The sequence below is a fragment of the Bos grunniens genome, chromosome 2, assembly GCF_055505025.1.
Source record: "Bos grunniens cultivar Pamir isolate PY7600 chromosome 2, Bosgru_T2T1.0, whole genome shotgun sequence".
NCBI lineage: Eukaryota > Metazoa > Chordata > Mammalia > Artiodactyla > Bovidae > Bos > Bos grunniens.
The window spans coordinates 134,641,654-134,713,742 of record NC_141166.1 but is presented as its reverse complement, the minus strand read 5'-3'; the positions used below and the strand labels follow the sequence as shown (position 1 = coordinate 134,713,742).

General features: G+C 43.2%; 1 long non-coding RNA gene across 1 annotated transcript; it reads left to right on the top strand.

Annotated features, from left to right (window-relative positions):
• The first annotated feature begins 30,720 nt into the window (after positions 1-30,720).
• LOC147378794 (uncharacterized) lies at positions 30,721-47,391 on the top strand. Its single transcript, XR_015149806.1, has 3 exons — positions 30,721-30,884; positions 33,479-33,542; positions 46,856-47,391. It is a non-coding gene; the product is annotated as an uncharacterized LOC147378794 (long non-coding RNA).
• The last annotated feature ends 24,698 nt before the right edge of the window (positions 47,392-72,089 follow it).

Below are 72,089 nucleotides of genomic sequence, written 5' to 3'. Positions count from 1 at the left end.
GCATTGTTCACTTTTTGTCAATTCCTTCCTGCTTTTTAGCTAAGTGCTTAATTCACAAGAGAGGGTCTCATAGCCAGAATGGTGCACACCTCTGAGTGACATCTGGGTGAAGTGTGCTTGAGGGGACTCTGCTTCCTCTCACTGAGTGCCCAGAACGTTGAGAGTGAGATGTCTGAAATGTCACTTTCTGCAGCTTCTCTGGATCCTACTCTCAACTCATAATCATCATTCAAATCAGATCAGATCAGTCGCTCAGTCGTGTCCGACTCTTTTCGACCCCATGAATCGCACCATGTCAGGTCTCCCTGTCCATCACCAACTCCTGGAGTTCACTCAGACTCACGTCCATCGAGTCAGTGATGCCATCCAGCCATCTCATCCTCTGTCGTCCCCTTCTCCTGTCTCCAATCCCTCTCAGCATCAGTCTTTTCCAATGAGTCAACTCTTCACATGAGGTGGCCAAAGTACTGGAGTTTCAGCTTTAGCATCATTCCTTCCAAAGAAATCCCAGGGCTGATCTCCTTCAGAATGGACTGGTTGGATCTCCTTGCAGTCCAAGGGACTCTCAAGAGTCTTCTCCAACACCACAGTTCAAAAGCATCAATTCTTCAGCGCTCAGCCTTCTTCACAGTCCAACTCTCACATCCATACATGACCACAGGAAAAACCTTAGCCTTGACTAGACGAACCTTTGTTGGCAAAGTAATGTCTCTGCTTTTGAATATGCTATCTAGGTTGGTCATAACTTTCCTTCCAAGGAGTAAGCGTCTTTTAATTTCATGGCTGCAGTCACCATCTGCGGTGATTTTGGAGCCCCCCAAAATAAAGTCTGACACTGTTTCCCCATCTATTTCCCATGAAGTGATGGACCAGATGCCATGATCTTAGTTTTCTGAATGTTGAGCTTTAAGCCAACTTTTTCACTCTCCACTTTCACTTTCATCAAGAGGTTTTTTAGTTCCTCTTCACTTTCTGTCTTAAGGGTGGTGTTATCTGCATATCTGAGGTTATTGATATTTCTCCTGGCAATCTTGATTCCAGCTTGTGTTTCTTCCAGTCCAGCATTTCTCATGATGTACTCTGCAGTGAAAATCAATCTTGACACCAAATCAAGGTGAGTACTGGCCTGTTGGTCTTCATAAGACCAAGTAGAGAAGTAACTTCTGAATTCATAGTGTCATGACAATTTTGTTGAAATGATGCACCTCCTTCTCTCCTGTTAATACTTCTATGGACCAGTGATACTTACTGGGATAAGAGAAATCCCCAGTGCTCAGAAGGAGAGCCTGGAAACTCATTCCCAGCTGTTGGCCCTGGGAGGCTGCATGATTTAGGGTTAGAGACTCATGGTAAACTCCACTCCAGGAGTGTTTCACTTGTAACCCCAGGCAGGGTCGTCTTCCTTCTGCAAGCATCATTTTCTTCATCTGTAAAATGGGGGTATTAATACCTAATTTTGTAAGGTTGTTATGAGGTTTAGAGATAAGGCATACAAAGTGAGTATCACATAGTGGAAGCTCAATAAATAATTAAACTAGAAAACTTAAATTGTACCTAACCAAGCATGTTTCCAAAGGAGGTTTTGGGATCAAGAATAAGGATGGATCATATGAAGTGATTAGGCTCCCAAGATCTCACATAAAATCAATCTTAATTAAGTAAGACCTACTATTAATTTGTACTGTGAAGGCTCCATTTTACTTTATGGTGGCTGGACTAGAGCAGGATATTTAGAATACCTATGTTATGAGGAAACTTGCAAAGACAAGCACAGAAGGGCTGAGTTTATTTCAAGAAGGACAGGAAAAACCCATTAAGTTTGGCTTTAGACCCACCACTGTTCAGAAAGATGTGAACACTCTCACAGAAAAGCGTGTTTTCCTGACATCTCCCATCTGTCTTCATTTTGAACCATTTACTGTATGTCAGGCCCTCACCTGACCAGGTACTGTCTGCATTATATTGTACTTTTCACATCAGCATTACAATGTCAGGATTGTGTGTGTGGACATGCAAGCTCGGGGGGAACACACAAGCTTCAGCAGGTTGACCACGCTGGGACGAAAACTGGCATTGGCCTGACTCCAGCTTGCCTATTTCAGAGGAAAGTAAGTATACCCAGTGGGGTGGGGCAGATGTATGCAGTCAGCAGAGCATCTTCAGAGCAGGACAGGGAAGAGGATGATGTGAGGAGTCATTCCAGAGCACAGGACGCTGGCAGGCAGGTCTGCTAATGGCAGGTGACACTTGAGGACTCATAGACTGGCCTTGACTGGGGACCTAGGGGCATTCCAAAGCCTCCAGTCAGGCTGTGGCTGTTTGGGGAAGCAAGTGCAGCTCCCAGGCTTGGAGTAGGCAGCCCTGGAGGGGCCTGTGCTCGGCTCAGGACCGGGACTGACCAAGATGAGGCAGGAGCTGGATTGGATGGCTTTGAGTTTGTTGCTGAATCTGGGGAGAACTGACATGTTTGCATCACAGAAACTTACAGTGTATGTGTTTATGTGTCTTAAGATTTCCTTCTATAATATTGTGTTTCTGTGTAGAGGATGTGCCCCCCCTCCTTTGTCAGATTTAATCCTAGGTATTTCATGTTTCCTGGTTGTTATAAGTGGATATCCTTCCTCAAATTTCATTTTCTATTTTTTTTGTTGCTGGAATATAGAAATATAAATTATAGTTTTATCTCTTCCTTTCCAATTATTTTATTAGATTTTGTGTGCCTTAGGCATTGGCCAGTATCTCCAATAAAGTGTTAAATAGAAGTGATAATCAGTGGTCATCCTTCTTGGCCCTGAATTCAGAGAGTAGGTCTTCAATACTTTACTGCTTAGGGGAAACATTTTCTGCAGGGATTGTTTATGCTGCTGCTAAGTCGCTTCAGTCGTGTCCGACTCTGTGTGACCCCATAGATGGCAGCCAGCCAGGCTCCGCCATCCCTGTGATTCTCCAGGCAAGAACACTGGAGTGGGTTGCCATTTCCTTCTCCAATGCAGGAAAGTGAAAAGTGAAAGTGAAGTTGCTCAGTCGTGTCCGACTCTAGCGACCCCATGGACTGCAGCCTACCAGGCTACTCCGTCATCCATGGGATTTTCCAGGCAAAAGTACTGGAGTGGGGTGCCATTGCCTTCTCCGTAGTAGATACTATTTATTAGATTAAGGAAGTTGCCTCTGTTCCTAGTTTGCTAAAATCTTTTTTGTTCCCTAAATGGATGTTGAATTTTATCGAATGCTTTTTCTGTATCTATTTAGATGCTCAGTTGATTTTACTCCCTTATTGGATACTCTGTTGAATTACATTAGTTGAATTTATTTGTAAACTAATTTTGCTTTCCTAAAATAAATATAGCTTGTTTCTTTGTATATGTCACTGGATTTAATTTGCTAGTATTTTGTTTATGACTTTTGCAACCATGTTCATGAGAGATATTGGTATGTGGTTTTTCTTTCTTGTAATGCCCTTGTCAACTTTTGATTCAGTTCAGTCAGTTCAATTGCTCAGTTGTGTCCAACTCTTTGTGACCCCATGAATCGCAGCACGCCAGGCCTCTCTGTCCATCACCAACTCCCGGAGATCACTCAGACTTACATCCATCGAGTCAGTGATGCCATCCAGCCATCTCATCCTCTGTCGTCCCCTTCTCCTCCTGCCCCCGATCCCTCCCAGCATCAGAGTCTTTTCCAATGAGTCAACTCTTCACATGAGGTGGCCAAAGTACTGGAGTTTCAGCTTCAGCATCAGTCCTTCCAAAGAAATCCCAGGGCTGATCTCCTTCAGAATGGACTGGTTGGATCTCCTTGCAGTCCAAGGGACTCTCAAGAGTCTTCTCCAACACCACAGTTCAAAAGCATCAGTTCTTTGGCACTCAGCTTTGTTCACAGTCCAACTCTCACATCCATACATGACCACAGGAAAAACCATAGCCTTGACTAGATGAACATTTGTTGGCAAAGTAATGTCTCTGCTTTTGAATATGCTATCTAGGTAGCAAGATTAAAATGAGCTGGAAAATGTTCCTTTTTTCCTCACTATCTGGAAGAGTTTGTGTTATTTCTTTTTAATATTTAATAGAATTTATTGTTAAAGCTAGTTGGACCTGAAGATGTCTATGTGGGAAGAATTTTAGTTAATAATTCAATTTTTAAAATATATCTACTTATTTAGATTTTCTTTTTGGTCAGTCTTGGTAGGTTGTGTTTTTCAAGGAATTTATCCATTTTATTTAAATTTTCATATGTATTACCATAAACTTTTTATAAAATTATTTTTCTATCTTTTAAATCTCTGTATAATCTATACTGGTGATCCCCTTTTTGTTTCTGATATTAGTTGGCTGTGACTTTTCCCCTTATTTCTTGGCTGGATATCTCAGAATTAAAAAAAGAATTGGTGATGCTTATTTTTTGTATTATATGTTTCCTGTTTCTCTAATTTCTATTCTTAATATTATTGTTCCTAATACTTTTTTGTTCTTCTAAAAGTATTTACTTATTTATTTGGCTGTGCTAGGTCTTAGTTGTGGCACGTGGGATCTAGTTCCTTGACCAGGGATTGAACCTGGGCCCCCTGCATTGGGAACATGAAGCCTTAGCCACTAGGTCACAAGGGAAGTCTTTATTTTCTTTGTTTTTATTTTCTTTGCTTTTTCTGAGATTATTTTTTAGCCTTCCTTCTTCTAATATCTACATTTATGGCTATACAATTCTCACTAATTTTGAATCTAGCTATATCCCACAAACTTTTATGTGTCATATTTTCATCATCAGTTAAAAGTATTTTAAAATTTCCACTGTGACTTTTTTGTTTGACTTTTGAATTTATTGGGCTTCCCGGGTGGCTCAGGTGGTTAAGAATCTGCCTAGCAATGCAAGAGATGCAGGAGACCCACATTTGATCCCTGGGTTGGGGAGATCCCCTGGAGGAGGAAATGACCACCCACTCCAGTATACTTGCCTGGAAAATCCTATGGACAGAGGAGCCTGGTGGGCTGCAGTCCATGGCCTTGTAGAGTTGGACACGACTTTGCAACTGAACACACATGAATTTTTTTTCCACGTATTTTGCTTAAATTTCCAAATGTGAGGATTTTATATTTACCTTTTGTTATTGACTACTGATCTAGAATGCTCAAGGAACATACTCTGAGTGATTCTAAGACTTGAGACTTACTTTAAGGCTTAATATTATGGACTGTTTGATAATTATTTCATGTGGGCTTGGAAGGAGCATGCATTCTGCAGAGGGATACTGTCTTCTGTACGTGTCTGCTAGGTGGATTTGTTGATGGTGCTGTTCAAATCACCTGTATTCTCAATACTTTTTTTGTCTACTTGCCTTATTAATTGTTCAGGTCTGTCACTATGATTGTGTATTTGTCTGATTTTCCTTTTAGTTTCGTCTGTTTTTGGTTTATGTATATTAAAATTATTTTATCAGGTGCATCCATGTTTAGAAATGTTAATTCTTCCTCATGGATTGATCCTTTTATCACATGAAGATATTCCTGTTTCTATCTAGTAATGTGTTTTCAAAATTTTTGACTTAATCTACTTTGGCTGATATATCAGCTTTCTTCTGATTAGTTTTTTCATATATATCTTTTTCATTCTCAATCTTTTTGTTCTTATATTTAAGTTGCTTCATATCAGCTTTCTTCTGATCAGTTTTTTCATGTATATCTTTTTCATTCTCTCTCAATCTTTTTGTTCTTATGTTTAAGATGTATCTCTTATATGCAATGGTTTCCCTGGTGGCTGAGCAGTAAATAATCCACCTGCCAATACAGGAGACTCAGGTTCGATCTCTGGGCTGGAAAACTCTCCTAGAGAAGGAAATGGCACTCCACTCCAGTATTATTAAAAGTGAAAGTGAAGTCATTCAGTCATGTCTGACTCTTTGCAACCCCATGGACTGTAGCCCACAATGTTCCTCCGTCCATGGAATTTTCCAGGCAAGAGTACTGGAGTGGATTGCCATTTCCTTCTCCAGGGAATCTTCCTGACTCAGGGATTGAATCCAGGTCTCCTGAAATTGCAGGCAGATGCTTTACTGTCTGAGCCACCAGGGATGTGTGATTATTGCCTAGGACATCCTATGGACAGAGAAGCCTGGTGGGTTATAGTCCATAGGATCGCAAAGAGTCAGACATGACCTAGTAATTAAACAACAACAACAACTTACAAGCAACATGAAAGTTTTTCTGAAGTCTCAATGTTTGGAGTATTCAATCCATTTACATTTAATTCAATTGCTGCAATATTTTGGGCTTAAATTGATCATTTTCTTTTTCAGTCTCTCTTTCTCATCTAAACTATGTTTTCTTTCCTTTCTTATCTTTTTTTTGGAGTAGTCAGGTGTATTTTTATTATTCATTTTTTTTAACCTCTTAATTAAAAGACTCTTGAGAGTCCTTTGGACAGCAAAGAGATCAAACCAGTCAATCCTAAAGGAAATCAACCCTGAATAGTCATTGGAAGGACTGATGATGAGGCTGAAGCTCTAATACTTTGGCAACCTGATGCAAAGGGCTAACTCATTGGAAAAGACCCTGATTCTGGGAAAGATTGAAGGCAGGAGGAGAAGGGGATGATAGAGGATGAGATGGTTGGATGGTATCATGGAATCAATGGATGTGAGTTTGAGCAAACTCAGGGAGACAGTGAAGGACAGGGAGGCCTGGTGTGCTGCTGTTCAGGGGGTTGCAAAAAGTTGGACATGATTGAGCAACTGAACAACAACAATACCATTTTAGGTATACATTTGTTTACTTTTTAAGGGCTTACACTTAAGGTTACAGCATGTATCTTTGACTAATTACAGTCTAATTTAAAGTAGTATTTTTACTATTTTCCAGGAATGTTTGGACCTTCATTTATTTTATTTATTTATTTAATAAATAACTTTATTTATTCCTTTCCAACTTTTGTGATTTTTTGTCATGTATACAAATTCTACATATATTTTTAAACCATACATGGCATTATTATTATTTTTGTTTGTATAGTTAGCATTCACTTAGATTTTTACATATTTTTATCTTTTGCATTTTTAATTTCTTCCTATACTTCCATATTTTTTGCTCAAAAAAATTACTCTGGTATTTTGTGTGTGTGTGTATGTGTGGTATTTTTTAGAGTGAATTTCCTGATGATGAATTCTGTGTTTTGTTTGTTTGTTTGAAATGTTTTATTTTGCCTTTGTTTCAAGGATATATTTTTTTGGGTATAGAGTACCCAGATTGACAATTACTTTGTTTCTTCTGCACTTTAAAGATGCTGTTCCATTTTCTTCTGGCTTCCATTACTTCTGAGAGGGATTTTTATTTCAGTCTTATTACTCTGTTACAGGTAATTTTTTCTTCTGGCTGCATTAAAAAATCTCTCTCTCTTTTGGCTTTTTGATATACTCAGTGTTGTTTTCTTACAGGTTATGACCTCTTTGAATCTGTGGTTTGATATCTTTCATCTTTTGGGAGAATATTCTCTGCATCATGTTTTGGTTGTTGCTTCATCCTTCTTCTCCTCCTGTGGGACCACAGTTACCATATTAAAGACATTTCCACCATGTCACTGTGTTTCTTGCTTGTCTCTGTATTTCTCAACTTCTGTGCCTCAGTCTACGTATGTTCTTGTAAATCATTTTTTATTTCATTAATTATCTTTAAAACTGCTGTTTATTGAATTCTCACTTCTGTTTTTAATTTAGAAATTTCGTTTGATTTTTTTGCTAAAACCTTGTATCATTTAACTTATGGAACATAGTAATCACAGCTATTTAATACAAATTTCTGATAACTCAGATCTCCAGTGGTCTGTTTCTCATGTCTCTTGCTCCTTTTTGTTTTGGTCAGTTCTTGACTTTTTGCACAGCTTTTTTTTTTTTTTTTTATCATGGATACAATTCAAAGCTCTAGATGAGGGTTCTGCTTCTCCAGATAGGATTTATGTGTTTCTGGCAGGCTTTTAACATGAAGAAATCTCCTTAACCTGCTCTAGTTGAAGCTGGGTCTTAGTGTTTGTGAGGTGAGCCTTCTGGGAGACATGACTGTGCTCACCAGATCACCTCTTCCTCATTGGGCAAGACTCAACTCCCACTGCACGGTCCTGAAAGACTGCCCAAAGCTTTGTTTACCTCTCAGCTCTTAGCAGTTGCCTGCTTGCTTGACTTGGAAGTATGAAGGTGCCCTCAGTCCTTGAGGACAGAGGGAGATGGAGAAAGTCTATGCAGTATATTGCTAGGACAGATAGGGGCTGCAGGAATCCAGATGCTGACCAGTATGGTGGCAGTTCTGCACTTGTCCTGTAGTCTCTCTCAGACTGTGCCTTCCTGGTAGAACAGAGGAACAGAGCCCTAAGGCAGTGCCTCTAATTGCTCTTTTAACTAACTGCTGCCTTGCAGGTTAATCCTGTTTGTAGGGAGCTGTGGCTGTCAGAGGCAGAAGTGGTGGACCAGCATGGTGAGGGCAGTAGATAGATGGGCAGCAGATAGACCTCCAGCAAGTTCCCTGAAGTGTCCCACAGGGACCTGGCTTTGCACTGAGAAGGGCTGAAATCCCCATGCCATACGTTTCCCTGAGTAAGGAAGACTTTCTTTAGTAGTGCTTTTTGTTGTTTTTATTTATTTTTTTCTCTAAGTTGAAACTAAGTTGAGATTTAAATTACTTTGGGAAGCTAAAAGCTGCACTGATATTTTTCTTCAGTAAAGAGCATAAATCATTCTGTTTTCAGAGTGAAGTTTAATATTTTACTCCAGAAGTTAATTTTATGGCTCCAGAAAAGCAATTTGTTTCAGGAACATAGGCTGCTTGGTCAAACCTCCTGGCTTGTGCTGAGCTTCCAGAGCTATGCACAGGCAGAGAGGTGACAAGGAGGGGACCCTGTGCAAGTGTGCTCACATCATGAACCACCTATACACAAGAAGATAAAGGCAGAATAGAGGCATGTAGCTAGAAACTGTTGTAGAAACTGTAGTTCTTCTGAGTAATTCATGTGTGTTAGGTCTAATCACAAGGGTGTAGGGGGCTTGTATTCTGTGTGTCATTGTTTTTTCATTTCATTTTTATAGTATTTTATTTTTATTGCATTGTGCTAAATAATCAGTCTGCAACATATGGGAGTTTAATGAAATAGGCCCTTCTCCACAGAGAGTTAGAGAAGCCCAGACTTGCTGTGGGAAGTGAGTGAGGTCTGGCTCACTTGTTTGTTGAGTGTGTGTTACTGAGCCTCAGGCTGTGAGGGTGGGGGTGGTGGGTTCCAGGGATACCAGGAACATGTGAGCCCCTCTTGAGGAAGAGGTAAGTTGGGTTGTGTGTGAGGCAGCCAGGCCTGCAGGGGACTTGCTGAAGGACAGAGAGTAGAGGGGCTGATGAGGCCTGAGGTATGGATGATGTGAGAATCATTGCAGATACTGGGGTAGAGCTAAACATTCCACAGACCCATGAAACCTAGAGAAATTCAGGGTGATTTCTCTGCTGGTCAACTTTGGGGGGTTTGAAGGAACTCAATACATTTTTTTTCCCCTAATTTCTGTCTGAATCAGTTAAGGGAAAGGCAAGCAGTGAACTATTTTCCTGATAGAAACTGGGTTTTCTAATACCAGTCTCCAACTTTAGACAGACTCGCAGTGTATGAGAGGCTCCTTGTTGGCTCAGACCCATCCCACCCTCTGTGGGTGAGCCCCATAAGAGGAGAACCCCAGGTGATAGGGGGGAGAGGGGGCCAAGAGCTCCCTTCTCCTAACCACTCCATAGGATAAGCCTCTCTCTCCCTTGGGGCAAGTGCTTGGCATGGCTCCCTCCACAAAGACTGGAGAGTAGTTTTCCCTGTAACATAAGGCAATTGAGAGGTTCCAGCCTCATAAAAATGACAGTTTTTTTCACGTGTTTTTTTTTTTTTTTCTTTCTTCTTCTTCCCCTCAGTATCCCATTTGTGCACATCCCTGCTGCCATTTTAGCTGCCTCCAGTGCAAGTGCTCTGAGATGTGTGGTTAATTACATGTAAAACCCAGTAGAAGCTAAAGAAGCATTAAGTTTCCTTTCCCCCCAAAGACATTGACCAAAGGGAATCAGCTGTGCAAAACTGATAGTGAAGCAAGACATTCCAGAGCTCAAGATTTCACTGCATTGTTAAATTCCCAGTTACATCCTATAGGCTGCTCAATAGACCTTTCCTACAGCAATGCTGTCCACACACTGGCAGTTGTGGCCACAGGACATTGCTAAACCATCATCTTCACAGGTCAGGAGCACTACTGAGTTCCCAGCCCAGGGCTGGCCCTCTCAACAAGAGCCTGATGAATGGGTGAGTGAATGAATGGATGTGTGGGGCTGGCCTGTTGGTCAGTGGGCCTTTTCCCCAAGGATCAACATTTGGCTCTGTACTGGCAGGCTTCTCTAGCCCTGACTGTACTTGACCAGCACTCACAATGGCCTGTTTATTCAAGCCGGTCCACTTGTCTCCTTTTTTCAGATTTCTGAGCGTAGGGCTTGTGGAGGGATCTAGTCTCTCTGGGGGACGTGATGACTGTGATGTAGAGCTTGGGAGGTGGCCTTACTTGTTTCTCTCTGCAAGGAGAAAACTGGGCTGTGTTAAAACTGCACCCCTCTGTGTCATCCTACTGCACCAGCCCCAAGCTTCCTGTATCCTACATTGAACTTGGACTGGCGATTCTTTTCTTATATGATATTATACATGTTTCAATGCCATTCTCCCAAATATCTGCCCCCGCCTCCCACAGAGTCCAAAAAGTGTTCTATACATCTGTGTCTCTTTTGCTTCTCGCATACAGGGTTATCGTTACCATCTTTCTAAATTCCATATATATGCATTAGTATACTGTATTGGTGTTTTTCTTTCTGTCTTACTTCACTCTGTATAATCGGCTCCAGTTTCATCCACCTCATTAAAACTGATTCAAATGTATTCTTTTTAATGGCGGAGTAATATTCCATTGTGTATATGTACCACATATACACAATGGAGCATTGTGTATATAATAATATACACATATATAAGCTTTCTTATCCATTCATCTGCTGAGGGAGGTGGGAGAGGGGTTCAGGATTGGGAACACATGTACACCCATGGTGGATTCATGTTGATGTATGGCAAAACCAATACAATATTGTAAAGTAATTAGCATCTAATTAAAATAAATAAATTTTAATTAAAAAAAAAAAAAAAAGAAACTGCACCTCTGGCCTGGCATCACCTGTCTTCACTCTTTCTGCAATTCCTATTATTAAATCTACATTGGACCTTCAGTTTTCTTATGGTTTCTTATACTTATCTTGAATTCTTGGAGGTTTTGTTAACTTTATTTTCTAACTTTTCTAGGACTTTTAAAATTTCACCTTTTTTTAAATTGAAGTATAGTTAATTTACAACATTGTGTTAGTTGTGTACAAAACAGTAATGACCCAGTATTTTTGCAGATAATACTCCATTATAGATTCTTAAAAGATAATAGGTTATAATTCTCTGTGCTATATGACAAATCCTTGTTGTTTATTTTATGTATAATAGTTTGTGCTTCCTAATCACATACTCATAATTTATCCCTCCCTTCCCTTCTCCTTTGTTAGCCATAAGTTTGTTTTCTCTCTGTGAGTGTTTCTTTTTTGTATATAGACTCATTTGTGCTTGTATTTTTTAGCTTCCACATAAAAGTGATAAATAGTATTTGCCTTTCTCTGTCTGACTTAATTAACTAAACCTAACATTCTCTAGGTCCATCCATGTTGCAGCAAATGGAGTATTTCATTCATTTTATGGGTTCATAATATTCCATTGTATACACATTCCACGTCTTTTTAATCCAATTGTTTGTCTATGGGCACTTAGTTTGCTCCCACATCTTGACGATTATAAATAGAGATGCTCTGGACATTGGGGTACAAATTAGAGTTTTTGTCTTTTCAAGGTGTATAACCAAGGGTGAAATTGCTGGATCAGATTATATTTTTCTTTTGAGTTTAAAAAATAATATCCATACTCTTTTCCACAGTGACTGTACCAATTTATGTTCCTACAAATGGTGTAGGAGGGTTCCCTTTTCTCCGCATCCTCCCCATTTGTTGTTTGTAGACTTTTTGATAATGACCATTCTGATGGGTGTGAGGTGATTCTTGGTTGCAGTTTTGATTTGCATTAGCGATGTTGAGCATCTTTTTATTTTATTTTTAATTGGAGGATAATTGCTTTACAATGTTGTATTGGTTTCTGCCATACAACATTTGAGCATCTTTTCATGTGTCTCTTAGCCATCTGTATGTCTTCTTTGTAGAAATGTCTATTTAGGTCTTCTGCCTATTTCTTTTAATGGAATTATTTTTTCCCTTGAATTGAGTTATAGAGATTTTTGTACATTTTGAATGTTAACTAACTCCTTGTTGGCCACATTATTTGTAAATGTCTTCTCCCATTCTGTAGTCATTTTTGTGTGTGTGTGTGTGTGGTTGACGATGCTTTTCTTTGCTGTACAAAAGCTTTTTAAAGTTTAATTAGGTCCCATTTGTCTATTTTTTGCTTTTATTTCTTTTGCCTTGGAAGATTGACTTAAGCAAATATTACTAAGATTTGGGTCAGAGGATGTTCTGCCTACATTTTCTTCTAAGAATTTTATAATATCATGTATTATATTTAGGCCTTTAAGTCATTTTGAGTTTATTTTCATGTATGGTGTAAAGGTATGTTCTAACTTCATTCATTTGTATGTATCTGTTAAGTTTTTCCAACACCTTTTACTGAAGAGACTATTTTTTATCCATTGGATATTCTTGCCTCCTTTTGTCAAAGATTAATTGATGTATATGTCTGTTTTTGTGCCAATACCATGCTGCTTTGATTACTGTAGCTTTGCAACTGAAGTCTGGAAGATTATGCCTCAAGCTTTGCTCTTTTTTTCTTGGATTTCTTTTTTTTTTTATTTTATTTTATTTTATTTTTAAACTTTACAATATTGTGTTAGTTTTGCCAAATATCGAAATGAATCCGCCACAGGTATACATGTGTTCCCCATCCTGAACCCTCCTCCCTCCCCATACCATCCCTCTGGGTCGTCCCAGTGCACCAGCCCAAGCATCCAGTATCGTGCATCGAACCTGGACTGGCGACTCGTTTCATACATGATATTATACATGCTTCAATGCCATTCTCCCAAATCTCCCCTCCCTCTCCCTCTCCCACAGAGTCCATAAGACTGTTCTATACATCAGTGTCTCTTTTGCTGTCTTGTATACAGGGTTATTGTTACCATCTTTCTAAATTCCGTATATATGCATTAGTATACGGTATTGGTGTTTTTGTTTCTGGCTTACTTCACTCTGTATAATAGGCTCCAGTTTCATCCACCTCATTAGAACTGACTCAAATGTATTCTTTTTAATGGCTGAGTAATACTCCATTGTGTATACGTACCACAGCTTTCTTATCCATTCATCTGCTGATGGACATCTAGGTTGCTTCCATGTCCTGGCTATTATAAACAGTGCTGCGATGAATATTGGGGTACACGTGTCTCTTTCAATTCTGGTTTCCTCAGTGTGTATGCCCAGCAGTGGGATTGCTGGATCATAAGGTAGTTCTATTTCCAGTTTTTTAAGGAATCTCCACACTGTTCTCCATAGTGGCTGTACTAGCTTGCTTCCCACCAACAGTGTAAGAGGGTTCCCTTTTCTCCACACCCTCTCCAGCATTTATTGCTTGTAGACTTTTGGATCACAGCCATTCTGACTGGCGTGAAATGGTACCTCATAGTGGTTTTGATTTGCATTTCTCTGATAATGAGTGATGTTGAGCATCTTTTCATGTGTTTGTTAGCCATCTGTATGTCTTCTTTGGAGAAATGTCTATTTAGTTCTTTGGCCCATTTTTTGATTGGGTCATTTATTTTTCTGGAGTTGACAATTCTGGATCTTTTGTGGTTTCATACAAATTTTAGGGTTATTTGTTCTAGTTCTATGGAAAATGTCCTGAGTATTTTGACAGGGATTGCAATACATCTGTAGATTGCTTCTCACCTATCATGCTTTTAATTTCCAAAATCATTCTGTGTTCTCAAGCCTCTTCCCATCATTATGCCCTCTTTTAACCTCAATGGTAACCATGATCCCTATTGTATAGATAGTATGTTCTTTTTTGTGTCTGCTTTCTTTTTTCTTTGTTTTTTAAATAAAAGCACATCAAAGATTTTATTTAGTTAATGAAGGATTACTTTGAGATTTGTATGTGGTTTTGTGTAGCTGTAGTTTACTCATTTTTGTTGCTCTGTATTATTCCATGGTCTGCCATCATCTATGTACCCATTCCACTATTGGTAGACTTTGGGTTGTTTGTACTTCTTAGTTCTTACAAGTGAAACTTTGATGAACAGTCTGTGCACATCTCTAAGGACATCAGTTTGGATGGAGTGACAGTTCCAAGTAAGAGAAGTGCTGGCCCTGGGAGCCTCTCCTTGTGGGCACAACTTGCAGCTGCCCTCCACTGATGGGCATCACTGTGACCACAGATCAGTACATGGCCAGCTGCACCGTGACCCTACTGAGTTGAATGCTTTTTTATGGCATCTCATTTCTGTTTGGTGTCCTGTTTGGATGTAGTTGGTATACAATTCCTAGTTGGCTGTCCTCTGTCTTGCTTTCACCCTCATGTCTTGCTGTTGCCTAAAGTCACAGGATTCTCTGAAGATCACATGAGTTCAGACATGTGTTAGGATAGGCAGTAAGGCTGTTGAGATGATTCCTCTGAGGTCAGGTGGATGTGGCTTGTGTCCGGCACTGCCCTGCTCCCCTCCTTGTCTCTACAACCTCATGTGGGTGGCTCCCAGGTTGATTGCAATACTTGGTAAAGTCCAAAGGCAAGAGCTGAGCATGGGCTGCCACCTCAGAACACTATGCAGAACAAGGGATGATTGTTACATGTGTTATCACTGATGCTGGGCAAGTGACCCCAGAGGGAGGGAAGGACTGAGCTGCTCTTGAGTGTAGGAGGGGGTGTCCATGAACTGTGGTGGTGGACATTATACTCATCATCCTGGAAACTGCTGTGCATCAGCCCACAGTGCTTTCCCCTCAGTGCCTTCATTTTCCCCACCTTCTGCTCTGAGAGTTTGCACTTGAGTCTGAGTTGGGAGTCCTGAGCAGACCCTAGGGTTGGGCCCTGGACTCAGCTGTGGCTGGACTTCCCTGGCATATGAACTGAGGGCAGAATGGGTGGGATGGCCTGTGATCCTGCTCTTGACTCAGAGTCTCGCTCCTCTTGAGTCCTTAAGTGTGGTGAGAAGGAGCTTAGCTTTGTTAAGACTGGAAAAGTGGTTGAAGGCAGAGCAATTAACAGCAGGCTGGGACCTGGTGCACGGTTGTTAAGCGGAATATGTGAAGAAGGTTCCCTTTCCCCTCCCAGCCTGCATTACAAAGAACTCCCACTCAGCTCCTGCGCTCCATGATCTTCCTAATACCCCTGTAAATATCCTGATTCCTCAGCCTAGTTGGGCTGTGCTTGTGGCTTGGGGGGGAGGAGTGTGGCAGCCCCAAAGACACTCAATGGTCTGCAGTGTGGTCAAACTGTTTGCAATGCCAGCCCCTTCCAGGAAAGGAAAAAAGGTGCAGTTGAGGAGATTTGCCAGAGAGGATATTTTGGGGACTGGGGTGGGTGAGAGGGAGCACATTAAGCAGTACCCCTTGAGGCTTGTTCAATGATAGGCACTCCACCCACCAGGAAGACCCCCTGCTTTCTTCTGAAAGTTGCCCCCTGTTAGTTTCCCGGGGCTAGTATAATGAATTGCCACAAACTGGATGGCTTAAGACCATAGAAATTTATTCTTTCAGAGCTCTGGGTGTCAGAAGTCTGAAATGAGGGTGTTAGCGCTGCTCCAGCCTCCAGAGCCTCTGGGGAGAATCTGTGTCTTGCTGCTTCCAGCTTCTGGGGGCTGCTGGCCTTCCTTGGCCTCTGACTGCATCCTTCCACTCTCTGCCTCCCTCCTCTTCTTTCTTATAATATTTATTTATTTATTTTTAACAGCTGCGTTCGGTCTTAGTTGTAGCACATGGGATCTTCACTGTGGTATGTGAGCTTCTCTCTAGTTCTGGTGCATGGGCTCCAGAGCATGTGGGCTCTGTAGTTGTGGCATGTGAGTTTTGCCCCATGTCATACAGGATCTTAGTTCTCTAACCAGAGATCAAACCTGTGCCCTCTGTATTGATTGCAAACCACTGGGTCACAAGGGAAATTCCTCTGCCTCCCTTTTATAAAGGTATTTGTGATTGCACTGGGCCTGCCTGGAAAAACCCAGAATGATTTCCTCCATCTTAACATCATTAACATTCACATCTGCAAAATCCTTCTTTCATCACGTAGTATGTATTGTCAAAGTACTGGAGTACTTTGGCCACCTGATGTGAAGAGGTGACTCATTAGAAAAGACCCTGATGCTGGGAAAGACTGAAGGGAGGAGAAGGCGGTGACAGAGGATGAGATGGTTGGATGGCATCACCGACTTAATGGACATAAGTTTGAGCAAGCTCTGGGATATTGTGAAGGACAGGGAAGCCTGGCACGTTGCAGTCCATGGGGTCGCAAAGAGTCAGACACGGCTGAGTGACTGAACAACAGGTTTTCCAGAGAGAATATACACATATATGCATATATGTGTATATATATATATATATATATATATATATATATATACATACACATGCTGATATCCATCACTCTCCACATTCTGCAATATTATCTCTTTTGTCTATTTGTCCATCTAGCCACTTAGATTCATTTTAAGGAACTGACCCGTGAGACTGAACTCTACAGGGTGGGCCAGCAGGAGGGCCAGCAGGGAGGGCCCAGGAAGAAGTGTTGCAGCTCAAGTCCAAAAGCTGGCAGAATTCCCTCTTCCCTGGATAACCTCAGTCTCTGCTTTCAAGGCCTTCAACTGATTGGCTGAAATCCACTCACCTTATGGAGGGTCAACTGTTTTACTAAAAGTCTACTGATTTGAGTGTTAATCTCTTCTAAAAACACCATCACAGAAACATCTACAATAATATTTGACCAAATAGCTGGTTCTGTGGCCCAGCCAAGTTGACACATTGAAATTAACCTTCACATAGGGGAACACGGTACCAGGGATCAGGACATGGGCATTTTTGGGGCATTCATTGTCCAGCTACTCTGTCCTAAGTTGGGTGTCCCTGTCTGGGTCTGGTACTTGGCATGTTCCATCCACATCTGCTCACTTAGATGGTCAGGGCCCTGGAATGATGGAGTGTAAGGGTGGCTGCAGGTTATGGTGGGAGAGCATGGACTCTGAGCCAGATGGCCGGTCCAGTCCCAGCTCCACCACCTTCAGGCATTGCATGTGTGTGTGCTCTGTTGAGTCTGACTCTTTGCAACACATGGACTATAGCCCACCAGGCTCCTCTGTCCATGGGCTTTCCCAGGCAAAAAGACAGGAGTGGGTTGTCATTTCCTACTTTAGGGGATCTTCCCACCCAGGAACTGAACTTAAGTCTCTGTATCTCTGCATTGGCAGAGAGATGCTTTACCACTGAGCTACCTGGAGGCCCTCTGGCACTTCAGCTGTGGGCAAGTGACTTGGTCTCCCTCAGCCTCAGTTTCCTCCTCTGGAAAGCAGGGCTAATCAGCACTGTAGTCATGTGAGGAGTAAATGGAGTAAGGTGGGGTCCCCTTCTCTCTCCCTGTGCCCTTCCCAGTGAGTGTAGTGGTGCATTTAACAGACTGAAAGATACCTGCTGATTGATTGTCTCCTACCTGGCCTGCCTACCATTTCATTCTGGTGCAGTTTAACTGACCCAAGGGTTTTTATTATTTCCATTTTACTTAAGCTAGAAAAGCAGTAAATTTATTTTAAGGCTATGATCTTGTTCTTTCCCTCTCATGCCCATAAATTATCACCCAACAGGTCATGCACAAATAGTTTGGTTTGATATCTGTCATTAATCTTTGCTATATTTTGTAAGTGAACTCAGTATGGTGAACTGGGTTTTAATTAAATCTTGAAATTTCCTATATTTCACAACTTGCTCTCACATTGGACTATCAAAGGAGGAGTCTATATAATTTCATGGGAAGCAGTTACCTTTACTACAAATATGCAAAGCAGAACTTTCTTTCTTTGAATTCTTGTTCTAGAGTGTTTTATTTTTGCAGTGCCTGATGGAACTTTCTTGTGCTTTCTCAAATGAACAGGGCACATCTTTGGACTCTGCGAAGAGGACACAGAAATCCCAGCATCTTCAGCAGGCGCCTAAGTCCTCTCTCCCCCGACACTGTACTCAGCCCCATTCCTGCCTCCCTCATCCCCATGTCTGCTTCCTCAAACAGTGACAGAAGCCAGAGGTGTCACCTCCAACTGCCCTTCTCTTGAAGGTGCCAGTGGTGAACATGGAGTCAACCACTGACCCCCTTCAAGGGCAGTGGACAGCATCCAACAGTCAGCTCCTTCAGGTTCTCTTTTGCAGTCTTCGTGAGATGGGTATGCAAAGGCCCTGCCACCTCAGCCTGGTGAAGGACCATCCTGATGGCAACACATGCCCCAAAGGGCTTCCTGCCTGGCCAAGCCCTCTCCAACCTGCACTGTGTTGCCTGGCCCTACCATCTCTACTTCTTTTCACAGGTTCTTGATGCCTTTCTTGTATCCAGTGCAGACATCTCACACCCAGACATCATGGCATCTGCTTCCCCTTAATCCACCTTGCAATAGCCTCCTATGAATGAACAAAGCCCCGATCCTTGTCTCTAAGCTATCTCTGCCTCACATGCATCCACTCCATTGCCACCCTCTGTCTTCCTAGACCCAAGAAGCAGTCTCTCCACTAAGAGGTCTACCTGCCTCTTGGGTCTCCTGCATCCAACATCTGTACTGAGTGGTTCTCAAGGAGACCAGTCACTCCCCAGATTCAAGCTGCCCTAATGATGGTTATGCTCCTTGTCCTGGGGCATGGGGCCCATTCCATTTTCATTCCTGCCCATTTCTCTAGCCCATATTTCCTTAAGCCACACAGGCTCTGGGTGCTGGCCTTCAGGAGCATAGGGGCTTGTGTCACTCTGGGCTTGCTGGTGCCGGGGTGTTCTTTTGACTCTTGACCATCCTGCTTCTAACTGGACTGTGAGGCTCTTAAAAGCAAGAGTTAGTTTTATTAAGATTGTAGCCCAGTGGAAACTCCAGAATTTCTGTAGTGGAGGGACTCAGAATGGGTTAGGGTGCTAGGTGACTCTTGGAAGACTGCATTTGAATAGGAAAACTGCTTTTGCTTAGACCAAATGATAATTTGGAGTGGTTTAAAGCCTATGGAGATCTGAGGTTCTAAATGTCTTCAAGGCTCCACTTAGGACCACTACTGTTTTCTGCCAGTGCCTGGTACTGAGAAGTACATAGACTCCACAGTGCACATATGAATGGCTGGTGGAGCAGCAAGGTTCATGGGTGAGAAATCAAAATACGCATACAGTGGAGAAGACACTCATTCTCATGTGGTTGGATTGTGAGGGCAGAACTTCAAGGACAAGCAGGGGTCCTGAGGGAGGGGCAGAGGGATCAGCAGTTGTAGCTGTGCATGCAATGCCCAGGGCTCACGGGCACCCAGCCAGGTCAATTCTGGAGCTCTGAGATGTAGCAGATGCCCTGAGGATTTGTTCATTGCCACCATGGAGCCTCAGTGGATGTCCTGGGTTGGTACCACCTGGTTGCCTTTCCTGTGTATAGAGGTATGTGTTCTAAGTAGGTTCAAGAGGGGAAATTGATACTCGCTATTTCACATTTTCCAGGATGATCCAGGCACATGTTGTTCTTGTGGGCAAATGGAGGTGATAGTGAAGCAACACTGACTTGATGCTGGGTGTGTTCTCACAGCTGTCCAGCAAAGTGAGGTGCTCCCTGTCTTGCCAATGAGGACTCTGGGCCGTATTCTCAGGATTGCATGGCCACAATTAAGAAAAGCTAGAACCTGGTCCCCACTGTTCTGCTGTTATCTCTGTGTGGCCACCCCAGTGGGTGGTTGGGGAGGTGGGAGAGGTTCTGTGAGGGCCTGGGCACCTGGATGCTGGCTTGGGCCATCACACTGACCTTTATAACATCCTGCCAGAAGGGTGTTTTCACCCTACTGATCAAACAGGCTCAGATGAGTTACAAGACTCCTTTCACCCAGCTCATTAGGGGAGTGTAGGGATTTGAGCCCAGGCTGTCTGATGCAAAAGCAGACAGGGAAATCACACTGCTCTTAGATAGCTGAAATGACTACATTTCTGCCAAGATTGTTTTAGCAGAGCATAACACATAGGGGATGTTAGCTTTTCTGCTGTCTTATGAAGAAAAGAAACTTTATCAGTAGCATGCTTTATTATACAGAGCAGGTTTCCCTTTTCATTTTTGGCCAGAATCACGTTTTCATTTCTGATTGAAAATTTTCAGTGTCCCCTGGACCCCTGCCAATTAACAGTGCTGGGAGCTCCACTTTTAACAAAATTACACTTAATCATACTATCTGTGGCCTAGAGGGAGACCCAAGAAGTGTGTGGATGCTGTCTCTGAGTTTCAGGTAATTAAAAATCCAATATTCTCCAAGAAGGAAAGGAGACTCAGAATCATGATAGCCTAAAAGTAAACATGATTAAAAAATCTTCCTTCATAAAGAATTAATATTTAATCCTCATCCTCTTAACCAGTGCTTAGGTGTGGAAACTATTTCTTTTCTAGTCCTGGGTTGAATGTCAAGATTTACATTTAAATGGGCCTGTTTTGCATAGTGTCTGTAGCTGGGGCCCTAATGAGAGAGTTAATTTGTATAGTTTTAGATGTGCAGGTTTCATTAGAGTTCAGCCTTGAAGTAAGCTGTGGAGGCCAGTCTTTGAAGCTCCCTAAGCAGATACTCTTCCTAAAGGAGCAGCCTCACATTTTTTTTTTCAAATTTTATTTTAGTTTTAAGCTTTACATAATTGTGTTAGTTTTGCCAAATATCAAAATGAATCTGCCACAGGTATACATGTGTTCCCCATCCTGAACCCTCCTCCCTCCTCCCTCCCCATACCATCCCTCTGGGTCGTCCCAGTGCTCTAGCCCCAAGCATCCAGTATCGTGCATCGAACCTGGACTGGCATCTCGTTTCATACATGATATTTTACATGTTTCAATGCCATTCTCCCAAATCTTCCCACCCTCTCCCTCTCCCACAGAGTCCATAAGACTGTTCTATACATCAGTGTCTCTTTTGCTGTCTCATACACTAGGTTATTGTTACCATCTTTCTAAATTCCATATATATGTGTTAGTATACTGTATTGGTGTTTTTCCTTCTGGCTTACTTCACTCTGTATAATAGGCTCCAGTTTCATCCACCTCATTAGAACTGATTCAAACGTATTCTTTTTAATGGCTGAGTAATACTCCATTGTGTATATGTACCACAGCTTTCTTATCGATTCATCTGCTGATGGACATCTAGGTTTCTTCCATGTCCTGGCTATTATAAACAGTGCTGCGATGAACATTGGGGTACATGTGTCTCTTTCCCTTCTGGTTTCCTCAGTGTGTATGCCCAGCAGTGGGATTGCTGGGTCATAGGGCAGTTCTATTTCCAGTTTTTTAAGGAGTCTCCACACTGTTCTCCATAGTGGCTGTACTAGTTTGCATTCCCACCAACAGTGGGAGAGGGTTCCCTTTTCTCCACACCCTCTCCAGCATTTATTGCTTGTAGACTTTTGGATCGCAGCCATTCTGACTGGTGTGAAATGGTACCTCATAGTGGTTTTGATTTGCATTTCTCTGATAATGAGTGATGTTGAGCATCTTTTCATGTGTTTGTTAGCCATCTGTATGTCTTCTTTGGAGAAATGTCTATAGGAGCAGCCTCACATTTTGAATGCCACTTCCTATATAATTTACCCTTTACTGGAATCTTTCTTCCTTCTGTTGTTTGCAAGCGGGATGATGCCCCTCTTTCTTCTTGCAAACCCGGGGACGACAGTGGGGAGGGAAAGGGGTCCCGCAGCACTTGTGTAGCCCCAGGCAAGTGCCTCAGGAAGCAGCTGCTCTGTTCACACCGGGCCTCACTGAGCATTACACAGGTGAAGTGCATAAGCCTCTTTAGTGAAGACCAGCTTAGCTGATTTCAGAGCTTTAGAAAATCCAGAGATTTACTTTTGAAGGAATGACCACTTAAGGCCTAGGGTGACAGACATTGTGGCTGTTCATGGCTAAGTTATTTTGGATTAGGGTGAGAAAAAGTGATTAAGCTGAGGTGTTCTCTCTGGGGACCTTCGCTGAACACTTTTATGAAGAGCTGTGTGGCTACGTGAAGGTCTGACTTGGGGAAGCCTGTGAGACGGCTTTACCTCTTGCCAGTGACTGCACCACTGTTGTGGACCAGCACAGTGCCATGATTAATCACAGTGTGTGATTATCCCTCTTTGCTAAGGAAGAAGGTGAGGCTCTGTGAAGCCACCTAGGCTGCTCCAGAGGCCACCACTAAATCCTGATCAGAACCAAGGCTTGAAACATGCCCCGGGCCCATATAATGCATGGCCATTTTCATAAAATTTCTGCCTGCCCTCGAGTCTTTCCCCTTAGCTTGGAGACAGGCATCTCTCTGAGTCTGTCAGGCAGAGGAATCAGAGGGCTGGCTGTTGTGGAGGATGTACATCTGTGTTGCCCATCCTGCCCAGCCCTCCATTAGCCTGGCAGTGTTGGTAGATCTTTCTGTAAAAGATGCTAAGAAAGATTGAGGGTAGAAGGAGAAGAAAGTGTCAGAGGATGAGATGGCTGGATGGCATCACCGATGCAATGAACATGAACTTGGGCAAACCTCGGGAGATGGTGAGGGACAGGGAAGCCTGGCATGCTGCTGTTCCATGGGGTTGCAAAGAGTCGGACATGACTGGGCAACGGAACAACAATAACATCAATATATCTGCCCGGCTAGCTTGCACTTTCACTGCCTGCAACAATATATCTGGACTGTCCTCCCACCTCTAGCTCCTCCCTCTCCTTTAGCAGGGGACACCTACATATTTCTCCAGGAAGGTGGAAGCCATCCAGGGATACCTGTAGTCAGAGCCATCTGTCATCTTGCATCTATTGCCATTCTTTTCCTCCCCCTCCTGTCATAGCAGAGGAGCTGTGAGCTTCTCTTTCTGAGGACAACAGCCTCCCATGCTCTGGATTCTGCCCTTTCTTTCTGCTTTGGGATCTTTCTTTGTCCATGAGACCTCCCCTCTAACTCTCATGTCTCCTATGGTATGGAGAAAAAACCAACTGAGCACACAAGAGAACCAGCTAGGAAGTCATGTCCTCACAGTGGAACTTCTCATCTTTGCCAGTCTCACCCTGTCCCTTACCCCTCCATCCCTATCCATCAGGTGGGTTGCCTGCACTCCTTCCCCATGCAGTGTCAGGATTCACAGATCCCAAACATGCAGACTGTCACCTGCTCATCTTCAGCCTGGTCTCTCACCAGAGTCCCAGATCCAAATATCCTCTTGCTCTCTTGACATCTCACTTGGACCGACAATGCTTGGACCCTTGGATATGCCGAATTGCAGCCTGGCACATGCGGATGCCCCTCCTTTCCTCCCATCCCTGTCCATCCTCCCCCATCATCCCCATAGGCTGTTTGGACCCTGCAGACCAGTCTACTCATCTGCTTCGTCATTGCCCACATTGCCCTGGGAACCTTTGTAGCATTGAGTGTTTCTCTAGAAATCTGGCACCCTCCTCAGCACAGCCTCCATGATCCTGGACATGTCGTGACATGTTCACCATCACGTCTGGAGGCAGCTGCCCAGCACTTCTAGGCCATGAGAGTGCTTGCTGACTGCATTGGCAGATGTTAATCCCGTCTTCCACAGGGCTGAGTCCTCTCACCAGACTGTGAACTCTTGAATATGGGGCTCGTCCAGTACTCTTGCCTGGAAAATCCCATGGACGGAGGAGCCTGGTAGGCTGCAGTCCATGGGGTCGCTAAGAGTCAGACACGACTGAGCGACTTCACTTTCACTTTTCACTTTCATGCATTGGAGAAGTAAATGGCAACCCACTCCAGTGTTCTTGCCTGGAGAATCCCAGGGATGGGGGAGCCTGGTGGGCTGCCGTCTATGGGGTCACACAGAGTTGGACACGACTGAAGAGACTTCAGTCTGAAGAGCAGCAGCCCATGTGCCTATCTCAGTGCTGTGCAAAGAGCAGGCAACTGATAAGTGTTTGACAAATTAACGAGAGAATAGAAGAACACACAAACGAGTCGCACTGAACAAATCATGTGCATTTGGCTTTGCATTTCTTCACCTTTAATATGGGGTTACTGCCTCAATCCTAACCTTCTCCTGGGGTCCTCAGAATGGTGGCTTTCAAATTTTACTGTACACTGAAATCACCTGGAAGGCTCATAAAGCACAATGTGATGGGCTCCAACCCCCAGGAGTCAGAGCCAGCTGATCTCAGCTGGATCCTGTCAATGTGGAGTTCTAACAGATTCCAGGTAATGCTGATGGTGCTGGCCTGGGACCACACTTTGAGAATAACTGCTGCAGAGATGCGGATCAAAAACTTGTAGAAAGAACTTCTCAGCTCACAGCCTGGACTCTCTGCTGCCCCTAAGGAGCTCTGGTCACAATACACTCTCAGGAAGGCTGGGCCCACAATTAGGCATCTATCAGCTTGAGAAGCTGCTGGAATAGATCATCAAATGATCAATTTGCAACTGCTTGGGAGAGCAGAAACAAGCATGTAGAAATCGATAGGCTACAGTAGATAGTGAGTAGGGGTGAATGCCTGACTTGCCCTTACGAGTGGGGGCCCAGCCCCCTGGCAGCACAGAGTTCAGCCACAAGCCCAGCCATGCATTCTGTCCATGCCAGCTGAGACCCTCCATGAGCCAGGCTGTGCTGGGTGCTGGGATCCCACATGGGGCAGCCTGGTCTTTCCACTGTGCCTACAGAGAGGCCAGTAAAGACTGCCCACATGGTGGATGCTGGATCACAACTTCTAGTGAGTGCCTGCTGTGAGCTGAGTCCCAGCAGGTTGTCCAAGCCCCAGTCCCTTCTGGTTTTCCAAGTAGCGGTCTCTCCATGGGACCCTGTGTTGGCTTTGCTCACCTGACCCCTCATTTCACAAATGGCCTCACTCAGGCATGGGCACCTTTGTTTCTCCGCAGGGCACCCCCATGTCTTGTCAGCACAAAAGAAGGAATCACTGCCTACAAAGAACTTGTGGCTTATTTTTTAAATTGAGGTGGAAAATCCCATGGACGGAGGAGCCTGGTAGGCTGCAGTCCATAGGGTCGCTAAGAGTCGGACACGACTGAGTGACTTCACTTTCACTTTTCACTTTCATGCATTGGAGGAGGAAATGGCAACCCACTCCTGTGTTCTTGCCTGGAGAATCCCAGGGACGGCGGGGCCTGGTGGGCTGCCGTCTACGGGGTCACACAGAGTCGGACATGACTGAAGTGACTTAGCAGCAGCAGCAGAGTTGATTTAGAATGTTGTGCTAGTTTCAGATGTATAGCATAGTGATTCAGTTACATATCTATCTATGTATCCATCTGTCTATATCTAACTTGTAGTTTATTTAAAGGTACAAAACTAGAACATAAGTCAAGTAATTGTTACCCCTAAATTGAACTGAGCTGGACAGGCCAGCCTCTCCATTCTCCCCAACCTGGCCTGGGCAGGGAGGGTTGTAATGAGCTGAGAAGTCGGAGCGGATGCCAGCACATCATATCTGGAAAGGAAGTTCTCACTCAAAGCTACCAGACTAATTGACACACCTGTGAAGAGATGCGTACAGCTGGCATCTAAACTGAAATGTCAACTATGATATAGGCAGAAACAATTGCACCAGATCCACTTCTCATGAGAAAATGAACAGGGTTCTCCACCAGAGACTGAATGCATCAAACACCTGATCCTTGCGGTGGTGAGTCACTGAGGGATGGTCACAAGCTTGGAAACGGGTGCAGCACCTAATGAGTATCAGGCACTGTCCCAAACCTCATACCCATTAGCTTACTCATCCTCATGACAATCCTGTGAGCTGGGAGGTACTCTCACCCCCATTGTACAGATAAGGAAACTGAGGCTAGGCAAGGTTCAAGAACTTCTCTGAGGTCACATGGCTATCAAGCACACCTGAGGGCTTGGGCAGAATTTTTGGAAGATGGGTTTCAGCGTGTGGTGTCTCCACTTAGGGTCCCAGTACCCCATGCCTTAACAACCCTCCAAGTGTTTCTGATGCTGGCTGAAGTGTGAGAGCCACTGGCTTGTGGTGTGTGGGGGCTGGTAAAGAAGATTTGTGGGAAAAGAGATTGCAGGAGAGGGTGCTTTACAATCTTGAACACATGCTAGTGGACTGTTCTGTGTTCAAGTTGAAAAATGACCTTTTCCTGTCAAATCTAGTGGCAGAGGGGCTGAAGCTAGTTTCACAGTAGGCTTGCACGTTGATGGAGCAACTCACAAACCATCTACAGGCATGGGGGTGGTCTTCCTCGTTGGTTGGTCTCAGGAGGGCAGGGGCTGAGGTGCTGAGGGAAAGGATGGGAAGGGAAAGAAGACCTGCAGATAAACAGCAGGTGCTCACAGGCCTGCTCCTCTGACCACTCGGCCTCCCCTTGCACAGGCGCCTCATACCCCCACCATCCTCCTAACTGGGTCCTGCAAATCTGAGCCTGGCTTCCTGATTGGAAGTTCTGTCTGCCTTGCCATGGTGTCTTTTTTGCCTTCCTTTGTGGCAATAGTTTGCACAAATTCTTGGTGACAGCTTTCCTTGAGAATAGTCAAATGATGCCATATCTGCTTGATTCCCTTTGCTCTTCCCCCTCCTCTATACCTGCTAAGGACAGTGCTTGCCTGGACCTTCCCAGTCTTCTGAGACTGACCAAACTGATGTGACACTGTCGTCACAACCAGATCATCCTCATATTGAATTCATCAACTCAAAGCTGTCCTTTTTGCTGTGTGTGTGTTTGTGTGTGTGTGTGCTGTGTGCTAAGTTGCTTCAGTCATGTCCAGCTATTTGTGACCCTATGGACCATAGCCCACCAGACTCCTCCATCCATGGGATTCTCCAGGCAAGAATACTGGAGTGGGTTGCCAGTGCCTTCCTCCAGGGGATCTTCCCAACCCTGGGATCAAACCTGCGTCTCTTGCAATCTCCTACATTGGCAGGTGAGTTCTTTACCACTAGCACCACCTGGGAAACCTTCTTTTTGCTAACATATTTCTAAAAGGAAATCAGACACTGCAAAAAGATTGACATCTTAATCTGCCCTAAACATAACTCTGTCACATGTTTGTAAGGTATGTGTGTATGAGGGTTCATGTTTGTGTGTGTCTGATTGCTGGAGAAACATCTATTTCTGCTTTATTGATTATGCCAAACCCTTTGACTGTGTGGATCACAATAAACTGTGGAAAATTCTGAAAGAGATGGGAATACCAGACCACCTGACCTGCCTCTTGAGAAACGTGTATACAGGTCAGGAAGCAACAGTTAGAACTGGACATGGAACAACAGACTGGTTCCAAATAGGAAAAGGAGTACGTCAAGGCTGTATATTGTCACCCTGCTTATTTAACTTATATGCAGAGTACATCATGAGAAATGCTGGGCTGGAGGAAACACAAGCTGGACTCTAGATTGCTGGGAGAAATATCAATAACCTCAGATATGCAGATGACACCACCCTTATGGCAGACAGTGAAGAGGAACTAAAGGACCTCTTTATAAAAGTGAAAGAGAAGAGTGAAAAAATTGGCTTAAAGCTCAACATTCAGAAAACTAAGATCATGGCATCCGGTCCCATCACTTCATGGGAAATAGATGGGTAAACAGTGGAAACAGTGGCTGACTTTATTTTTCTGATTTCTCCAAAATCACTGCAGATGATGATTGCAGCCATGAAATTAAAAGACATTTACTCCTTGGAAGGAAAGTTATGATCAACCTAGATAGCATATTCAAAAGCAGAGACATTACTTTGTCAACAAAGGTCCATCTAGTCAAAGCTATGGTTTTTCCAGTGGTCATGTATGGATGTGAGAGTTGGACTGTGAAGAAAGCTGAGCACCAAAGAATTGATGCTTTTGAACTGTGGTGTTGGAGAAGACTCTTGAGGGTCCCTTGGACTGCAAGGAGATCCAACCAGTCCATCCTAAAGGAGATCAGTCCTGAATATTCATTGGTAGGACTGATGTTGAAACTGAAACTTCAATACTTTGGCCACCTGATGCGAAGAGCTGACTCATTGGAAAAGACCCTGATGCTGGGAAAGATTGAGGGCAGGAGGAGAAGGGGATGACAGAGGATGAGATGGTTGGATGACATCACCGACTCAATGGACATGGGTTTGGGTGGACTCCGGGAGTTGGTGATGGACAGGGAGGCCTGGAGTTCTGTGGTTCATGTGGTCACAAAGAGTTGGACACGACTGAGCAACTGAACTGAACTGATTGCTGTACACCCATGAAGAAATGACGTAGGCTGAGAGCCTTCAGATCAATTATAAAGCACATTTCAAAGTGGAAAATATTGTACAAAAGTTATTTCTGTTATCTCAGGAGTGTTCCAGTTAGTTAGATCATCATTTGGAGCCATAATCCTTCATAAATTGCTGCATAGATTTTCTGCAATGAAGGCATGATTCCTGCCCTGTGGCTATGGTTGTGTCCTGCCCAGGCAAGGCTAGTATGGAATATGTTAATTATCTGAAACACCTCACACAGACAACTTTGTTTAGTCAGGTGAAATAAAATTTACATTCCATACATTTCAGCCATTAAAAGTGGGCAATTCAATATTTTGGTTTTTTTTTTGTGTGTGTGTGTGTAATAAGAGTTATGCAATTACTGAAATTTTAGAGTATTTCATCACACCTCAAAGACATCTAATACTCACTAGCAGTTATTCCCCAATACCCTTTCTCCAAGCCTCTGGCAATTACTAATCTACTTTCTTTCTCTATAGAGTTGCCTATTCTGAGTATTTTGTATAAATAGAATCATATAATATGTGGCCTTTTGCTTCTGGCATTTCACTTAGTATAATGTTTTTGAGGTTCATCCACATAATGTTTATCAGCACTTCGTTCTTTTATGAATGGACAGTATTCCATTGCGTGTATATACTACATTTAAAATAATCAATTGATATGCTGATACTTGGGCTGTTTCCACCTTTTGAAAATTGTGAACAGTGCTGCTATGAACAGGGATGTGCATGCATTTGTTTGAGGACCTGTTTTCCCTTCTCTTGCATGTATATCAAAAAAGTAGAATTGTGGGTTATATGGTGAAACTGTATTTAACTTTTTGAAGAGCCACCAGACAGTTTTCCACAGAGGCTGAACAGTTTTACTTTCCCACCACTAGTGTATGAGGGGTCTAATTTCTCTACGTGTTCGGTAACTCTTCTTATTTTACCTTTCTGATTATAGTAATCCTAAGGGGTGTGAAATGGAATCTTATTGTGGTTTTGATTTGTATTTCCCTAATGATGTTGAGCATTTTTTAATGTGATTATTGGCCATTTGTGTATCTTTGGAGAAATATCCATTTTGATCTTTTGTCCATTTTCTGATCCTTTGTCCATTTATTAATCAGGTTATTTAAATTTTTCTCATTGATTTTTATGAATTCTTTATATATTTAGATACAAGTCCTTCATGGAATACATGATGCACAAATATTCTCTCCATTCTATTTTTAAGATTATATTTCACTTAGAGTGAAATATGTAATATTTTGTCTATGTTCTCTGTGTTTTATAACATACCTTTGTAACTTATTTTATACCTAATTAGTTTATACCTCTTAATTCTCCACCCCTATATTACCCCCCCTTCCCTTTTTCCATTGGTAACCACTAGTTTATTCTCTATATCTGTGAGTCTGCTTCTTTTTTGTTATATTCACTAGTTTGCTCTATTTGTTAGATTCCAAATATGTATTTGTCTTCCTCTGCTTGACTTATTTTACTTAGCATAATCCCCTCCATGTCCATACATGTTGTTGCAAATGGCAAAATTTCATTCTTTGTTATGGATGAGTAGTATTTATATATATACACCACATCATCTTTATTCCTTCATCTATTGATGGACATTTAGGTTGCTTCCATGTCTTGGCTATTGTAAATAGTGCTACTATCAACATTTGAGTACATGAACTTTTAAGATTTGAGCCAGTCCAGGTTTGATGCACGATACTGGATGCTTGGGGCTGGTGCATTGGGATGACCCAGAGGGATGATATGGGGAGGGAGGAGGGAGGAGGGAGGAGGGAGGAGGGTTAACCAATACAATATTGTAAAGTTAAAAAATACAATAAAATAAATATATTATTACAAAAAAAATAAAACAAAATTAGAGTCTTCATCTTTTCCAGATGTATATTCAGGAATTGCTGGGTCATACGGTAGTTCTATTTTCAATTTTTTAAAAAGAAACCTCCATACTGTTTTCCACAGTGGTTGCACCAATTTATATCCCCACCAACAGTACAATAATGTTCCCTTTTCTCCACATTCTATTCTATAAAAGGTAAAAAAAAAAAAAAAAGTTATCTTTTTACTTTCTGAATGATATCCATCTATTTTTTACATTTTGTCACCTGTGTTTTTGGCGTGGTGTCTAAAAGCCTATTCCTGTCTTCCTTTTGCTGGTGCATGTGCTCTGGTAGCTCCCAGGAAGCAGAGAGAGGGGAAACAAGAAGCTAACTGATTTGTGCTGCAGATTGTTGCTGAATTCCCCCACCCCACTCCCTGTGTTCCTAACAACTCCTCCCTCTTCAGTAGTGATCCTTCACTCAGTGATCCTTTACTCTGTGATCCTTCACTCATGGGGAGGAACGGCTTCTGCTGTTATGGCTGAAGGAAAGGATTTGTCTTGGTAAGTAGATTATAGGTTTGTGTAGGGAAGAGCTGAGTCATGGGAAAAGACCCTGACGCTGGGAAAGATTGAGGGTAAGGGGAGAAGAGGGTGACAGAGGATGAGCTTGTTGGATGGCATCACTGACTCAATGGATATGAGTTTGAGCAAATGCTGGGAATTTGTGAAGGACAGGAAAGTCTTGAGTGCTGCAGTTCATGGGGTCTCAGAGAGTTGGATACGACTTAGCAACTGAACAACAACAACTCTTTTCGCTTTTTAGCCTCACCCTTTAAGCTCACCAGGAGTGTCTGTAGTCCCCAGCTCTGGGCTTTTCTAGAATTCTGCTATTTAAGTTGCCTTTCTTCCTAACTTCTCCAAGCAACTGTAGGTACCCAGGTTTCTGTTTTCTCTGGTCTGCCAAATTAGTTGCCACTTTCTTAGCTGCTCTCCCTTCTGCAAAATGTGGCTGATATCTCTCATCTGCTGTTATCTTTTCATGTGTTTTCATTATACTTGAAGATTTATACCTTTAAATTTTTTGAAACTGTTACTTTAGTGGTATTTTATGAAGGAATAGACACAGACTTGTATTTTCAATCTATCTGTATCAAATGAGGTATGGTGAGGATGACAGAAACCAAGTAAGACATTTCAATTAGAGGAGATTTAGCACAAGGTATTGGTGTTGGGGGCTTCCCAGGTGGCGCTAGTGGTAAAGAACCCACCTGCCAATGCATGAGATGTGGGTTTGATTTCCTGGGTCAGGAAGATTCCCATGGAGGAGGACATGGCAACCCACTCCAGTATTCTTGCCTCCAGAATCCCATGGACAGAGGAACTTGGCAGGCTATGGTCCATAGGGTTGCCAAGAGTTGGGCATGATGAAGTGACTTAGCACACTGGTGTTGGAGCAGAGTGAAGGGAGCAGAGTGAAGGGAGCCCTGTAGTAACTCTGGTATGAGGAACAGCATGGAAAAGCTATTGTGCTTAAGGTTGTAGAAACAAATGGATTTCCCCAGGCCTTAGAAACTCAGAGATAGTGCCACTGAGATCTTCAAGGAGTTGGCCTGTGGCTGGTCTTCTGAGGGCACAGCATCTTTGTTGGGCTGCTGAGGGGTACTTCAAGAGCAGTTGTCATAATCCTGAGGGGTGTGCTGCAGAGCCAGGGCTGGGAGTTCCACAGAACGTTGGAGCTAACATGTTTTACTCCTCTACAGGAAAGCTAGTGATGTTGGTGCCGACAGGAGCCCATTCTCCCTTCCTGTTATCAGTGCCTTCCAGTGGTGCATCTTAACCAGAACCAGATGGTTCTGAAGTCTGGGAATGGCTGTGTGCAGATTTTCAGACTTGCTATCACAGAATAGAGTAGGGAAAGACAGGGTTGGGGATGAAAGACAGGATTTTAAGCAGCAAAGGTGATACAGCCACCTTGGTGGCCCATGTGGAGGATGGAATGAAAAGGATGGGGTTTCAGGGAACTTTAAAGAGGCTGTACCAATAGTTTTGGAGAAAAGCTATGAGAATTGGCCTGCAGATACAAGGTCAGCTAGAGAGTTATTTGGAAAGTAAAGTCCTTGCTATTTGGGGAATAGCTAGAGTAGTGGAGGAAGAGGGAGAAGGAGAAATCAGGGATGAATTTCCCACATTAGATTTGGAAAACTGGTTGACTGTTAGTCTAATTCATTGGATCTGGGCACAGAGAATAATGCCAAGCTCAGTTCTGAGTTCAAGTTCTTGTGGGACATCCATGTGACAGGCTGTGGGATGTTAGGTTGAGAGCCTGTGCTGGGGTCCCAGCTTTGGGAGCTGTTGGCATATGAGTGGTAATTTTAGCTCTGGAAATGTATGTAGAGGGTCCTAGAGTATGCTTTGGGGGACATCAACTTTTACCTACAGACAAGTTGTCCTTCTAAGCCGTGATTTCCAGGGGATGAGCACCAGGTCATGTTGTATGGTTTGTAGTTGGCAGCTCTGCAAAGTGAACCTTGTTTCCAGACAGCTTTACCTGGGGAGACCCCACCCACTGGTGCCCTCACATGTTATCTATCTATCATCCAATCAATGTTGATCGCTGAATCCTGTGCAGCATTGGAACCTCCAGGATTCTGTTCTCCTTTCAGGAAACCTGCTCCTGTGCAGGGCAGGGAAGGGAGGGTGGTGGTGGTAGGTTGGAACAGGGTGCTTTGGCCCCCTCCCCCTGCAGACAGCTACCTTCTAGCTCAGGAACATACCCAGCTGCTGTTCTGGGACAGCCCTTCTTGCCATCTCTCCACTGAGCTGCACTGCCACACAGGAGAGTTTATCTGCTTGCTGGAGCACAAGGAAACACACTGCTTAGAACAGAAAAGCTGCCATCAGCCTTCCTGGGCTTAACATAGGGTCACTCACTTTGCTGGTTCAGGCTGTGCCTTAGTCCCAGTCTGGAGAGGTAGCATGACAGAGCCCTGGGCCTGTCAGAAGACCCAAGCCACAGGCAGCCCCCTTTTTCTCTAAGGGGACACTGTTTAGTCATCGTGCTCACAGGCTTACCTCATCTTGGTGGGAACTGGTCAGGGATTTGGGATGGTCTGTCAACCGCTCCCCCATTCGCTCATTATTCATTTATTCAACAGAATATTTCTGAGAGCCTACTGCAGGTGAGACACAGCTAACAAGATGCTGTGGAGTCCTTGGAAGGTGGGTTCTGGAGAGTGCACCTGAGCTGGTCCTTGAAAGTCTAACAGTGAGTAGGGGAGTGTGGCAGAGACTGGAGCACAGAGTCTGCTAGAGCCAGAATAGGGGCCGAGAGACTGACGGGTCACTTGGCCCAGGTTGTGCAAACCTCATGAGCGTCTGGACTGCACCTTGGGGCCAGCAAAGCACGGAGATGTTTGAAGCTGTGATGTGGACAAGCTGCTCTTTAGGAAGGGCTGCAAGGTGGGGGATGGGTTTAAGATGGTGAAGTTGGACTATGGTCACCAACGTGCCAAGAAAGGCCTTTGGTGTCATCCTCTGCACATAGAAACAATGATCTTATTTATATCTGTTTCTTCTGTACAGATGGTTCTTGGAGAAAAAAATCCTTTCTCACCTGTTTGTTTGAAGGAAGGCTGTATTATCTATGTGCTAAAGATTGCTGCCCCAGTCTGCTGTGATAATTAGCTTCTTTTATATCACTTGCTAATACTCTTAGGCTGCCCAGGTTGTTTTTAAGAAAAAGATGCTGTTGATATCTCATGAGACCCATAATTGCATATGTCTAGTGTTTGTCTCAAATCGCTTTAAAATGTATCAGGCAACGGGAAGTGTATTATCTATAGAGAACATATTAATACTTTCCTAAATTAACATTTTGCATTTTTTCAGCAGATTTGAGCTATGAAAAATATTCCAATAAATTCTTATTGTTCCATCAATTAAATCAGTTCTCTCCTGAATGTAGAAAAAATGGTTAGTGGGTCCATGAAGACCTATGTATAAAGTATTGGCAAGAAACTTCTAGAGGAGAACTTTGAAGTGGGGAGCAGGAGTAACTGCTGTATCACACTGGGTGTCTTTCCAGTGGAATAGTTGCATCTTGACATCATTATCAAAATCAGTGCATTTTCCTGAGAAACTTACAAGGTTTAGTTGCTTATGGAATACACTGTACCCAGAGATTATGCAGGCTGATTTGCCAAACATTGTTGGGCTGAAAATTATTTTAAATTCAGTATTTTTGGGGGTGGTCCTAATTCATTCATTTTCCGTAATCAATTTCATTGACCAAGAATCTGCTAATTGCTTTTGATGATTGATTCCATTTACTCATCAGGTGGCTTCCCAGGTGGCTCAGTGGGTACAGAATCCACCTGCAATGCAGGAGATGCAGGTTTGATTCCTGGGTAGATTAGATCCCCTGGAGGAGGGCATGGGAACACACTCAAGTATTCCCACCTGGAAAATTGCATGGACAGAGGAGTCTGGTGGGCTACAGTCCAAGGGGTCATGAAAGAGTTGGACACGACTGAGAAGGCAGTGGCACCCCACTCCAGTACTCCTGCCTGGAAAATCCCATGGATGGAGGAGCCTGGTAGGCTGCAGTCCATGGGGTCGCTAAGAGTCGGATACGACTGAGCAACTTCACTTTCACTTTTCACTTTCATGCATTGGAGAAGGAAATGGCAACCCACTCCAGTGTTCTTGCCTGGAGAATCCCAGGGACGGGGGAGCCTGGTGGGCTGCCGTCTGTGGGGTCGCACAGAGTCGGATACGACTGAGCGACTGAACTGACTGACTGAGCAACTAAACAACAACAATCAACATGCATAACTGTGTCCTTTTTTCTTATTTAAAAAATGTTTTATCTGAGTATAGTTGCTTTACAATGTTGAGTTAGTTTCTACTGCATAGCAAAGTGATTCAGTCATATGTATACATATATCCCCTCTTTTTCGGATTTCCTTCCCATTTAGGTCACCACAGAGCACTGAGTAGAGTTCCCTGTGCTGTACAGCAGGTTCTCATTAGTTATCTATTTTATACATAGTATCAATAGTATATACACATGTCAGTCCCAGTCTCCCAATTCATCCCCCCCTTTCCCCTCTTAGTGTCCACACGTTTTGTTTTGTGTCATTCTAATGACTGTGTCCTGAAGTCGCTTCTCCTGATTGTGTACAGAGGTGGAACTAGTACAGCTCCTCATTCACAGATACAAGCCTGAGAGGCACAGAGGAGCAGAGTCTGTGACTGGCGGGGATGCTGTGGGTATGGGAGCTGCCAAAGAGCCGCATCCTGCATTTTCTTGACCCCTGTTGACTAATCCATCGGGGGCGGGTCTGTGCCTGTCTGCCCACCTGACAGCAGCTCTGAGCCAGGCTGATAGGGTAATGATCCCCTGGAGAGCATGGAGCAGGCCCTGAGCTGGGCCCCAGGGGCCTGGCCTCCCCACAGTCACACTGCTGCTGCCCTTCACTCGGCCTTGCCTGGCAGGTGCTGCACTTAGCCTCTTTTCCAGGCACATGTGCTTGTCATCCTGCCTGTGCCACACTCCTGTTACTATCATTACACCACTGTCACTCAAGGCTGTCACTCCAGGTCACCTCCTCTGTGGCTCTGGACTGCATGTCCAGCTACCTCTTTGATGTCCTGAAGGTACCTCCAGTGGACCTTCCTGTCCTGAGTCCTGATCTTCCCCACCCCGTGGGTCGTTTCCCTCGACCACCTATCTCAATGGTCCCCTCATGACATCACAGGCAGTGAATTCAGGGTCATTCTGGATGTCACCTTCTCTTCTGCTCCCTTCGGCTCTCTTCCTGAGTCCACCTTCGGATTATAATTGAATGCAGACAACTCTCCATGGCCACCACCAAACACCCTTCACCTCTTCCATTTGGACGAATGCAAGTTTTCTGCCTTTTTGGTCTTTACAAACCAAGTCACTGCTTGGCTTAAAACCCTCCTTCAGTTAAAACAAAAGTCATGGTTGTGGCACACTAGAGCCCACATCGAGGTTACCCCCTCTTCCTCAGACACACTGAGTTTCACTCCCTCCTTCCCCTCCCCAAGGGCAGCCACACAGTCCTTCCTGGTTTCTGGCTGAGTGTGTTCCTTGCACCCAGGACTCTTGTGGGCTGCTCCCATCTGAAGCACCCCAGGCAAGCCCGTGTTCCCCTGGTCTAGAGCCTGTGACTGTAGGATTGGGCTGCTCCATTTGGCATCTGCCAGGGGGCACTAAGGACCAACCTACCCTCCTCAATCCCTCCCCAGCCCCACTGCAACCCTCTGTCTGGAAATCTCCTGGACTGCGTGGCTCTGAGTTTCAGAGGGAACACGCTAGGAGACGTACTAGAGCCAGGCGGGGGCTTGGGTCTTCTTCTTAAAGGTCAGGAACTTGACTGTGACCCAGGGAAAGGGGCTGCCTCCTCTGAGTCTCAGCTTCTCCTTGATATAACAAGGCCACTTCTAGCCCTCTCTCTTCCACCCCAATAACCAGCGCATCAGTCAGCTCAGTCACCTGAATTCTCACCTGTCTGTACTTCCTCTCAGTTTGACCCAGTGTTACTTCAGGAGAGCACTGCTCTCCCCAACCTCACTGGACAGGCAGGCTCAGCTCTGTAGCTGCAGGAGGATGACAAAGCATGGCTGATGGGGGATGGGATCCTTCACTGGGGAGAGTTCTGGCTCCTGAGGGAAGAACCTGACAAAGAACAGATGCAGCTCAGTTACCTTCTAAGGAGGCCTTTGTTCTGGTGGCCACTGGGGGCTTATTATGTAGACTTGGGGGCAGTCACTGTGAAAGCCCTGAGTCCCTTGCAACACTGAGGAAAGAGGGAACAGTGGTGATGTGTCCTGGGTGGGGATTGTTTTTTGGAAGACTAAAAGTCTAACAAGAATTCAAAAGTTTTTGGCAAAGTTGTGTGTGATTTAATTCCCTCCCTGTCTATGTATCTTGAGTCCAGCAGCAAAAGTACGGATGCTTCCTGGCTTTTTTATGAGAGATAATTTTTTCTGGAACCTTGAAGAGATGCTGTGTCTTGAAAGAAAACAGAGACTATGTGTGGAACATAAGGGTCATAGAACTGGACGCATAGATAAACTGCAAACAAACCAAACCATTTTATGTCCCCAGAACATAGACTGTTAAGAACAGAGATTCAGAATCATCATTCTATCTCAGGTGAGGCCACACACTCTCTCTTTTCTGAGGTTGTTCAAGGGTGGAAACCACCTTTCAGAGATGTCCCTGGGCATGCTCAGTCCCCCTGCCCTGTAAGAAGCAGAAGCCTCAAGGCTAGTTTTGGAGACCTGTCCTCACCTGCTTTACCCTGTTTCCTCCAGCCTCCTGAAAACAGGGAAATTTAATGAGGTCAAAATAGACAGGAGAGAGCCTTGCTTTCCAGGTCCCAGGCACTTGGCACACATCTTGGGCCAGCAGTGGGGATCAGAGGAAGTGCCTGGAGGTACAAGCCTCCTGCAGATGGCACAGATCCTAAACTTCTATGAGTTTCAGAGTTGACCAACAGTAGCTGAGCGGGTAGAGTCCACTGGAAGGGTTTTAAAGGAGCCTCCTGCTCATCGTCTCAGTATGAATGCCTGCTCCTTGAATTTTAAAGGGCAGAGCAAATTCTAGGAAGAGAGAAGAAAGCAAGATGTAGAAAAGGAAATCATGATTTTTAAAAGCATCTGTGTTACTATTATGCCTTACATGACATTTGTGCTAGTCAGGATTCTTAATGCTAGCTGATGTAACAAACAACCCAACATAATAGAGGTTTAGTTTTGTTGACATTAAATCCTGAGCAGGCATTCAGCAGGCAGCTTTCAGCTTGGCAATTCGTGAATCCAGGCTCTTCAATGTGTAAGTGTTGCTATCTGCTAGGGCTTCCTCAGCATCCTCCACTGGTTGCTCTGGATCCAGCAGTCAACATTCAGGAGAGAAAGAGGGCTTGCTGTTCAGCATGGGTGGGTCTGGCCTGCAGGTGCTGTGTGCCACTTGCCACTGGCCTCACCAAACTCTGGAGAGGCTGGGGAATGTGGCCTTCCTGTGTCTAGAAGGGGAGAGGGGCTTGGGGCGCACTGGCCACTTTTGTCACGTCATCTCCTCTAGTCCTCATGATGGCAGTGAGGACAGCTGCTATTCACAGGGAGGCAGGGAAGACCCTGGGAGGTCAGGCAGGCTGAGGCTCCCCGCTGGGTGAGGTGAGGAGCAAGGCCTTGATCTAATGCAAGTCTCTGGTCTAAAGTCCCTGCTTTTTCTTAGAATCAGTGTGAATGAAGTTTTGCTGGCTGAAGCTGGGCACTCGGGCTCTGTGCTGGGCTGTCTCACACTCACAGTGGGATGTATGTCCTTGTGATAAACTGAGGACTAGATCATGGGACTAGGTCATTTCCCAAACTTTGCTGCCACTAGCTGAGATATTCCATGAATCTGAGTTCTGTTCCCTTCCAGGGGATCCCTAGACTCCCAGCAGTATGAGACTAGACACTTAGAGCGTCACCTCTTTAATCTAAAACTTTGCTTCTAAGTCAGATGTAAAAGCACAAGCAACATGTACCCTAGGGTGTTAAACTGCTAACAGTCTACACTCAAGTGTAAGTGGAGGGTCTTGAGTGGGTCTGCAGTTATACTTGATCATCCCTTGGCCTGTCAGAGATGCTGGAGCCTCTGAGGCAATTTTCCAGGCATGTCAGCTGAGGTTGGATGGCTCTGGCTTTAGTGAATCCAGACTTTCAACAGTGGCTCATGTCCTTGTCCACATTCCCACTCCATTATTCTCAGTCTGCCAGAGATGGCATCCTCATGTTCCCAATGTAGCTGCCAGAGTGCCAGGTGTCATGTGCTGACTCCCCGTCCAGTGGAAGAAAAGGAGTGTTTCTTCTCCTAGGTGTCTTTTATCAATGTGGAAAACTTTCCCAAAACGATCCCAAGAAGACTCTTTGTGTCTCCATTGCGAAGATTATTTATATGTCACAGGTCCATGCCTAGATTAATTGATGGCATGAGAAACGCTTTGGGCCCCATCCCACTCTCTGTTCAGGGACTGGCCCTTTCCTCTGGAGCACACAGATACATAGTGGAGGATGGAAAGCTGAACAGACTGGAGTCTGTTGGAAAGAAGGAAGGGGAAACATTGTTTAGTGGATGCCCAATGATGACTGCAATGTCCACTGTGGTTTTGAGGCCCCTTCAAGTTCTAACAACAGTTTAATATTCCATTTGATGTACCTCCACAAGTATGTAAGCAGTTTCATCCTCCAGGAGGAAAATTCATAAGAAATAAGTCAGCTGATACACTATATTTTGCCAATCTACTATGTATAGTACTTAGATTTATAATTTTGTTCTACAACTTGAATTTTATGTATCCTGAGGAGTAGCTGATGTTCTTAGCATTGGACTTAATGTATAAATAGCACACAATTCTGTTCTATTGTTCCACTTGTCTAACCATATGCCACTGTGACACAATCTTGAACATTATAACCTTAAGATTGGTAAATGTGGTATTATTACTTTTCTGACATTCTTGGAAGTCTTTAAGATTGTTATGGTCCTTCTAGTCTACTCCGTTTCCATATATATCTTATGATGAACTTGTCAGTTTCTGCATTTCTATCTGATGCCTTGTGTTTCTAAAGATTGAGTCAAAATAAAACATTCACCCAGTTAAAAAAAAGGGAAGAAATCTTAGTGACTGAACCTCAGCAGAATCACCCACAGCAGGAAGCCCCCTGGCTGCCCCAGGCAGTGTCCGGTGGTCTTTGTGGGGTACACTTGTGTGCCTTGTCCCTGCATCCAGTCCTACACTGCCCCGTGGCATGGCACTATTTATGTCCTTCTCTGTTGAGACTGGGGTCTCCCAAGGGCCTGGGGTGGTCTGGCTGTCTGGCCCAAGTGCTATTGGAATGGACAAATAGATGAATGAGGGATGGGAGACTAGTAGAGGTGGGGTTGTCTTTAAGGAGTGTGAAAATGGGTTGAGGAGAATCCCCATGGTCTTTAGACTAAACACGTCGCTGTGTCTGGCCAGCCAGAAGATGAGCATCCTGGGGAGAACCTATCTCTGATCTTGGTTATAAAGATGATATGGCTTGCAATGAAGTCTTATACCTACATAGAGGTCATCCTCCCAGAAGATGGCACTGGGGTGTCCCTGAGGAGGCCTACCATGTGGCACAGAGATGAGCCAGTGTGGCTTTGGGGTCACCCTGCAATGCTAGCCCTTTCTTGGAAACCTGGAAACCTTCTGGGACCTCCTCACTGTGACCTCCCCAGACTCTGGCCTCATTCCCATCCATGTGCTGTGCTTAGTCACTCAGTCATGTCCAACTCTTTGTGACCCCATGGACTATAGCCTGCCAGGCTCCTCTGTCCTTGGGGATTCTCCAGGCAAGAGCACTGGAGTGGGTTGCCATGACCTCCTCCAGGGGATCTTCCCAACCCAGGGACTGAATCCAGGTCTCCCGCATTGCAGGCAGATTCTTTACCATCTGAGCTACCAGGGAAACCAATCCATATGTCTTCTTAGTCTCATTTCTGCCCTGCTCCAGAGCCTTTGCATCTGCTGCTCCTTCCTCTCAGGATGCCTCTCCCTCACACCCACACATAACTGCCTATTTCTCATTCCTCAGGTCTCATGTCAAATGCTACCATCTCAGTGAGCTGTCCTGGGTCATCATAAACAGCTCTTTATGATGCACCTTTTATTTTTTCCATCACACTTCTCCATACTTGAAGTTACCTTGTTTATTTAAGTATTTTACTGGCTGTCTTTACTGGAAGACTGCAACAAACTCTCTGAAGGCAGCTATTCTGCCATATTTACACTGTTTCCAGTGCCCAGCACAAGGCTAGACTTGATGCTCATAAAGCATAAATTTGCCTGACTTCTGGACTGTGGAGTGTTCTGGAATGAAGAAACAATGACCCTTATTGTTTAAAAAAAAATAGCATATCATATATGAGGGCTTCCATAAAGGTAGGTCTATTTTCTAATGTGTGGTTTCATTTTCCTCCTTGGGGAAAGATTTTGCACAATCTCCTTACTTCTTTCCCAAAACAACCAGAGTGGGTGTTTGAGTGGGGAAGGGTTACCCACAGGCCTCAAGCTCCCAGATGCAACTTCAGTTCGCTCAGAATCCATGTCCTCTCCTGAAGGCTCCATCCATTCCAGACAGGCCCAATTAAGTGGAAAGGCTCCTGCCCTGAGAAAAAATAAGCAAAACTCTGTGTCTTGAAAACAAATTGGCTACTGGTCATAGGATCTATAAAACAAAGTAAGGTCTTAATAAAACAGAAGGGAAATGGGTCAAACCCTAAGACAAATGGAATGTTCTTCGTGGCAACCTCATTCTTTCTTCCTTTACACTCCCTTTGCTCTGGAAAGCTCTGTAATTAAAAAAAGTCAATGTATGTGGGACTTTAAATAATTGATTGATGTTTAAAGCCCTGTCAGAAAGCTCTGTGGTAAGGTGTCAAGTAATATTTAGTTTCTCCATCAAAGGCATCACACAAATAGCCCTGTCTACCATTAATACATATTCAGTCCCTTGATAAACAGTTAAGGTTCTTTTTAATAAGTAAATAATTAGAAAGACTGTGAAACAGTGAGCTGTACCTACTTTCACAATCCAATTAACCTCCTCTGTTCCATAGGAACTGGGCTGGCCTATGTCTGTGTAGGATAGGGTTGTAGCAAAGTTACCAAGTGACCACAGCTCTTTCTTGGGGAGGTCAGAGTCCTGGGGATGGCAGAATTCTTCTTTGACAAAGGGAGCAAACCTGTGGGCTTCTGGAAGCATCTCTTGTCTGCCCACATAGAGCTCTTTCACAATTTGGAGAGAATTGACTTTGATGTAGAAACATTGGAAAGAATGCCCAGCCAAAGCCAGGAGGAGGTGGGGCCTGCAGAACTTGGAGATGTACTGCAGAGGGGTTACCTGGCCTACCTCTGTGGACCCATGGGGAACATGGAGCTGGAGGAAAGGGCTGGTCTCAGGCTGCATTTTAATGTAATTGTTCACTTGAGGATTTTTCTTTTATGGCATGATTCTCAGTAGGGCGATATCATCCCCAAAGGAACAAAACATTGGTTTTTGGGGGAGACAAAAATCTTAACTATTACATTGGTTAATTGTTCTCAATAGCTCAAGTCTATATGACAAACTCATATTCCTTAATATCTAATTTCTCTCAATAAATTAGTGTACACTTGACATAGAATAATCATTAAATATTATTTCTCTTCCCTGTGACCTGCTCTTCCTACCCTACTTTTTTCTGGTTTTTTTTTTTTTCCTCATTTATTTCTCTCATAAAATTAAGTGCAATATTTTTCCTTGGTGGGGGGTGGGGATTCGAGGTGGGGGGTAGTGTAATCTGTGGATGGTGATGATGACAAAAGGCTGAGAAGTTCTGCTGTCAGGAGCGACTGAATCTGGTCTTCTGCCCACATCAACATCCCAGGACACACCCTGGCTTGTAGCTCACAGGGAAAAGCGAATGTAAGTGAGTGTCTTGAAGGACAAGTGGCAAGACACAGACATCTTAGCTGGGAGGGTATCAGTGGAGGCTTTGGGCCCATGGAGTGGCTCTGACAGAGTTTGAGCTGAGGATCTGTTCTGAGGCTTTCTGGGGAGGTGGTGTCGAGCTGGCCCTGCAGACTTGTGGGAGAGTCTGTCTTACAGAGGCTGTGCCAGACAGTGACCTGAGAGCCTGGAGCTTCCCATGCTGCCCAGGAAAGGTCTAGGCTGTAAGGGTGGAGCCTGGGCAGTGACTGAGATGGGAGTGCAGGAATAGATGTGCTCAGGGGCAGGGGTGGTGCCTTGGGCTCTCAGTATGGAGGGTGGCTCTCCTCCAGGACTCTGATGTGCTGAGGCCCTGCTACTGGCCTGTGTCCAGGGCTGAAGCCCTGTGTCCTGGGACTGGAGCATGCATGGGCACCTGCTTTAGTCCCTCCTCTCAGTGAGTACTGTCCTCTAGGAGGGCAGGGGTTGACTCCCAGGGCCAAAGAGTCAAGGATTTTCAAGGGGTTGCTGAGGTAGGGCTGATTTGAGGGAGAGGAATCATGAACTGTCCACTGTAAGCTGAGCCAGGTCAAGTCATTGTCAGAATAGCAAATCTTCTTAGGGAAGTCATCTCCCAGGGGCTGCTCAGGTTTATGGATGGCTCATTACCTGCTGTGTCTCTGGCTAAGCCCTGTTTGCCCCTAACTCCCTACACAAATGCTACATCCCTGCCTCCAGGCCATAGATGGCACAGACCTCTCTCCACCAGGGCAGGCTTGGGAGGTGGGGTGCTGACCCCAAAACTGCTCATGGCAGTGAGGGGCAGCTGGCCTGCTCTTCTCTGTCTTCTGGACTCTGGACTCTTTGAGACATTGCTGTAACTTCAGTGCTTAGTACAGGTTGCTCTCTAAATGTTGCTCAATTGAACTGAACTCAGTATTCTTTAAGTTTGGAGTTTATTTTGTCTAATGCTTCTCTTAAACACTGGAGAAAAAGAGACATTTCTGCTCTCTTATTCAGGCTCTTTGGGTGAGATCACATCTCTGATGCTTTAGGGTAACAGTGGTGGTATCATTGGTTACCTCCAGAGATGGTGAATATGGCTCGGAAAGCAACTTGGGGTGGGGTGGGTGAAAGCCCACTAGCCTGGGGTTCTGGGATCAGATCTTCCACTCTTTACTCTTATAGAATGGTGGTCATCATCTTTATCATCATCCCAACAGTCCCCGACCTGTGTACCCGAAGGACTTTTTGTGAGTCCCAAGTAGGCCCGTGTAATTAAAAACAGATGAGACTCTCATTTTGGGTTCAGGAATATTTGGGTTACTGGCCTTTTTCATCAGGACCAACCCCCTACGAATTTTCACTGATAGCAAAAGAGGAATTCCTTGGAAAAGACAAAAACATCAAGTGAAAACTCTAGAACTACTGAGGATGGTTCCTGGGACTCCAGAGGGTTAGGAGCTGGCTGTGCTTCTCACTTGGCTGCTACACTCTGGAGCTCATTCCAGGGCTGTGCAGTTTGTAGAAATGATTCCTGAAGATAGGTTGCCCTTGCCTTTAAGCAAACCCGTTAGGGGAAAATTAGAACTTTCCTAAAAGAAACAAGGAAGATTATTCATAAATATCCAGCTCCTTTAATGAATTTAAAATATAAATTTAATTTTCAAAAGTTGATTTGATTTTTAAGGACTGTATCACATTAATTTATATATTGTATAAACTGAGGTACATTGTTAATCATCTTGGTCATGCAGGAGCCCTGAAGAGACAATATAAATATTTGAGGGGTCCTCTTCCTTCACTGTTCAGTTCAGTCACTCAGTTGTGTCCTACTCTTTGTGACCCCATGAACCACAGTATGCCAGGCCTCCCTTTCTATCACCAACTCCTCGAGTTCACCCAAACTCATGTCCGTTGAATCGGTGATACCATAACACCATCTCATCCTCTGTGGTCCCCTTCTCCTCCTGCCCTCAATCTTTCCCAGCTTCAGGGTCTTTTCAAATGAGTCAGCTCTTCGCATCAGGTGGCCAAAGTATTGGACTTTCAGCTTTAACACCAATTCTTCCAATGAACACCCGGGACCGGTCTCCTTTAGGATGGACTGGCTGGATATTCTTGCAGTCCAAGGGACTCTCAAGAGTCTTCTCCAACACCACAGTTCAAAAGCATCAATTCTTTGGCGCTCAGCTTTCTTTATAGTCCAACTCTCACATCCATACGTGACTACTGGAAAAATCATAGCCTTGACTAGACAGATCTTTGTTGACAAAGTAATGTCTCTGCTTTTTAATATGCTGTCTAGGTTGGTTGTAACTTTCCTTCCAAGGTGTAAGTGTCTTTTATTTTCACTGTAGAGTGAGGCTTTAAGGGGACGGGGACCAAGGATGACTGTTTATCACCCAATAGAACTTTCAGAATAGTCTTATCATTTCCTTTAGTCTCTGAAAGTTTTATATATAGACCCATTTACCTTCCCCCAGGAAAATGAAGGCAACATTTGTTGTGAGAGTGTACTTTCAACAGCATCAACAATATATAATGCAATATAACCACAGCTGTGACCATCACCACAACAACTACTACCAACATTCATAGAGCAGTTTGTGTAACAGAATCTCATTTACTCTTCAGAATAACTATGTAGAGAATAAATTATTATTTTATTTAGTAAATAAATCATTAAATTCATTTAGCAAGTGGAATGTAATCCAGAGAACTGAAGATAATTTAAAGGATACCTTAGAGCATACACACTCAATCACTCATTCAACAACAATTAATTATTGATAGCCTCTATATTCTAGATACTCTGTTAAATACAGGCTGTATTAGTTGAAAAAAGAATTCCCTGACTTAAGAAAATTAAAAACATTAAGCACAATGTCAAACACTTAACACCCCTTTAGAAAGTGTCAATTATTTTATATGCATGAAATAATTATGCTGCTGCTGCTGCTGTTGCTGCGTCACTTCACTCGTGTCTGACTCTGTGCGACCCCATAGATGGCAGCCCACCAGGGTCCCCCGTCCCTGGGATTCTCCAGGCAAGAACACTGGAGTGGGTTGCCATTTCCTCTTCCAATGCATGAAAGTGAAAAGTCAAAGTGAAGTTGCTCAGTCGTGTCCGACTCTTAGCAACCCTATGGACTGCAGCCTACCAGGCTCCTCTGCCCATGGGATTTTCCAGGCAAGAGTACTGGAGTGGGGTGCCATTGCCTTCTCCAATATATTTATATTTAGATATAATTTAGAAATAATTATATTGAGATATAATTTACATAAGTGAAATGCACATAAGTATAGAGTTTGACAAATGTACACGTTCATGTAACCTACATCTGTATCATAGTATGGAGCATTTATGCATGAATGCAAGCTAAGTCACTTCAGTCATATCCGGGTCTTTGTGACCCTATGGACCATAGCCCATCAGGCATCTCTGTCCATGGGATTCTCCAGACAAGAATACTGGAGTGGGTTTCCATGCCCTTCTCCAGGGATGGAGCATTTATAGCATCCCAGAAAGTGTGCTGAAGCCCATTTGTGGTTAGTTTCTAGAGTAATGGTTAGCACTCTGGACTCTGAATCCAGTGATCCAAGTTCAAATCTCGGAGGGACCTTTCTGTAGGGCTTCCCTGATCGCTCAGTTGGTAAAGAATCCATCTGCAAAGGAGACCCTGGTTTGATTCCTAGGTTGGGAAGATTCTCTGGAGAAGGGATAGGCTGCCCACTCCACTATTTTTGGGTTTACTTTGTGGCTCAGCAGGTAAAGAATCTGCCTGAGGTGCTGGAGACCTAAGTTTGCTCACTGAGTCAGGAAGATCCCCTGGAGAAGGGAATGGCAACCCACTCCAGTACTCTTGCCTGGAAAATCCTAGGGACAGAGGAGCCTGGTGGGCTACAATCAATGGGGTCACAGGAGTCAGACATGACAGTGACTAAACCACCACATGTTCTTGTATGTGTCAGTATTTCATTTCTTTTTATTTTTCTTGCTTAATTTCTTTTGCTAGTACATCCAGCACAATGTTGGAGAAGGCGATGGCACCCCACTCCAGTACTCTTTCTTGGGAAATCCCATGGATGGAGGAGCCTGGTGGGCTGCAGTCCATGGCTTCACGAAGAGTCGGACATGACTGAAGCAACTTAGCAGCAGCAGCAGCCAGCACAATATTGAATAGCAACGATGAAAGTGGTCATTCTTGACTTGTTCCTGATTTTAGGGAGAAAGTTTTCAGTCTTTAACCATTGAATAGCTATGAGTTTTTACATATGCTCTTTATTACTTTAGCAAAGCTTTTTCTAGTCCTAGTTTTCTGACACTTTTATCATGGAGGCATAATTTTGTCAAAAGTTTTTTCTTTTTTCATTGAGATGATCATGTGTTTCCCTCCTCATTTTATTAATCTAATATATTACATTGATTAATTTTTTATGTTGAACCAAATAAAATATTAATATTCAACCATCTCATTGGAAGGACTTCCCTGGTGGCTCAGATGGTAAAACAATATGCCTTCCATGCATGAGACCCAGGTTTGATCCCTGGGTCGAAAGATCCCCTGGAGAAGAGAATGACTACCCACTCCAGTATTCTTGCCTGGAGAATTCCATGTGCAGAAGAGACTGGGAGGCTACAGTCCAAGATAGCAGAGTAGAAGGATGTGCACTCATCTCCTCCTGCAAGAACACCAAAATCACAACTAGCTGCTGAACAAGCATCAATAGGAGAATGTTGGAACACACCAAAAAAAGGTACCCCGAATCCAAGGGCAAAGGAGAAACTGTGGCAAGATGGTAGGAGGAGTGCAGTCATGTTTAAATCAAACCTCATACTCTCAGGAGATGCTTGGAAGGCACAAACAAAACCTTGTGTGCACCAGAACCCAGGGAAGGGAGCAGTGACCCCCCTCCCCCCCGCCCCACACACAAGAGACTGTGCCAGACATGCCTGTAGCTGTTTGAGGGTCTCCTTCAGAGGCATGGGTCAGCAGTTGCCTGCTGCAGGGACAGGGGATCTGGCAGCAGCAGTCCTGGTGGGCTCAGAGTGTGGCATAAATCCTTGTAGAGGAGATTGCCATGAGCCCCACTACAAAGCCATTGGGTGGATGATACTCAAACTGGAGAACAAATATACCAAAGAAGTTCTTGCACTGTTGTGAAAGTTCTACCTCCCACAACAGACTTACCAACCTGGGGATCCTGCAAAGGGGTGCAAGAATCCCCAAGGAATCTGACTTTGAAGGTCAGCAGGATTTAATTTCAGAATTTCCACAGAACTGGGGAAGCAGAAACTCTTGGAGGGCACAAACAGTACTTTGTGTGTACCACGACCCAGGAGAAAGGAACAGTGACCTTACAAGAAGCAGACTTGCCTGAAGTGTTTGGGAGTCTCCAGTGGAGGCATGGGTTCACAGCAGCCTGCTGCGGGGTCAAGAGACACTGACTTCAGCAATCTGGGGAGGCACAGTGTGCTGGCATAAGTCCTTCTGGAGGAGGCCAACATTACCCCTACCATAGTTTGTCCTCAGACCAAACTACAGGGAGGGATCACAGCCCAACCCATCAGCTGAAAATTGGATTAACAATTTACTGAGTATGGCCTTTACCACCAGAGCAAGACCCAGTATTCCCATAACCAGTACCTCCCTTCAGGAAGCTTGCATATGCCTCTTACCCTTATTCATTAGAGGGCAGACAGAATGAAAACCAAAATCAAAGAAAACTAACCAAAACGATTACATGGATCACAGCTTTGTGTAACTTAATGAAACTATGAGCCATGGCATGTGGGGTCACCCAAGATAGACAGGTCATAGTGGAGAGTTCTCATAAAACGTGGTCCACTGGAGAAGGGAATGGCAAAACACTTCAGCATTCATGCCTTGAGAACCCCATGAACAGTATGAAAAGGCAAAAAGATATGACACTGAAGGATGAACTCCCCAGGTCTGAAGGTGTCCAGTGTGCTACTGGAGAAAAGCAGAGAAATAACTCCAGAAGGAATGAAAAGGCTGAGCCAAAGCAGAAATGATGCCCAGTTGTGGATGTGTCTGGTGGTGAAAGTAAAGTCTGATGCTGTAAGAACAATATTGCATAGGAACCTATAATATTAAGTCCTTGAAAGTGAAAGTCGCTCAGTCGTGTTTGATTCTTTGTAACCCCATGGTTACGGTTCATGGAATTCTCCAGGTCAGAATACTGGAGTGGATAGCCTTTCCCTTCTCCAGGGGCTCTTCCCAACCCAGGGATCAAACCCAGTTCTCCTGCATTGCAGGCAGTTTTTTTTTTTTTTAACCAGTTGAGCCACAAGGGAAGCCCCAGAATAGTGGGGTGGGTAGCCTGTCCCTTCTGCAGCAGATTTTCCCAACCCAGGGATCAAACCACAGTCTGCTGCATTGCAGTGAATTCTTTACCAACTGAGCTATCACAGAAGCCCATTAAGTCCACGAATCAAGGTAAATTGGAAATGGTCAAAGAGAAGATGTCAAGAGTGAACATGTTAGGAATCAGTGAACTAAAATGGATGGGAGTGGGTGAATCTAATTCAGATGACAATTATATTTACTACTGTGGGTAAGAATCCTTTAGAAGAAATGGAGTAGCCCTCATAGTTAACAAAAGAATCTGAAATGCAGTACTTGGGTTGATTCTCAAAAATGACAGACTCTTCATTCGTTTCCAAGGCAAACCATTCAATATCACAGCAATCCAAGTCTGTGCCCCAACCACTAATGCCAAAGAAGCTGAAATTGAATGGTCTTATAAAGACCTACAAGACCTTCTAGAACTAACACAAAAAAAGATATCTTTACATCACATGGGACTGAAATGCAAAGGTAGAAAGTCAAGAGATACCTGGAGTAACTAACAGGCAAATTTGGACTTGGAGTACAAAATGAAGCAGAAAGAAAGTGAAAGTAAGTCACTTGTGTCCGACTCCTTGTGACCCCATTGACTATGCAGTCCTTGGAATTCTCCAGGCCAGAACACTGGAGTGGGTAGCCTTTCTCTTCTTCAGGGGATCTTCTGAACCCAGGGATTGAAAGCAGGTCTCCTGCATTGCAGCTGGATTATTTACCACCTGAGCCAGAAGGGAAGCCCAAAATAAAGCAGGGCAAAGGCTAACAGAGCTTTGTAAAGAGAACACACCGGTCATAGCAAACACCCTCTGCCAACAACACAAGAGATGATTCTACACATGGACATCACCTTGTGAAGGTCAGTACCGATAGTGTTGACCATAGACATTGGTCAATACTGAAGTCAGATTGATTATATTCTTTGCAGCTGAACATGGAGAAGCCCTAAACAGTCAGCAAAAACAAGACCAGGAGCTGACTGTGGCTCAATCATGAATTCCTTATTGTAGAATTCAGACTTAAGTCGAAGAAAGTAGGGAAAACCACTCGCCCATTCAGGTGTGACCTAAATCAAATACCTATGCAGGTCAAGAAACAACAGTTAGAACTGTACATGGAATAACAGACTGGTTCCAAATTGGGAAAGAAGTACGTCAAGGCTGTATATTGTCACCCTGCTTATTTAGCTTATATGCAGAGTATATCATGTGAAATGCTGGGCTGGATGAAGCACAAGCTGGAGTCAAGATTGCCAGAGAAATATCAGTAACCTCAGATATGCAGATAACACCATCCTTTTTTTTAAATTTAAATTTATTTATTTTAATTGGAGGCTAATTACTTTACAATATTGTATTGGTTTTGCCATACATCAACATGAATCCGCCACAGGTGTACACGTGCTCCCCATCCTGAACCCCTCTCCACCTCCCTCCCCGTATGATCCCTCTGGGTCATCCCAGTGCACCAGCCCCAAGCATCCTGTATCCTGCATTGAACCTGGGCTGGCGATTCATTTTTTATATGATATTATATATGTTTCAATGCCATTCTCCCAAATCATCCCCACCTCTCCCTCTTCCACAGAGTCCAAAGAGCTGTTCTATACATCTGTGTCTCTTTTGCTGTCTCGCATATAGGGTTATCGTTACCATCTTTCTAAATTCCATATATATGAATTAGTATACTGTATTGGTGTTTTTCTTTCTGGCTTACTTCACTCTATATAATAGGCTCCAGTTTCATCCACCTCATTAGAACTGATTCAAATGTATTCTTTTTAATGGCTGAGTAATACTCCATTGTGTATATGTACCACAGCTTTCTTACCCATTCATATGCTGATGGACATCTAGGTTGCTTCCATGTCTTGGCTATTATAAACAGTGCTGCGATGAACATTGGGGTACACATATATCTTTCAATTCTAGTTTCCTCGATGTGTATGCTCAACAGTGGGATTGCTGGGTCATAAGGCAGTTCTATTTCCAGTTTTTTAAGGACACCATCCTTATGGCAGAAAGTGAAGAAGAACTAAAGAGACTCTTGATGAAAGTGAAACAGGAAAGTGAAAAAGTTGGTTTAAAACTCAGCATTCAGAAAACTAACATCATGGCATCCGGTCCCCTCATTTTACGGCAAATAGATGGAGAAACAACAGAAACAGAGACTTTATTTTCTTGGGCTCCAAAATCACTGCAGATGATGACTGAAACCATGAAATTAAAAGACACTTGCTCCTTGGAAGAAAAGCTATGACCAACCTAGACAGCATATTAAAAAGCAAAGACATTCCTTTGCCAACAAAAGTCCATCTAGTCAAAGCTATAGTTTTTCCAGTAGTCATGTATGGATGACAGAGTTGGACTATAAAGAAAGCTGAGAGCCAATGAATTAATGCTTTTGAACTGTGATGTTGGAGAAGACGCTTAAGGGTTCCTTGGACAGCAAAGAGATCCAACCAGTCCATCCTAAAGGAAATCAGCCCTGAATATTCATTAGAAGGACTGATGCTGAAGCTGAAACTCCAATACTTTGGCCACCTGATGCAAAGAATGGACCCATTGGAAAAGACCCTGATGCTGGGAAAGATTGAGGGCAGGAGGAGAAGGGGACGACAGAGGATGAGATGGTTGGATGACATCATCGACTCGATGGACATGAGTTTGAGTAAGGTTTGGGAGTTGGTGATGGACAGGGAGGCCTGGCGTGCTGCAGTCCATCGGGTCACAGAGTCGGACATGACTGAGTGACTAAAGTGAACTGAACTATGATTATATAATGAAAGTGACAAATGTATTCAAGGGATTAGATCTGATAAAGTGCCAGAAAACTATAGATGGAGGCTTCTAACATCATACAGGAGGCAGTGATCAAGACCATCCCCAAGAAAAACATGCAAGAAGGCAAAATGGTTGCCTGAGGAGGCCTTACAAATAGTGAAAAAGAAGTGAAGAGAAAAGCAAAAAAGAAAAGGAAAGATAACCCCATCTGAATGCAGAGTTCCAAAGAATAGCAAGGAGAGATAAGAAAGCCTTCCAAAGTGAACAGTGCAAAGCAATAGAGGAAAACGATAGAATGAGGAAGACTAGAGATCTCTTCAAGAAAATTAGAGATACCAAGGGAATATTTCATGGAAAGATGAGCACAACAGAGGACAGCAATAGTTATGGGCCTAACAGAGCAGAAGATATTAAGAGGTTGCAAGAATACACAGAAGTATACAATCAAAGTCTTAATGACCCAGATAGCCATGATGGTGTGATCACTCACCTAGAACCAAACATCCTAGAGTGTAAATTCAAGTGGGTTTTACTTGAACGAAGCTACAAACTTTACTTGAACAATTACTATGGACAAAGCTACTGGTGGTGTTGGAATTTCTGCTGAGCTATTTCAAATCCTAAAAGATGATGCTCTGAAAGTGCTGTACTCTATATGCCAGCAAATTTGGAAAACTCAACAGTGGCCACAGGACTGGAAAAGTTGGTTTTCATTCCAATCCCAAAGAAGGGAAATGCCAAGGAATGTTCAAACTACTACAAAATTACACTTATTTCACGTGCTAGCTAGGTAATGCTCAAAATCTTTCAAGCTAGGCTTCAATAGTATGTGAACTGAAACCTTCCAAATGTACAAGCTGAGTTTAGAAAAGGCAGAAAAACCAGAGATGAAATTCCCAACATCCGTTGGATCATTGAAAAACCATGAACATTCCAGAAATACATCTACTTCTGCTTCATTGACTATGTGAAAGCCTTTGACTGTGTGCATCACAAAAAATTGTGGAAAATTCTTAAAGAGATGGGAATACCAGACCACCTTACTTGCATCCTGAGAAACCTGTATGCAGTTCAAGAAGCAACAGTTAGAACTGGACATGGAACAACAGACTGGTTCCAAATAGGAAAAGGAGTACGTCAAGGCTGTATATTGTCACCCTGCTTATTTAACTTATATGAAGGGTACATCATGTGAAATGGATGGATGAAACTCAATGTGTAAGCAAGATTGCTGGGAGAAATATCAATAACCTCAGATATGCAGATGATGCCACTTTAATGTCAGAAAGCAAAGAGGAACTAAAGAGTCTCTTGATGAAGGTGAAAAAGGAGAATGAAAAAGCTGGCTTAAAATTCAACATTCCACAAATTGATATTATGGCATCCGGTTCCATCACTTCATGGCAAATAGATGGGGAAAAAGTGGAAACGGTGACAGATTTTATCTTCCTGGGCTCCAAAGTCACTGCAGACTGTGACTGCAGCCATGAAATTGAAAAATGTTTACTCCTTGGAAGAAAAACTATGGCAAACCTAGACAATGTATTCAAAAGCAGAGACATTACTTTGCTGACAGAGGTCTGTCTAGTCACAGCTATGGTTTTTCCAGTAGCCATGTACAGATGTGAGAGTTGGACCATAAAGAAAGCTGAGCTCCAAAGAACTGATGTTTTCAAACTGTGGGGCTGGTGAAGATTCTTGAGAGTCCCTTGAACAGCAAGGGGATCAAAACAGTCAATCTTAAAGGAAATCAACCTTGAATATTTATTGGAAGTACTGATGCTGAAGCTGAAGCTCCAATACTTTGGCCACCAGATGCAAAGAGCTGACTCATTGGAAAAGACCCAGATGTTGGAAAGATTGAAGGCAGGAGGAGAAGGGAATGACATAGGATGAGATGTTTGGATGGCATCACCAACTCAATGAACATGAGTTTGAGCATACTTGAGATATGGTGAAGGACAAGTAAGACTGGTGTGCTGCAATCCGTGGGGTCACAAAGAGTTGGACAATTGAGCAACTGAACAACAGCAACAATCTCATTGGAAACATGAAATCAAATAAGGTCCGTAAAATATGTAACATAATCTTAGCAATGTTTCGTGCTACAAACATCCCTTTCATCCCCTTCTCATCTCAGAAGTCTTTGAATCTTGGGAAGGTTAACTCTTAGTTCTAGTAACATTTCTCATTAACATAAGGATTTTTGGTAGGATACTTATTAATTTAAAATTTTATGTGCTGAAAAATGTAATAGAGAAGAAAGAAAATAAAGAAAAAGTAAGAAAAATTAATAAAGTCAAAATTTCTTATCACTAATATTAAACATGTATGAGAAAGTGAGAAAGTGAAAGTTGTTCAGTCATGTCCAACTCTTTGCGACCTCATGGACTATATAGTCCATGGAATTTTCTAGGCCAGAATACTGGAGTGGGTAGCCTTTCCCTTATCCAGGGGCTCTTCCCAAACCATGGATTAAACCCAGGCCTCCTGCATTTTTAGCTGATTCTTTACCAGCTGAGCCACAAGGGCAGCAAGAATATTCTAGGCAAGAATACTGGAGTGGGTTGCCATTTTCCTTTCCCAGGGATCTTCCTGACCCAGAGACTGAACCCATCTCTCCTGCATTGGCAGGTGGATTCTTCACTATTGAGCCACCAGGTTATTTCTGAGCTTGGCAGTGAGGCCTGACTTCTCATCCCGAGTCCTTGACTGCTGGCCAAACATGAGCCAGCCCCTGCGTTGTCCTAGACAGAGGCGGTTGGTTCCATGCTCACTTGTCCCAATTTTGGGAGTGAACTTTCAGCCCCTCTGTCCATATCTTTCCTGGCACTTGTCCCACTCTTCCTTCTGGGCTGGTTAGCCTCAGCATTTGTGCTCTGACTGCTGTTGGTAGTACCCTTTTCCTTTCCATTCTCTCCATCTCCAGTGGGGTAATAATGACCCAAGAAGTTACATTACCAGTTATTTGCCATCTGGGCCTCCTTCTCTCACAGCTGCAGTTTCTGATCTTATTGAAGAAGCAAAATGTAGGACAATAATCCTGTAATAACTGACAAAATGCAGTGTCTCCTCAGAGTTCCCACAGAGCTGTTAGGATCTCCAGTCCTCCACCGAAAAGCACATCACTTCTCACTCATTGTCCTCTTCCCACTCCACCCCCAAGATTCCAGAAGGGTCTCCAGGTCACCTTCTTCCACTTCCACCTGTTTCCTCCTTGGCTCTTCAGTCTTCCCACCCCAGCCCCCAGTGGATATGTGCTCCTCTCTTGCTCCTAGAACATTACCACTTTATGTCTTAAATTAGTGCCCCAGTCCCTCCTTAGCAGCTACATTCCTGAAAATTTTGTCTGTTCTATTTTCACTTCTTCACCTCTCTCTTTTGCTCAATCCATTGAATTTGGATTTCCCCACACTCCCAGAGCACAAGAAGTTCATGTGCTCTAGTCAGTTATTAGTTGCCAAATGCAGCAGATACTTGGAGACTTCTCTGCAGGGTTGGGCATTACTGACCTCCGATCCCTACGCCTTTGGATGGTTCTTCTCTCTCTCTTGGATTGACCATTCCTCATTGGCCATGGCAGTTCTATGGTGCTCTGCCATTCCCTTACCTTTCTCCTGAAGCATGCGGGAGGCTGGGCTTCCTCATTTCCTCGGGCCTTCCATGGCCCTGTGCTCAAATCTGGACAGTGAGCCCAGAGTGACATATATCACTTTTGAGCAGGGACATTTGAATGCTGCCAAGTAGCCCTCCATAGTTTCTTTTTCTTTCCAAACTGGCAGCTGTCCTGTCCACCTGGCTCCCCATCACTGTAACAAGCAGGACTCCTCTGCTAACCTACAACAGTTTTAAAGTTTCAGCTACAAAATAAGCCTTCATTGTTTTGAGCCCAGAGATTTGGGGCTTGTTATTACTATAGCACAACCCAACTTATGGTGATCAATGAGTGGCTTTTCCTTGTGCCTTCAGAAATAAATGTTTTCATGTGTTTATTCAGCAAATTGTACTGGGCTGCTATGCTGGGTCACAGTGTAAGTGACAGCAAGACAAAGTTCTTACCCTCATGGTGTTCACTCATATCCTAGTAAAAGAAAAAGGCTGTAAGCAATTGAATAATAAACAGGACAGTTATGGACTGTGTAATGATGGAGTTAAACAGGTAATGTGACAAGAACATAAAAACAAATGGGGGAACTGCTCCAGAAAATGGGATACAGAGAGGGCTCTGTGTGCTGTGTCCTGAAGGTGTGACAGCTGTACTTCAGGAGGAGGGAACTCCTCCTGAAGGGAGGAGTTGATGGAACAAAAGTTGATGGAGCAAACGGGAGGAGGAATGGAGAGGGAGCAAGTGTGTGCAATTCTTTTGAAAGGCTTTCTTGTGAGGAGAGAATAAGATAAATGCAGAAGTATCTGGAAGGAATCATCCATTTTTTCATGGGAGATTCTAGAGAATGCTTGTTTGCTGATGGGGATGATCATAGGAAGGGGAGAGACAGGGGGATTAGAAGGAAGGGACACTTAAAGGGTGAGCCTTCTGCAAAAGGGGTAGGGGCTTGGGTCCATGGCCACATGGGGGACCATGACCACCTACGGGGAGGAGGAGGAACCTCCTCAGTTGAGACCTAGGTTAGGAGGCTGGGCTGTCTGTGGGGGTCAGGACTGGGCTTTGGCATCCCTGTGTGGTCTCACCTGCTCCCTAACTGGTATCTTCCATACCAGATCTGCACGTGCCATCCCCTCTGGGGCATTTGCACCAAAACCAACTCATAATCTTTCTCGTCAAACCTGCTCCTTTCCCCCAGCCTTCCACAGCACCAGGTATTTAATTATTAGCAGCTAATTAATTCAGTGCTACTGAGTGAAAATAGTCGCTCAGTCATGTCCAACTCTTTGCGATCCCATGGACCAATAGCCTACCAGGAGCCTCTGTCCATGGAATTCTCCAGGCAAGGATCCTGGAGTGGATTGCCATACCCTTCTCTAGGGGGTCTTCCTGACCTGGAATTGAACCTGGGTCTCCTACATTGTTGGCAGGTTCTTTATCGTCTGAGCCACCAGGGAAGCCTATGATTAATTCAGTGTGACTTAATGAAAATAATACAGGGTGCCATCAACATAGACACCTCCATTATCTCTTTGTGTGCTCAGTCACTCAGTCGTGTCTGACGCTTTGTGACCCCAGGGGCTGTAGTCTGCCAGGCTGCTCTGTCCATGGAATTTTCCAGGCAAGAATACTGAAGTGGGTTGCCATTTCATCTTCCAGAGGATTTTCCTGATCCAAGGATTAAACCTGTGTCTCTTGTGTCTCCTGCATTGGCAGGCAGATTCTTTACTACTTGAGCTACTAACACTATTATCCCTTTAGATAACAATAAAAGTCACTTCCCCTTATGTGATGGCTTATACACTATGACATAATCCTCATAGACTTGTGGAAACTCTGGGTGGGAGGGGCAGGTAATAAGAAACTATCTAGTAGAGAAGGAAGCTGAGGCATGGGGAAGCTGGGTGCTGTTTAAGTGCAGAGTACTTCTCATTCCATATGCTCATTTTCCACCACTATAGTAAGTCTCCTATGTAAGAACCTTCAAGTTTCAAACTTTCAAAGATGTGAATGTGCCCCTGTATACCAGCTGTTGTACTGTACTACTGTACTTTTCAAGGTACTGTACTGTAAGATTCAAAATGCTTTCTTCATTTTTTATGTTTGCTTCTTATGTATTATTTTTGTGAAAAGTGTTATTACAATACAGTACTATATATAGCTGATTGTGTTAGTTGGGTACCTTGGCTAAATTTGTTGGGCTTACAAATAAATTGAGCTTACAAATGTTCAAGGATGAGAAGATTCCTCACTTGACTGATGGCAAATCTGAGGCCTAGACGCATTAAAAACAGCCAAATTCTGACATGACCTGAGTACCCCAAATCTGCCCTGAGCCTCTGCCCAGGCCTCTGCTTCTCTTGGGCCTCAGGGTCTATATCACCCCAGTTCTTGTGCTGCCCTGGGCTAGCTGTCAAGATTTTCCTCAGATATTTCAGGGAGCATTTGTCAAGGAAAAAAAAAAAGAAAGGCCTCTTCCTGCTAGCTGATTGATTCTTCTTCCCATTATACAGAATTTCTGATTTTATTGGGTGGTTGAAATGTTAAATCCATAGGCTGGGAAAATAAATTAAGCTATTAATCATCAGTCCATTCTAAAGGAGATCAGTCCTGGGTGTTCTTTGGAAGGAATGATACTAAAGCTGAAATTCCAGTACTTGGGCCACCTCATGTGAAGAGTTCACTCATTAGAAGACTGATGCTGGGAGGCACTGGGGGCAGGAGGAGAAGGGGACGACAGAGGATGAGATGGCTGGATGGCATCACTGACTTGATGGATGTGAGTTTGAGTGAACTCCAGGAGTTGGTGATGGACAGGGAGGCCTGGCATGCTGCAATTCATGGGGTCTCAAAGAGTCGGACACGACTGAGCGACTGAACTGAACTGAACTGAAGTAGTGAAAGTGGTTCAGTCATGTCCTATTCTTTGCAACCCCATAGACTATACAGTCCATGGAATTCTCCAGGCCAGAATACTGGAATGGGTAGCCATTCCTTTCTCATTAATACCTCAGTATAAGCTAGTTTCATTTTTAGTAAAGAACAGATTTCCACATTGCTTTTCCTCAATGTTAGTGGGGATTGGAGGAAAAGAAAATTGGTTGGTGTTCTAAAAATTTTAGGAAACATTAGGTTTCCTTTTTGCAGAACTTCTCCAAGCCTTTGAAATGTTACCATTCAATATGACTCTCCTAAAAAACCTTCTAAATGTTCACTGCCAAGGAGCCTTCTTGGGGAAGGACTAGCTCAGGGCATCTCTCCTCCACCAGGAAACACAGGGAGGAGGGTTGAGAGTCTGGTTGGCTAGGAGACCTGGGTTTGTGTTGCCCCCACACTCAGTAGCTAAGTGGTTCTGTGTAAGCCCGGGATTGGTTTATGCCTCAATCTTCTGATCTATAAGATAGCAATCCTCACTTAGCATCCATTGAGAAAGTATGCATGTTCTTTATTTGATGAAGAACATTGCAAATATGAAATATTACAATCTCATTTACCAGGCCATTCAGTGTTGAATATTTATCCTTTGCTCAAGATTTGGGTGAGCCTCCTCTGTGAAGATGCAGGGGTCTGGAGCTTGTGGAGCTAACTGTTAAAAAAAAAAAAAAATAAAGACCCAGACAAATATCTTCTTATAAAGTAAAATAACTATTAACAATCAGGAATCTGTATTATCCTGGCTCAAGCCAGGTTTAAACTTTGAATCCAGCCCCAGGGAGTTCTGGGAATTCAAGGGTCAGTCATGAGTGACATGAACTGGATCTCTTGGCCATTCTGGGGCTACCATTTTCCTCCTGCTCCTATGGCTTGGATGGCAATGTCTCCTGCCCTCGGCAACACTCAGGGTCATGATGATTTTGCCATTGTTCCCACCAAAGCCATGATTGCTGGTCATGACCAGCACTGTCTTTTGACAGGCAGAAATGCCTCCCCCCCCCAACCCCACACCATATCTCTCAGCCTGCTGGATCCAGAGGTACCCAAGCTGCCCTTGGCTGACTTCTTACTTCTCTCAGAAGCAGTAGTGAGATGCCCAACTTCACACATAGTTCTCTTTCTAGGACCCAAGCCTAGTCTCTAGGATTATACTGGGGCATAAGCTTTATGACAGGAACTAGGCAGGCTCAGGACTAGCCCTTTCTTCCTTGGCTCTGGTACCTCCTGTCCTGGCAGGTAAGGGTGTGAACTGACTCTCTTGTAAATTATTGTTTCAGCCTCTTCTTGGCCTTCTGCAAACATATCCTGGAGAAGCAGACCCAGACCCGAGCCTCAGGTTTTTAGGCTGCATTCACCCAGACTCTCACGCCTTCAATTATCAGTGGTCTACACAGGATGGCAGGCTTGGGAGGGGCTGGGTACAAGGGACTGTCAACTAGGAGATGGGGACTCAAAACGGGACAAGGAGGGTTAAAGCCTAGCTATGTGGCTCTGAACCTAGCGTCTCCCTTCCCTGGCCCCTTGGCATCTCCAATTACTTGTGCTCATCCCTACCTGTAGGAAAGGTACACAGGAGGTCTACTCAGGTCAACTTCCTGCTTGTTGAGTGAATTAGTTTGGTGGGGGATATCCTTTTGTGGTCCATTTATTGTGGATAATGATTGTGGTTTGTATAATTCCTGCTTTTGAATATTCCCAAATAATTTGGGAATTATTTGCCATTTTCATTTGGCCTTATACATGACAAGCATCTACTTCTGCTTCATTGACTATACTAAAGACTTTGACTGTGTATCACAACAAACCGTGGAAAATTCTTAAAGAGATGGGACTACCAGAACACTTTACCTGCCTCCTGAGAAAACTTTACACAGGACAAGAAGCAACATATAAAACTGGACATGGAACAATGGACTGGTTCAAAATTGGGAAAGGAGTATGTCAAGGCTGTATATTGTCACCCTGCTTATTTAACTTATGTGCAGAGTACATCATGTGAAGTGCCGAGCTAGATGAGTCACAAGCTGGAATAAAGATAGCAGAGAGAAATATCAACAACCTTAAGTGTGCAGATGATACCACTCTAACGTCAGAAAGCAAAGAGGAACTAAGGAGGTTCTTGATGAGGGTGAAAGAGGAGAGTGAAAAAGCTGACTTAAAGCTCAACACTAAAAATACTAAGATCATGGCATCTGGTCTCATCACTTCATGGCAAATAGAAGGGAAAAAGTAGAAACAATGCCAGATTTTATCTTGTTGGGCTCCAAAATCATTGCAGATGGTGACTGCAGCAATGAAATTAAAAGATGCTTGCTCCTTGGAAGGAAAGCAATGACAAACTTAAACAGTGTATTAAAAAGCAGAGATATCACTTTGGCAACAAAGGTCTGTCTACTCAAAGCTGTGGTTTTTCCAGTAGTGAAGTACAGATATGAGAGCTAGACCATAAAGAAGACACAACACTGAAGAATTGATGCTTTTGAATTGTGGTGCTGGAGAAGACTCTTGAGAGTTCATTGGACAGAAAGGAGACCAAACCAGTCAATCCTAAAGGAAATGAAACTCCAATACTTTTGCCACCTGATGCAAAGAACTGACTCATGGGAAAAGATCCTTATGCTGGGAAAGATTGAAGATGGGAGGAGAAGGGGACGACAGAGGATGAGATGGTTGGATGGCATCACTGACTCAATGGACATGAGTTTGAGTAAGCTCTGGGACATGGTGATGGATGGGGAAGCCTGGTGTGCTGTAGTCTATGGGGTTGCAAAGAGTCAGACATGACTGAGTGACTGAACTGAACTGATATATATGTTTATATATATATATATATATATATATATATATATATATAAATATATATGGTTTTGAAGCCAGTATCTATTGATTTGATGATGGGCTGAGGATGGAGAGGGACAACTTAGTACAGAGTTTCAGGTTCTGGCTTATATGATCCAATTGATGGAGTTTCCACTGGAGAACAAGATGAACTCCGCTGGATGTATTGAGTTTGCTATACCATTGCAACATCCGAGAGGAGGGGTTGAGGAAGGGCAGGATGGCAGGTCAGCTAGTCTAGAGGCCACAGATGAGGTCAGGGTTGATATAAAGAGATGAGTTGCTGGCAAGCAGGTGGCATCCATGGCTGGGGCTGGCCAGGGGATGGCATCCAGGAGGGAAATGGGAGACTGAGAGGCACCTTGAACAGCTCAGACATTTGTAGTCAGGGCCCAGAGAATGAATTCAAAGGAGATTGAAAAGCAGCTTGAGAGACAGGAGACGTGGGAAGACAACTTGTGGGAAATGTTGACACAGAAGCCAGGGAAGAGGATGTTTCAAGAAAAGTCAAACACTACTGAGAGTCAACTGTGTTTTTTTTTTGCACCTTGCTTTGGGTACCGTTTTTATTAAATTCCTAGGAACTGATATTGTTGAATTGCTGCTTCCTTTCTGTAGCTTGGATTTTTCTTGCTATAATTCAAACCATTTTTTCCATAAAATAAACTTCCAATAAAAAGAATTTTTGGGAGAACGTCCTGAGGACATTTTTCATTAGGTTTATTAGATTTATTAGCAGCTAATAATGCATACTAGACATTTAAAGTTAAGCTAATGTACCTTTGTGTGTTTTTTGGGGGGTAAGGGGTGGAGAAGGGGGAGCAATCCTCCCACTCAGTGACTTCAGTGCTCGTTGTGTGGTTTGGAGCATGATTTGCCCCCATGATCACTGTGATGATGACATGTGACTGAGATGGTGCAGGGAGGTCTGTGTTTTGGACCTATAATCACTCACCACTGCTGACCAAGATGACCTGGTGGTGGACACTCCTTTAGCATTTTTAATTAACTTCATCTTGGGTGGCAAGCGCAGTTTGCATATTTCACAAGATGGGATTGTGGTGGAAAGGAGGACAGTAGATGAAAAAACACATAAGCAAATTAATTTTCTTTTAGAAAATGCAGAAACAGCTGTTGGAAGGAAGTGAAAAACGTAAAATCATCATGTATATGCTAGAGCTTAAAAGGCCCTCAGAGAGCCATCATTCAGCTCATTCACCTCATTACATGATGGGGAAACCAAAGGACCCAGGGAAATAGTGCTAGGTTGAGGTCACCCAGTGTCTTTGAGGAAAGCCTTTCCTAGGACTCAAGCCTGTCTGGCTTAGCAGGAGGTGTTGCAGACCCAGCATTGCCCTGCAGAACCTTCCTGTTGGACCAGTTGGGGTGGCCTGTATTACGCTTAGCTGTGAAGCTCAGTGTGTTCCAGCAGGGTACTGAGGGCAGCTACCCTTGGCTCTGGCAGCCCCTCCAGATCCTGCAAGGAGACTCTGGCCCTGTGGAGGCCTTGGTGACACCCTGGTCACTTGTAGTTTTGAAGGTAGTGACCCACAGGTGCTAGGATAATAGTGGAACCTCCAGCTGTGTGACAAATGGAAACAGACTCTCCACTGAAGGGTGGGTTTTCTAGCAGGTGGGGTTCCACTGCAGGAAAAGCCAGCCTTCCTCTCACAGGTCAAAGTCCCCTCACTTCTGAGTGAGCATGGGTCCTTTTTGCTTTTCTTTCTCCCTTTGAAGTTGAGTGCCGTTAAGAAAAAATGGACTTGCCCCATTACTTCTGGCCTTGGGCAGCAGATACCTGTGAAACACTCAAATAAGCACTGAATGAATACAATAAACATGGTGACAAAATAAACCACTTGTATTGAGACTCCCTGTGGCTGGTCTCCTCCCAACTCTGCTGTCTTCTGCTGCCAAGGGCATGAAGCTGATCTCAGCTGGCGAGGCCTGCAATGAATGGATGCTTCTCATATTGAATTCACTCCCTTGACTCAGCTTTAATGATAATAATAATAGTAATAACAAAGTAAAGCCTTCCTTGGTGTGAAAAAATACTCTAAGATATAGACTCCCACAGGTCAAGAACAAGTAATACATGGTAGCCATCTATGCCAGTGGAAGTAAAACATCATTAGCAGAGGGGCAGTGATTTAAAGAGGAGAATTTCTCCCAAGAAATGCAGGGTCTGTTCTGACTTTCCCAGTGGGCTTCACTTCCCTTGAACATACATTTTCCTCAAACCATGGTTTGCCCTGGTAAGATTTATTCCCTCTGTCTTTTCTTATATTGTTCTAAAATAATTGATTTACTGGGATTTTGAAAACCGAGTACATGGACATCTATTGTGGCAGTGTGAATTATTTGTGTTAGTGGAGGAAACCTTCCTGGGCTCTTTCATTAGTTTGTTCACTCACTCACTTACTCATTAGCTATCCCTTCTTTCATTTTCACTCATAATTATTGAGCAGGTCTGTGGCCTGCCCACATCTGTCCCTTTTGCCTCTGGCCCCAGCCTCCCTCATGAAGCTCATGGTCTTGTAAGAATGCTGTGTGAAGATCCACAAGAGCTCACTGGAGTGAGTTAAAGGTTTATGCTGTGACCATGTGGGACAGGTCTGCTGTATCATGAGCAAAATATGGTGGCCTCTGGGACAGAGAATAATTGAAGCCAGTCTACAGAAGAGAACTATATACTGTTTACTACAAAACTGACTTTTACACACACACAAGTATGCATGTATGTGAATACTTACATATGCATATATAGGTATATGTAAACTTTGTTGCTCAGTCGCTCAGTCGTGTCCATCTTTATGTGATCCCATGGCCTGCAGCATGCCAGACTTCCCTGTCCTTCACTATCTTCCAGAGTTTGCTCAAACTCATGTCCATTGAGTCCGTGATGCCATCCAACCATCTCATCCTTTATCACCACCTTCTACTCCTGACTTCAATCTTTCCCAGCATCAGGGACTTTCCCAATGAGTCAGCACTTCACATCAGGTGGTCTAAGTATTGGAGCTCCCGGATCAGTCTTTCCAATGAGTATTCAGGGTTGATTTCTTTTAAGATTGACTGGTTTGATCTCCTTTCTGTCCAAGGGACTCTCAAGAGTCTTCTCCAACACCACAGTTTGAAAGCATCAGTTTTTTGGTGCTCAGCCTTCTTAATGGTCCACCTCTCACATTCGTACATAACTACTGGAAAAACCATAATTTTGACTATCTGAACCTTTGCCAGCAAAGTGATATCTCTGCTTTTTTAATACACTGTCTAGGTTTTTCATAGTTTTCTTTCCAAGGAACAAACATCTTTTAATTTCATGGCTGCAGTCATTATCCACAATGATTTTGGAACCCAAGAAAATAAAGTCTGTCACTGTTTCCATTTTTTCCCCTATTTGTCATAAAGTGATAGGACTGGATGCTATGATCTTAGTTTTCTGAATGTTGAGTTTTAAGCCAGCTTTTTCACCCTCCCTCTTTCAGTTTCATCAAGAGGTTCTTTAGTTTCTCTTTGCTTTCTGCCATTAGGATAGTGTCATCTGTATATGTGAGATTTTTCTCCCAGCTTGAGCTTCATCCAACCCAGGATCTCACATGATGTACTCTGCATAAAAGATAAATAAGCAGGGTGACAATATATAGCCTCGATATACTCCTTTCCCAATTTTGAACTAGTCAGTTGTTCCATGTCCAGTTGTAAATGTTGCTTCTTAACCTGCATACAGGTTTCTCAGGAGGCAAGTAATGTGGTCTGGTATTCCTCTCTTTAAGAATTTTCCACAGTTTATTGTGATCCAGCATATTCTGTAGTAAACTATATATAGTACTAATATATGTGCAAGTTGATGCATATGTATAGCATATACAGCACAATGCATACACCTACATGTATATTTATGCACACACATGTAATATATAACTCACTCATGCATGTGTATGTCTCTATACACATATCATAGATAACACATTCAGACACACTTGTAGCACATACAACAAACGCACCTTCTTTTCTGATATAACTCCCATCCTTTCTTGCTATGGAAGTGCTACACCTAGCCATGCTCTTGCTCATTCCCTGTGCCTACCATGATGCTCACAGGTGTCTGTGACAGCAGGTCAGTCTCTCCTAGTGCACTTTATTTTCACAGAGCCCGCTCTCAACTTACAGTTGCTTCTGACTCATGCAGTGAGTGCTGAGTCACCACCAAGTGTAATTCTAAGTCTTGAGGAGTAGCTTACCTTTCTGAGAATATTAGTGAAAATGCTGAAACATAAAGAGGGTTATGTCCCTTCAAAGTTTACTCTGTAAATATTCTTTTACAGCCTCCTGTCACTTGTTTTTCTTTATGCCCATGTCTTCTATATTGAAGCAGTATAAGAGATACTTAGTGACTTACTTTTGACAGGAGAGCAGCAAGCTCCAAATGAGCTGTTTCCACTGTGTGGGGTGTCCTCTGGCTATAATCATTCTGTGCCCCTCTCTCTTAGCCTCTATAATTGTCTAGGGCCTCATTGGTTCACCCCCTTATTTCTGGATTACACCCAAGGGTGCTGTTCCAAACATTAAGCAGCCAGAGTGGTTGTCTTTGAGAATCTTGTTCCATATCACCTCCTCTTTGAGGTTGTCTCTACCTGAGGTTGTGCCCTCATGGTTCCAGGGAGCCATATGCTCATCTCCATTAATTACAAATATATATTTTTGTAGTAAAAGGACTCCTGCAGAAACCTTGGGCTGGAGCCAACTTTGCCACTCAAATCCATTTCCCTATGAGCACCTCTTAGGATCTTAAAGATGCGTGTTTTGATTTCAAATAAGCCTTCAAGACAGAGGCTGTTTATAGTGTTAAAATCCTCAGTGAGAACCTGTCATTTGGCAGGTCAGTCAGCTCTCCAGTTCTCAGAGCAGGGTGCCAAGAGCCAACCAAATTCTGAGATAATTGAATTGTTCTTTCTAATAACTTGGCACATCAATATCTTATGATTGGTCTTATGATCCTCATTAATTAAAAGGTTATATCTTAAAACACTTAGAAAATCCTGTTGAATATCATTTGTTTACTTTTTTGAGGACAAGGGATTTAATAGCTTTCACATAGGTTGAAATTTTTATTTATTTAACATTCTGGCAAATTGGGTTTTTCATCTTTAGTTTCTGTCCTTCTGTCCTTTCTATTTCTTCTGCAAACTACTACTATATTCACTTTCCTGGTCTTTTAAAATTAAAAATATATTTTCTATTATAAAGGTGATATACATTTATTAAATAAACCACCCAAATATAGAAAATTAGGAGAAATGGATTTTTAAAACTCACTCATAACCTTCATATTCAGAGACAGTATCTGTTAAAGATTCTGGTCAATTTCCACAGGAAAAAGTCATAGATTTTTTTGTTTCTTTGGCATAGATGTCACCAAACCCTTATACTTTTCTTTCATGTCACTGCCTGCCCTAAATCAGTATATCAAGACTTTCTCTAGCCATTGGGCATCTGGTCCAACTCATCACCTCTTTGATGTTGTCTTTAGCACATATTTCTGCTCTGACTTTAAGACTTTCCTGGTGGCTCAGACAGTAAAGAATCTGCCTGTAATGCAGGAGACCTGAGTTTGGTCCCTGGGTCTGGAAGACACCCTGGAGAAGGAAATGGCAACCCACTTCAGTATTCTTGCCTGGAGAATTCCATGGACAGAGAAGCCTGGTGGGCTATAGTGCATGGTGTTGCAAAGAGTTGAACACAACTGAGCAACTAACACTTTCACTTCTCTGACTCTAAGGCCTTATATTTCATCCACTTGTTAATTTGTTCCCTCTACCATGTGCCAGAATCTGTTGTAGAACCTGAGCATTTAGGAGTGAACAAGGCAGACAAAAAATACAACTCTAATGGAGTTCACATTCTGCCATGGGACAATAAACAGGCAAACAGATAAATACAGAGCAAGATTTCAGTGGTGGTTCATGCTATAAAACTAGGAAGGGTTGGGAAGCAATCTAGTGGAGATGGACATTTACATAAGATCATCCCCAAAGGTTGTCTGATATGTGGCAGGTGGGCAGAGTGTTTGTGGAGGGTGCTCTCCACCATCTGCCTGTTTAAATCAGGCTCATCTTTGAAATTCAGTTCAGAGTTCTCCTTTTCCAGGATGGATGGCATCTTGCTCACTAGAGCCTGTGTCCATTTCCCTTCAGAACAACTACCATGTTTACTCTCCTTTATTTTGTAGTTTACACTGTGTTATAAGTTTTCTTTTTGCTGTTTTATTTCTCCAACAAAGATAACTATCTTCAAGGCCAAGACTGTGAATCACCTCACATGGAGTTGCATAGTCTCAGGGCCATGGACGGTGCTATACCAATATTTGTCGTTTGGAGCATTGAGGTCACTTTTAAATCACTTTTTCAGGCTGCAGTTAAAAGATCTATGTTCATAGAAGGAAACTATCTCAAAACAATAAAGGCTATACATGAAAAGCTCACAGCTAACATTACACTCAATGATGAAAACTGAAAGCTTTTCCTCTAAGATCAGGAACAAGACAAGGATACCCAGTCTAACCAATACTATTCAACATTGTGCTAGAAGTCTTAGGCAGAAATTTTAGACAAGAAAAAGAAATAAAAGGCATTGAAATTGGAAAGGAGCATGTAGAATTATCTCTATTTGCATGACCTTGTATGTAGAAAACCCAAAAGGTTCAACAATAATATTAGAATAAATATACAAATTCAGCAAACTTGCAGGGTATAAAATCAACATACACAAACCAGTTTCATTTATTCTTGCTAATAGTGAACATTCTTAAATGGATATTAAACATAATTCCATTTTCAATAGCATCCAAGGAACAAAATATTTAGGAATAAACTTAACCATGAGACTGAAGACTCTTAAACACTGAAAAACATAAGACGTTGCTGAAAGAAGTTAAAGTCACAAATAAATCGAAAGACATGGTGTGTTCATGGAGTGCAATAATTAACACTGTTGTCAATACTACCTAAAGTGACCTACAGATTCAACAGTTCCTAAAAAAAAAATAATTTTTTTTGCAAAAATAGGAAAGAATCCTGAATATCCAAGATAATCTTGAAAGAGAAAAAACAAGTTGGACTTAGAATTCCTAATTTCAAAACTTACTATAGGACTTCAGTAGTCAAAATGTTTGGTACCTGCCTAAAGAAAGACACACAAAACTAGTGGAATTGAATAGAGAGCCCAGAAATACCCTTGAACATATATGATCAAATTATTTTGATAAGAGTTCCAAGGCTATTCAATGGGTAGTCATTTCAATGAATAGTGCCAGGAAAAATGAATATCCACATGAAAAAGAGTGAAGCTGGACTTGTCTCCCACCATATGCAAAAATTAACTCAAAAGGCTCAAAGACTTAAACATAAGGCCTAAAATTATGAAACTCTGAGAAGAAAATATAGGAGAAAAGCGTCACGACACTGGATTTGGCATTGATTTCTTGGATATGATACCAAAGTACAGACAGCAAAAGTGAAAATGGATAAATTGGGCTCTACCAAAATTAAAAACTTCTCTCCATTAAAGGACATAAGCAACAAATTGAAAAAGCAGCCTATGGAATGGGAGGAAATATTTGCAAATCATGTATCTGATAAGGGGTTAATCTGGATAGAATATTAAAAAAATCCTAAAACTCAGTAACAATACAATAAAACAACTCATTTAAAATGGGCAAAGGATTCTGCCCAGTTTTACTGAGGTATGATTGACAAATATAAAGATTTTATATTTAAGAAATATAATGTGATGTTTTATTATCCATATATATTGTGAGATGAATACCACAATCAAGCTAATCAATAGATTTATCACCTCACATAGTTACCATTGGCATGTGTGTGTGTGCGTGCATGTGTGTGTATGTGTGTGTGTGTGTATGGTGTGATGAGAACACTTGAGACCTACTCTTTAGGCAAATATGAGTATACAATACTTTATTAACTATAGTCACCAGGCTATACAGTAGGTCTCCAGAATTTGCCTATCTTGTCACTGAAGTTTGTATTCTTCGATCAATAACTCCCCTATTTCCCTGTCCCCATCCTCTGATAACTACAATACTACTCTTTTTTATTATGCATTTGGGTTTTTTCCTCTAAGATTCCATATAAAATTGAGATCATGGGATATTTGTTGTTCTGTATCTGGCTTATTTCATTTAGCATAATGTCCTCTACGTTTATCCATAGTGTAGCAAGTGGCAGGATTTCCTTCATTTTCAAGCTGAACTGCTGCTGCTGCTGCTAAGTCTCTTCAGTCGTGTCCGACTCTGTGCGACCCCATAGACGGCAGCCCACCAGGCTCCCCCGTCCCTGGGATTCTCCAGGCAAGAACACTGGAGTGGGTCGCCATTTCCTTCTCCAATGCATGAAAGTGAAAAGTGAAAGTGAAGTCGCTCACTCCTGTCCGACTCTTAGCGACCCCATGGACTGCAGCCTACCAGGCTCCTCTGACCATGGGATTTTCCAGGCAAGAGTACGGCAGTGGGTTGCCATTGCCTTCTCCGTTCAAGCTGAACAATATTGCATTATTTACATATACCACCTCTTTTTTATCCATTCACCATCAACTGACACTTAGGTGTTTCCATATCTTAACTATTATGAATAATGCTTCAATGAACATGTGAGTGCAAATATTTTTTCGAGATCTTGATTTCCTTTCCTTTGGATTTGTACCCAGAAATGGAATTGTTAGATCATATAATAGCTTTATTAAAATTTTTTTGAGAAACCATATCCTGTTTTCCATAATGGCTACACCAATTTACATTCCCATTAAGAGGATTCTGTTGTCTCCATATTCTCACCAATACTTGTCCCTTGGCTTTATGGTAATAGCCATCCTAAGAGATGTGGAGTGAAATCTCACTGTGGCTTTTATTGCATATCCCTGATAATTAAACATAGGCCTAAAACTATAAAATTCTGATATGCTGGTCATCCTTTCATGTGCTTATTGGCCATCTGTAGGTCTTCATCAGAAAAATATCTATTCAGGTCCTTAACCCATTTTAAAATTGTGTTATTTGCTTCTTTGCATGAGTTGCATGAGTTCCTTATATAATTTGAATATTAACCATTTATCATATGTTTGGCTTGCAAATGTTTTCTCCTATTACCCAAGTTGCATTTTCATTTTTCAAAATTTTCCCTCTGCTATGTAGAAACTTTTAGTTTGATATAGTCCCACTTACTTATTTTTGCTTTTGTTGCCTGTACTTTTGGTCTCAAATTAAAAAAAAAAAATCATTGCTAAGGTCAATGTTCATGAGTTTTTCTCCTATGTTTTCTTCTAGTAGTTTTATGATTTCAAATCTTAAAACCATTTTGAGCTAATTTTTGTGTGTGGTGGCAAAGGACTTGAAAAGATGGGTAAATGGTTAAGAAGCACGTGAAAAGATGCTTAATATCATTAACTAGTAAACATCCAAATCAAAATCAAAAGTCATCTCACACCCACTAAATAGCTAATATAAAAAAAATAAAAATAACAAGTGTTGGCAAGGGTGTATAGCAATTGGATGCCTTGAATACTATTGAAGGGAGCATAAGGTGGTAGAGTCACTATGGCCATTCCTCAAAACAAAAACAAAAACAGAATTAACATAAGATCCAACAATTCCATTCTGAGTAAGTACTCAAAAGGATTGAAAGCAGAGTCTCAAAGAAGTATCTGAACACAGATCTGTATGTCAGTGTTCATAGTAGGATTATTCACAATAGCCGAAATGTGGAAGCAACCCAAGAGTCCGTTAATGGATGAACGGATAAATGAAATGTAGCATATACATACAATGGAACAAATGTTATTCAGTCTTAAAAAATAATAAACTCAGATGCATGCTACAATGGAGAAGAACCTTGCATACATCACTGTTCCACATGTGTGAGGTACCTAAAGAATAGTCAGAATCATAGAAACAGAAAGTGGAATGGTGGTCACCAGGGGTTGGGTGTAAAAGAAAACAGGGAATTGGTGTTTCTGTTTGAAAGATGAAAAAGTTCTGGAGGCTGGTTGCCCAGCAATTAGATGTAATTAACACTTCAGTTCAGTTCAGTTCAGTTGCTCAGTTGTGTCTGACTCTTCGTGATCCCGTGAATTACAGCACGCTAGGCCTCCCTGTCCATCACCAACTCGCGGAGTTCACCCAAACTCATGTCCATCGGGTTGGTGATGCCATCCAGCCATCTCATCCTCTGTGGTCCCCCCTCCTGCCCCCAATCCCTCCCAGCATCAGTCTTTTCCAATGAGTCAAATCTTCGCATGAGGTGGCCAAAGTATTGGAGTTTCAGCTTTAGCATCAGTCCTTCCAATGAACACCCAGGACTGATCTTCTTTAGGAAGGACTGGTTGGATCTCCTTGCAGTCCAAGGGACTCTCAAGAGTCTTCTCCAACACCATAGTTCAAAAGCATCAATTTTTTGGTGCTCAGCTTTCTTCACAGTCCAACTCTCACATCCATACATGACCGCTGGAAAACCATACTGAACTATATACTTAAAAATGGATAACATGGTAAATTTTATTTTATATGTATTTTACTACAATTAAAAGATAAATAAAAAAAAATAGTCTGTGTTTAGAGAATGGCATTTTTTATGGCTGCCTCCACATGTTAAATCTATAATAAGAGAGAGTTGCTCTGTGCCGGGGACTTCCATTTCTCAGATAGTTCAGA